This window comes from Sprattus sprattus, assembly GCF_963457725.1.
Source record: "Sprattus sprattus genome assembly, chromosome: 2".
Lineage (NCBI taxonomy): Eukaryota > Metazoa > Chordata > Actinopteri > Clupeiformes > Clupeidae > Sprattus > Sprattus sprattus.
In genome coordinates, this window is record NC_137921.1 from 6,388,799 (window position 1) to 6,452,138 (window position 63,340).

At 42.0% G+C, this 63,340-nt stretch overlaps 5 protein-coding genes across 5 annotated transcripts; 1 reads left to right on the forward strand and 4 right to left on the reverse strand.

The window, feature by feature from the left end:
- Positions 1–3,816: 3,816 nt before the first annotated feature.
- Positions 3,817–17,622, reverse strand: LOC308361182 (L-rhamnose-binding lectin CSL2-like; the record flags this gene model as incomplete). Its single annotated transcript, XM_080833443.1, is given in 10 exon segments — positions 3,817–4,131; positions 4,256–4,414; positions 15,991–16,090; positions 16,395–16,515; positions 16,700–16,744; positions 16,823–16,932; positions 17,031–17,166; positions 17,405–17,458; positions 17,572–17,601; positions 17,604–17,622. Coding segments are annotated over 10 exon segments (1,089 nt in total), but the record flags the coding sequence as incomplete, so codon positions are not given.
- A 4,824-nt stretch (positions 17,623–22,446) lies between these two features.
- Positions 22,447–26,130, reverse strand: LOC308361183 (L-rhamnose-binding lectin CSL2-like; the record flags this gene model as incomplete). Its single annotated transcript, XM_080833444.1, has 8 exons — positions 22,447–22,570; positions 22,879–22,999; positions 23,142–23,185; positions 24,435–24,548; positions 24,647–24,782; positions 25,714–25,770; positions 25,881–25,904; positions 26,100–26,130. 8 exons carry the CDS (start codon positions 26,128–26,130, stop codon positions 22,447–22,449), a joined length of 651 nt encoding a protein of 216 aa, XP_080689570.1.
- Positions 26,131–31,344: 5,214 nt separating this feature from the next.
- LOC308361184 (ciliary microtubule-associated protein 3) lies at positions 31,345–36,524 on the forward strand (the record flags this gene model as incomplete). Its single annotated transcript, XM_080833445.1, has 6 exons — positions 31,345–31,414; positions 32,327–32,463; positions 32,619–32,717; positions 33,073–33,206; positions 33,726–33,843; positions 36,456–36,524. Coding segments are annotated over 6 exons (627 nt in total), but the record flags the coding sequence as incomplete, so codon positions are not given.
- Positions 36,525–36,968: 444 nt separating this feature from the next.
- Positions 36,969–41,585, reverse strand: taf8 (TAF8 RNA polymerase II, TATA box binding protein (TBP)-associated factor). The gene is made up of 8 exons (XM_080833537.1): positions 41,429–41,585; positions 39,989–40,148; positions 39,227–39,325; positions 38,960–39,022; positions 38,740–38,864; positions 38,377–38,524; positions 37,803–37,945; positions 36,969–37,508 (listed from the first exon to the last, which is right to left on the reverse strand). The coding sequence occupies exons 1-8, from the start codon at positions 41,474–41,476 to the stop codon at positions 37,368–37,370; spliced, it is 927 nt and encodes a 308-aa protein (XP_080689663.1). The 5' UTR covers positions 41,477–41,585; the 3' UTR covers positions 36,969–37,367.
- A 663-nt stretch (positions 41,586–42,248) lies between these two features.
- On the reverse strand, positions 42,249–57,066 carry xpc (xeroderma pigmentosum, complementation group C). Its single transcript, XM_080832217.1, has 14 exons — positions 56,834–57,066; positions 55,904–56,185; positions 52,811–52,919; positions 52,218–52,302; positions 51,799–51,953; positions 50,944–51,070; positions 50,323–50,412; positions 49,281–50,102; positions 48,863–49,023; positions 48,393–48,474; positions 44,221–44,352; positions 43,746–43,915; positions 43,529–43,622; positions 42,249–43,024 (listed from the first exon to the last, which is right to left on the reverse strand). The coding sequence occupies exons 1-14, from the start codon at positions 56,949–56,951 to the stop codon at positions 42,698–42,700; spliced, it is 2,754 nt and encodes a 917-aa protein (XP_080688343.1). The 5' UTR covers positions 56,952–57,066; the 3' UTR covers positions 42,249–42,697.
- Between the last annotated feature and the right edge of the window lie 6,274 nt (positions 57,067–63,340).

Genomic DNA, 63,340 nt, shown 5'->3' on the forward strand with positions numbered 1-63,340 from the left:
ACGTCTTCCGTCAGGTTGGTACTGCCTTGTATTAAAAAACACTGGGAAGTTGGGGAGGGTGAAAATGAATCAGCGTGAGGGAAATTTCTCTTATACATTCATGTTTTCATTGTACAATTCATTATGCTATTGCTTGTATAACTTTAAAGGGACATTCAGGCAACCAAATATCTACCGTATACGTACTCGTCAATAGTATAGTCCTTGAAAGACTTGTGACCAACATGCCTTTTGCTACTTGCCATTCCTGCAAATGTGTAGATCTGTAACTTGTAATCTTGTAACTTAGCGTGAGGCTAATGCTCACATATTGTATTTATGGAATTGATGTGTAATTCTGTTATTTATGTGGAGCAAAAAATATCATTACTGTACTGGTGTACACTTTTTGTCAATGATATGGATACATTAAGCTTTAAGTCTTTCCATGTATGCGATACATTTGCTGCCTAGGCATCTAACAGACTCTTTTGAATGTAGAAGCAATGTTACTCTTGTGAGCTATAACAAATCACCCATTTTATTTGTGTTATTTTCACACACACACACACACACACACACACACACACACACACACACACACACACACACACACACACACACACACACACACACACACACATACACACACACATTTTAGTTTTTATCTAGTTAACATTAAACACCTTGGTTCAGCAACATGGTGACACATTGGAATAAAGTGATAGAGATTACATTCATCCTTAAAGAAGGAGCAACACAAGACAGACAGTATTTAAAAGCCTGTACTGATGTTGACACGGAATGGCAGATGACACCAAGATTGCAGGGAGATGAAAGTTTACTCAACCCTCCAGTGCAGGGTTAAACAGGGGTTAAACAGGGGGAAAACCCACCCTGAATCATGTGACCAACCCTCAACTAAATGTTGATCAAAGCATGGTTTGAACACATTAAGCTGTCAACCCTTCTCTCTTTAATCCTTAATGTAAATAGAAATCTAGTTCCTGTACAGATGGACAGCAATTTATTGTGACAGTGCATTTCAAATCTACACAAACAGTGTTTTTGACAGCTGTGCAACCACATATTGATAAATGTTATTGGTTTTGGAAACATAACTAATGCTTCAAAATATAAAATGCATCCTGACGAACAATGTAAAAGGTTACTTAAAGAGGTTATAAAATCAAGGCTGTTTACTTTTAGCTGACTTACTGTTACAATAATCTTACATTTAATATATGCATTTTGTTGCATTAAGCATGATGTTTAAATACAGTGCATGAAATGCCCTGAATTGTTATTCCTAGGCTTCTTAGCGTAGCTATGTCAGTTATCGGACAGTGTCAAACATCGCCATTCTGTTAAACAATCAAAATGCTAGGTTTATTAATGGATTTACAATCTATAACTTCAGTTTAGTAATGCATTAACATGACAACGCGAACTTTTGCCTATAACACATGTCATCCGATCATTAACACCGTTACGATATACTTCTTCTTCTACTTCTTCTTCTCCGTCTTCTTTGTACCAAACTTCTGTGCTTAATTGAGCTCGAACTGCTTAACTCAGAAACTTCGTTCGAACTGTGGAGCCCTTGTCTTGTAAAGGACACTTATGATATACATTTTTAATTTTTCTGAACTTTATACTTTTTAACATATTTGAAAAAAACTAATACAAATCCTCCCATTAATTTACATTTGGCCATTGTGACTCATAATAGAGTCATTAAACTGGCTTGCGCCTGTGCTTCACTGGCACCTGTGCCAAGGTTCCAAGGCATCTTCTCTCTGTCCCTTTCCATTCAACTGTATAACTATTAAGAGACACCTTCCACTCTCTACTTTTTTTTCTCTCCATCTTTCTCTCTATCCCTCGCAGTCTTCTTTCTCTCACATTCCATCTCTCTGCTTCACTCCATTTTCTCTCCTTCTTTCAATATTCTCCTTCACTCTCTCTTCATCTCATGACCATAGCCACTCCTGTTCACTCTTCTTTCCTTTCTTCTTTCAATTACTATGTCCATAAATTCCTACTCTTTTTTTTTTTTTTTTTTTTTTTACTTTTTTGTCAGCCTTCTTTGACTTAACAGTCTTCTATCCTCCCTTCCATTTCCTTTACTTCCTTCATTCCATGTCTACAGTATATCTTCCACTTTATCCATCGATTCTTCTAATATCTCCTTCCTCCAGTCCTTTCCTACTTTTACTCAAAACCTCCATTCACTTGTTTTTTTCCTATTCCTTTCCAACTCCTCTTTCTCACAATCTATCTCTCTGTTTCACTCCATTTTCTCTCTTTCTTTCAGTATTTTCCCTCTTCACTCTCTCTTTACTGTCTGGGTCCATAGCCACTCTTGTTCACTCTTCTTTCCTTTATTTTTTCACTCTTGTTCACTCTTCTTTCCTTTATTTTTTCAAAAGTTTCTTCTATCAAAAGTTTAGTAATTGACTTTTATTTTAACAAATGTTTTGCAGTTCGCTGAATTTAAGCTATAAGAGCACTGGCCATACTCATAAAATAACTGTTTTGCATCTCTTTATTAAATATAACTGGCAAATGAACATTTTAGTTTACATCTAGTTAACATTAAACACCTTGGTTCAGCAACATGGAGACATATTGGAATTAAGTGATAGAGATTACATTTATCCTTAAAGAAGGAGTAACACTAGACAAACAGTATTTAAAAGCCTGTACTGATGTTGTCACGGAATGGCAGATGACACCAAGATTACAGGGAGATGAAAGTTTACTCAACCATCCAGTACAGGGTTAAACAGGGGTTAAACAGGGGAAAACCCACCCTGAATCAGGTGACCAACCCTCAACTAAATATTGATCAAAGCTTTGTTTGAACATATTAAGCTGTCAACCCTTCTCTCTTTAATTCCTAAATGTAAATAGAAATCAAGTTCCTGTACAGATGGACAGCAATTCATTGTGACAGTGCATTTCATATCTACACAAACAGTGTTTTTGACAGCTGTGCAACCACTATTCACATTCATAAATGCTTTTGGCTTTGGAGACATAACTAATGCTTCAAAATATAAAATATAACCTGACGAACAGGAGGTTGGAAAGGCATTGCTGCTTACTTTTAGCTGATTTACTGTTACAATAATCTGACATTTAATATATGCATTTTGTTGCATTATGCATACTAACATTGCATGGAATGCCCTGTATTGTTAGTCAGTTATCGGACAGTGTCAAACATCGCCCATTCTGATAAACAATCAAAATGCTTAGTTTAATAATGGATCAACAATCGATATGCTCAGTTTAATAATGGGTTAAATTAGATTAGATTGAACTTTATTGTCATTGCACTGAGTACAGGAACTGAGACAACAAAATTCAGGTAGCATCTAACCACAAGTGCAAATAGTAGAAGAGTGCAGAGTATGTACATACATGTATGTAAAGTAAACATATAAAAAAATAGATAGGATATAAACAGTATGATATAATATATATGAGGTATGCAGATGAAGTACAGGTGAAGGTAGCGATATAAGTTATGAATGAGATAAAAGGCATGATAAGATAAATACAATGAATATGAGGTAAGAGGCATGGTATGGTATAAGTAAGTACAAGAGGTATGATAAGATATAAATACAATGAACAATTTTTAAACAATTTAAAAAAAAGTAGATATAGATAGAAATACACCATAGGTGAGAAATGTACAGTAGCTATAAACAAATTAGTGCAAATGTTCAGTGGCTGGAGGGAGGTGTGTGGAGGTCAGGCCAGGGTAGAGGGGGGAAATAGTGTCACTGGAAGAAGGAGTGTGAGGGGGGGTAGCCAGAGGGGCTATCACCGTGGTGCAGTGTTCAGCAGGATGGCAGCAGTAGGGAAAAAACTGTTCCTGAGCCTGCTGGTCCGGGAACGGAGGGCCCTGTAGCGCCTCCCTGAGGGGGGGAGGGCAAACAGTCTGTGGTTGGGATGGGAGCTGTCCTTCACGATGATGCGCGCCTTTCGCAGACATCTTTTGCGCTGGATAGCCTCAATGGTGGGGAGAGTGAGGGACCGGTGATGCGTTGGGCCGTTTTCAATACCCTCTGGAGTGTTTTTCCGGTCCGCAACAGAGCAGCTGTCATACCAGACTGAGATGCAGTTGGTGAGGATGTTCTTAATGGTGCAGCGGTAGAAGTTCAATTTGAGGAGACAGATGGGCCTTCTTCAATCTCCTCAGAAAGAAGAGGCGCTGGAGAGCCTTCTTAAGAGCCAGGTTGTTATCGGCACACCACTTTACCAGGTGCTGAACCTCTTCCCTGTAGGCCGACTCATCATTGTTGCTGATGAGGCCAATCACTATTGTGTCGTCTGAAAACTTGACAATGGTATTAGAACCATGTACAGGTGTGCAGTCGTAGGTGAAGAGGGAGTAGAGGAGAGGGCTCAGCACATAGCCCTGTGTGACACCGGTGTTTAGGAGGAGGGTTGAGGAGGTGTTGTTGTCTACTCTGACAGACTGGGTTCTGTTGGTAAGGAAGTCCAATAACCAGTTGCTGAGACAGGTGTTGATGCCCAGATCACTGAGTTTGGTGATCAGTTTGGAGGGGATTATTGTATTAAATGCTGAGCTGAAGTCTATATCCAGGTTAACATGACAACCCGATCATTTGCCGATAACACACGCTGTCCGATAATTAACACCGTTACGATATACTTCTTCCTCTACTTGTTCTTTGTACCAAACTTCTGCGCGAACCGCTTAGTAACTTAATTCAGACTTTGGTGCGTATGCCTTGTAAAGGACACTTCTGCTATGTATTTTTCATTTACTTTTTAAGATATTGAAGAAAAACTAATACAAATCCTCCCATTGACTTACATTGGGCCATTGTGACATCATAATAGGGTCATTAAACTGGTTTGCACCTGTGCTTCACTAGGTGCGTTTCCATCCCATGTTTTAATACGCATTTTCTCGATGCGAATATTTAATCCTGGTTGGAAACACGAATTAACTTTCCCAATGCGTATAGAAATCCGATTTGCCAGAGGGAGGTGGTTTAACTAGTTATTCGAATTGAGTTAACCCTTCAGGGACAGAGGCCTGTTTGACTTTTTTAGGAAGTCTAACATGCCTTGATGTTTTTGTATATTTCCCCTAGCTATAAGTATTGATGCACAAGTGGCTTATATGATTACGTTATAGAGGACATCAGCAATAACAACATTAGAGTAAAAGGAATGTAGTACAATCAAATTGTATTTAAATCAAATGTTAAATCACCCTCGGGTTGTCATGGTCACACATTGCTGTGGGATGGAATTCCATTCCTCAACTAAGAGTAATTGCAGATCAGCCATTGTGGTTGTGTTGGTCATTAGCATGTACAGCACGCCCAAGCTGATACCAAAAGTGTTCAACAGGCCTATGACAATGGAGCAAACATGAAGGGGAAGAAGCAAGGAGTTCAAGCCCGACTGCTACAATTTAATTTGGGCGTTGTTTGTTCCTTGCGCAGCTCATTCCATGAATCTGGTCATAGCTGATGCTGCCAAGTCGTCCAGGGATGCCACTGGCTCTTTTGGATATTTGCAGAAGCTATTTTGTTTCTTCTCAGGAGCTACACAGCAATGGAGCATCTTGACAAAACACGTCAACCTGACTGTCAAATCATGGAGTGATGTGAGGTGGGAGAGCAGGCTTAAGAGTGTCACAGCTGCCAGAAGCCAAATTAAAGAAATTAGAAATGCGCTCATCGAGGCTAGGGAAACAGTCAATGACCCAGTTGTAAAATAGAGGCTCAAGCCCTAGCAGAAGAGGTGGCCTCTTTTAGATTTCTGATCTGTTCTGTTGTCTGGTGTGAAATTCTTACGCCCACTAACCAAGGGAACAAGCTTCTGCAGAGTAGTTCAATGCAGCTTGACATTGCTGACAGGCTCATTGACAATGCCAAAACCTCCCTCTCCAGATACAGGCACTCTGGGTTTGCTGAGGCAGTGTCCACTGCCAAGGACCTTTGCAAGGTCATGAACATAGAGCCAGAGCTTAAGGAGAAAAGGCTCAGGAACACAAAAGGGCAGTTTGCATATGAAGCTGCTGACGAGGCCTTCAGTGACGCCTCAAAAGGCTTGAGGTAACATTTTTCAATAGTGTTGTGGACTCAGCTTTGATGTCACTGCAGGAGCGTTTTGAGACCATGTCCCAGGTCAGAGACAAATTTGGAGTGCTGCTTTATTTCAGCAGAGTTGACGGAATTCCAAAGGAGGACTTACAAAGAAACTGCAGTGAAATGCAGAAGAAACTGACTGAGAAAGGAAGTTCTGATATTGATGGACTTGAGATGTTTCAGGAAATCATCAACCTTCCACAACTGCCACCACAGACAACTGCCTTGGAGTTGCTCACATTTCTCCATGAGAAAAGCCTTCAAGAGGTGTTTCCAAATCTCTGGGTTGCTCTCCGAATCCATTAACTTTCCCTGTTACAGTTGCGTATGCTGAGCAAAGTTTTTCAAAACTAAAGCTATTAAAACATACTTACTTTCTACAATGGGGCAGGAACGTCTAAGTGGTCTTGCTGTCATCAGCATCAATGGTGAAGTGGCTCAGAAGCTGTCATATGATGACCTAATCAGTGATTTTGCAGCCAAGAAATGCAGACGCCTCTATAGAGCCTCCCAAAAGATTTTGCACATTCCAATATTTGTGTATACTGTATGTATGTTTTGGCTGTTCTGTGTACTGTGTTTACAAAGTAGATTTAACTTTTGCGTTTTAATGAAATGTTAAACTAGCAGAAACCAATATTTTTTTTCGGGGGGAAGGGGGGGGGGGGCCATAAAGGAGTTATGCTTAGGGCACCAAAATGGCTAGCAGCGGCACTGTACTCAGCTGTGCTGCTCATCCCACAAAGGCATGTTCCTTACAAATGTGGTACTATTTAAAAGCGAACTAAACAGGCTTTCCAACGGTATAAGATTTATTGCCGAGAAGCATTGCTACAACAAAGAAATAATCTACAAAACACAAATTTCCTTACTTTTTGTGCTATGTTTATGTCATTATCCATAGCCACTCCTGTTGACTCTTCTTTCCTTTCTTCTTTCAATCATTCTGACCATCAATTCCTAAACTTTTTTCAACTTTTTCTCAGCCTTCTTTGACTTTACACTCCTCTATCCTCCCTCACACTCTGTCTCTCTGCTTCACTTCATTTTCTCTCCTTCTTTCAATATTTTCTCTCTTCACCCTCTCTTTATCTCATACTCCATAGCCACTCCTGTTCACTCTTCTTTCCTTTCTTTTTTCAATGAATCTGTCCATCAATTTTTACTCTTTCTTCAACTTTGTTATCAGCCTTCTTTGACTTTGACTTTGACTACGTAGGGTGCATTTGTATCCACCAGAGGACGCCAATGTGTAAGCAAGACCCCAAACTCTTTTCACACCTGCTTACCCAGTGTTGTCATTCTGTGGGCCATAGGGACCTACACCCATGTTTTTCATACTTGTTTATGACATATGTCATTTTTAGTTTTTATGAGCTGATGTAGGCCGAAGCTTGGCAAAGGTAAAGGTCAGGTATTTAACCACAGTGACGTACAGACAACCTGCAATGTTGGTCAACCGCTTCCAAAACAGCAACACTAACCACGGCGCCACCACACCCAATAGTGGAAACGAGTGTCCTGGTGAGGTGCAAAAAGAGTCTCAGCTGCAGTGGTACAGCCAGATGGCTGTCGGCACAAAGAAGTGCCTGAATGGCCTGGTCTTGCACATGGGGGAGATGAGGCCGTGGTTAAAGGTGCTCCTCATCTGCCTCAGCTCATCATAGAGGAGATGCGAGAGGTTGCCCTGTATGATCTGGATTTTCCACCACCATCCTCCTCTCCACCGCTGCCTCCACACTGTCCTGTTTCAGTCCAACAAAGCCTTCCTCACCAGCCTGTAAAGTCTGTTCCTCACCAGCTTGTGAGTCGGTTGGTCTCTGCAGCCTTGATGCCGCCTCCCCAGCAAACCACGGCAAATAATAGTGTGCTGGCTTCCACCCACTGGTACACCATCTGCAGTTGTCTGCTGCACACGTTGCAGGATCTGATACTTCTGAGAAAGAACATTCTAGAACCTTCTAAAAACATTATCACCTGTCCTTTCCTTGCTGTTGTCTGTCCGTTCCAGTTTATTGTTTATGTGCACTCCCAGGAAGCTCTACGAGTCGACCATCTCTAGGGCTATTTAAAGAGTGAGATTGATTTCAAACTGATATTTCCATGGCCATCATACTGGGGACAAAGATGGGATAAAACATCATGCTAACTGTCACTGGCCTATTATTTTGTCTCTCTCTGTTATCACGATGAACCGCTTTTGAACCGCAACTGAACCGCTTTTTAAAATTGAGCAAGCATGTGTAGGGTAAGGCCAATGTTATACCATACTGTTATACTATGTTATACAAGTACGCGAGGGTTTGCTAGGGTCCAATTCATCAGAGGGTGTGAAAAATGGAGGATAGGGTATGCGGAAGTCCGCCCCTAGCCGAGCGTACAGCCTTCGATGACGAAATGAACGCCACACAGACCCTAGTGGACCATCACTTACTATAGCTGTAGTATAATCAAGACGTAAGTTGAGTGTTTATGGGGTTTAAAGGGTTTAGGGGACTTTTTGTGGCACTTCTTCACTTAAAGTGGGGTAGTCATGTGGATTTTGGTTTTTAAATATAGTTTCAAAATTGTGTCATTTTTGTTTTTATCTGGTTCTGATTTAGATTTGTTTATGTTGATGGTAGTTCACTGTAAAATGCTCAACTCAAAATGTCTCTCCTTTTTGAATGGGTTTTTCATTTGGTTCTTTTGAACTCAAATCATCAACCAAACACACATGCACTGCCCTGTGGATCTATAAAGACAGGCTCGTTGTCCATACATTATACTCTCCACTCCACAACACTTTTTCCTGGGCCTGGGAATTGCTTGTTTCTGTCTGGAGATGTTGAAATATTCTTCCTTATAATAGTTGTAACAAAAGTTGTATTGAGGGCACTATGAGCTCTGGTTCACACTGAGTGCTGTTTCTTTTAGAAGCTTATATCATTTGGTGGTGTCTGGACTTATCTTTACATTTTTTTTTTCTTGTATATGTCATTTTTTGTTCAACTCACAGTTTGAGACCTGCACTTGTGAAGATGTGTATTCTGGCAAGCTCTGTCATCATTATTATTATTAAAAATAATAATTATAATTATAGTAATAAATACTTTACTAATAATTCCTGAGTGTGTGTGTGTGTGTGTGTGTCTCTCTCTGTGTGTGTGTGTGTGTGTGTGTGTGTGTGTGTGTGTGTGTGTGTGTGTGTGTGTGTTTCTGAGTCACATCCTGTGAACCTTGTTTGTATGTTGATGTGATGTTACAAGGTGCTCCCACAGCTGATAACAGTGTAGTTGAATTCAGATCTTCCTGTACATCAAACAGGGATCACCATTTAGTATAACACAGAGGGTCAGTAGGTATAGATGCACTAAATAAGTATATGTCGTAAAATTGTTGAATTGAGCTGAAAAATTGTAAATATGTAGTGAGACTAAAAAGTATGCATATGAAGGTGGCACACCAGCGCTGAACGCAGCTCTTGCCACGCCCCCTTCGAGTTCAACTCACACACCTCCTGAATACTGATCATGCTCACCTGTCACCTTCCAGATCTCCTCATTGCGCAATCACTAGCACCTCTCACTGGTACTATTTACTAGGGATGCACCGATATGGAAATTCTTGGCCGATACCGATACCGATGTTCAAAACAACAATCTAGCCGATACCGATACCGATACCAATATTTGTTTATTTTGTTTTTGTTGTTATTCATTCACCCTTTTGTGCCAGGAAAATAATGAAATCATTATCTAAAAAGCAATGTGTTAAATTATGTCAGCCCTTTATCACTCTTAACTTTGAATGAGCACAAATTCAATCAGATTTATGAAACAATCTTTAGTTTAACTAAACTTTATTTAATATAATATCACCAGGCATCAAGACATCATTTCAACTGTAAACAGATGCTTGCAATGCAGCCTTACAAAACACAAGCATAAACCCCTTAGGGAATGCCATATAAATTCAAGATTAAAACGAATATAATACAATATTTTTCTTTAAAAACTGCCTGCCATAAACATCGGCCAGTACCATCGGTGAAAGTCAAGTTTATTACCGATAGGCCGATAACATTAAAAGAGGCAAACATCGGCCGATACCGATGTACGGCCGATGCATCGGTGCATCCCTACTATTTACTCTTCACTTCCCTGAAGGACTTAAACCCTGATGATGCCAGCTTCAGACCGGTGGAGTCCCATATCGTCCATACCGACCCATGGACAGATAATGAATCTATTGACCCCTGGGCCTGGACGTGTAAAAGGCCCCTCCTTTGCGCACCAAGCAATTCTTGTGCGCTGATAAAACATTACTTAAATGTAATGACATTTTTTTTCAACAGCACACTTAATTCACCTGTACCTCAACAGGATTACAGCTCACATACACATTTTCTAAGACAGCGCAGGTACACTCAATTAGCCAAAGGCAAATTAACAAAATATACCACTTCCAACAATGAATAAGAGATACTTTTAAGCAACCTCTAATATTGACTATGCAACAAGAAATGCAAAGATAATAACAGCTACTTCACGCAGACGCTCTGGCTGAGGGGCGCCTTAGCTCATGGGCCACTGGGCCTGGGCCCGGTAGGCCTGTTCGGTAATCCAAATTCGTAGTTGTGTAGTGGCCAACAAAATCTCCAGAAAAAGAAAACTATAGGCAGAAATATATACGTTTTCTTTTTTTGAACATAAACCACATTTCCATATGATGCACATAATCATTTGTCCTTGCCATCCCCTTATATTGTGAGCTATTTTAAATAGTTACTGTATATAGTTTACATTTGATTTCCGTTTCAGATTCATTCATTTCCATTTGTTCAAGACCCTATTGAAGGAAACACTGAAGTCATTATCACTCTAAACTGCATTTATTCTATTAACATAAATTCCTTTTTACGACATTACAGTACAGGTGAATGAATTATATTTTAATACAAACAGCAAAACATTAAATTAAGTCTTGTATGTGTGACACAGCCTGGCTCAGGGCTAAATGGGAGACAGACTAGGATCAACGAAATAACAATAATTTATTACAAAAGATAACAAAATAAGGATAACATAACAACAATAGCCAAAACGCAGCCGTCTGCAACAGGGAAGGGCTCTCTCCTTGGGAACTGGAGAAGGAGTGCTGATATAGGCCAGAGTGCCACACCGGCCACAGGTGTAGCTCATCAGGCCTGATGACCCACCCCTCCAAACAGGAAACCTGAAGAAGAGAACAGAGACAGCAAGAGGGAAAGGACACCTAGTGGAGTGGAGGGGTCGTCACATACTGTATGTCATATACGTGTTATTTCTAACTTGGTTAAAAAAATGCTGGTGATAGGTTAAAATGTACTCTCAAGTTATCTCAGGACTCCGGAGTTGTAGATGCGTATATTTATTCAATAACAATTGAAATCAAGCTCACTCACAGCACAACGATGAAAGTGAAACAATTTCACTTACATCACACAGGGTTTATATACTTAAGATTGATCTACTCCTGACGCCATACATGTTTAACATCTCAGTCATAAAAGTCACTTTTGACTAAGATCTCTAACTGAGCTTCCTGTCTTCCAAAGGATGTCAGTTCTACACAAGGTCGAAAAAGGCACAGTTCAACCCTATCACCACTGAACTCACCCAAACATAGACAAGAGGTTCCTTCACTTACGCATATAGATCTTACACATATGCAGACTAAATGGTGCCAGTGACTACTAATCAAAGTTACACATACAGGAACACAGAAAAGCCATGTCCCTGCTTACATAAGCACATGATTCATACAAAGTATTTAATAATACAATGCACTTGATTATTATATTCTTAAGTAATTAACAGTGTTCGGAAATTATCTCCATCAGCTGGTTCAGCAGTAATTATGTTATTTATTTGTACTTTAATATTTATACTGCTGTGTGTGAGTTTGAAGCTCACAACAATAGCTTTCATTTTTTGTCCTGTTCTGCAGCTGTGATTTCTTCAGAGGCGGTGATCAGTTCGTCTGTGAAAAAAAAAGAATGTAAACAATGTGGCGGGGTGGTAGCCTGGATACAATGATTTTTACAAAAAAAAATGTTGGGGCCTGTATTGTTGCCTGGCATTATAAGCACACATCTTAGATTTATGTATTGTTGCCTGGCATTATAAGCACACATCTTAGATTTATGAGAGGTAAACATATTTCCTCAACTAGGATTTATTTTATCCTGTATGTTGTTCTGGACACCTCATAGAAATGATCTATGCTGAAAAAAAATATTTTACAATAAGTCTGTCGTAAAACGCTACTTTGCCTGGACTATAAGCAGGGGCGGAGATCCCATTTCACTGTAGGGGGGGACAATACATGATAACATCATAACACAGTAATTCCGGGGGGGGGGGGGGGGGGGGATAGCTTTCACGAGAGCTAGTATAAACTGTTAAATACCGAATTCTCTTATCACATTTACAAACAGAAATTGATTTTTTAATTATCTAAACGGCATTAAGCTAAATGCACTAACACGAAATATAAGAACAGCTCAAGGACGCCTAAACACGGAGTCGAACATGCAACCTTCTATTTACTCTGCGACCTCTCGACCTCTGTACCACTGTCGCCCCTTGCAATCCATACCAGCATGGTTCATTCACCCCAGGAAAAAATAACATTACTTTACCTTCAGTTAATTAAACTAATATGGAGAGGAACTGAGATGTAGACCTACGTTTATTAACTAGCATTAACCTGCCCCCTATCTTAACGGTGTTAATTAGCGGCATGCGTGTGTTATGGCAAGCGTTCACGTTGTCATGTCAATCCATTATTAAACGTATGTATAATTGTGCACAGGGGAGTTCTAGGATTCCAAGAAAGGGGGGGCTTAGCCCCAAGGGGTATGGCATGTTTTGCGCACGCAAAACGCGCAGCTATTTTTATGGGGGCCCATTTTAGGCCGCGGATATCCATTGTTTCAGACAGTTCATAGATAGGTTCACTCAGAAAGAGTGTGATTTTGCTCTGTAGTTTAGCTTGCATTCAGTAAATGATGTGAAATTTGACAACACAACTTTTTTAAAGAGAAAGGAATAATTGTCCTGATTGTTAAGGAAAGACTGATAAACAAGCTTTCATATCCACTCGAAAATCTTTATTCTTAAAGGGAAAGTTTCAACTTTTGAGTTGTTTACTTGTTTTATTATGAGCAGAAGGGAATACGATTCAGATCAACATTTACAAATATTTAGTTGTCCCTGCAGTTTTTACATACCAGTGATATTTTATGCTCATTTGGACACTATGGATGGAGAATGGACCTGACAGTGTCAACTTCTGAGTTATTTACTTGTTTTATTATGAGCAGAAGAGAAAGATTTTGATCAACATTTATATCTATTTTGTTGTCCGTGTAGTTTTTACATACCAGTGATATTTTATGCTCATTTGGACACTATCACAGAGGTATAGATTAGCCAGTTAGTTTAGTGTTAAATATACCATTCAATTGGAAAAAAACAGGAATAAAGAAAATAAAAAAGCACATTTCAAGTACATCTTATTTATCAACTGATAAATATTGTATGTTGGGCTGAAATGGAAGGCAACCAATGCATTCACTATAATGAGGTCAAACGAGGATTCACTAGCAGTAACTTATTATAAACAACAACATTCTATAGGGACTGATAATATTGTTTTGAAACACTAGAGAGATATATTAATGCAAGGAATAGAGAGGTGTCGATAGATATTTCGGTAACACTTTCTATGAAGCCCAGCGTTATAAGGCCCTATAAGGACATTATAAGGGCCTTAATAATGACTTATAGCGATTGCCACAATGACTTATAGCTACTTTATAACTACGTATAATGTCTTCATGATGACTCATAATCACCTTTATGATACATTATATCAGTTAATTATGAATGGTTATAATTAAAGACGGAATAATGCATTATAAATATGTGACTGTCGGGTAACACTTGCTATGAAGCCTGCCTTTATAAGGTCCTATAAGGACATTAATGATGACGTTTAAAAGTAGCTATAACTCATTGTAGCACTCTTTATAACTATGTTTAGCATCTCCACAATGACTCATATCCACTGCTCTGAAACGTTATGTCAGTTGATTATAAATGGTTATAATCTAAGATAAAATGATGCATTATAAATATGTGATCATAGGTTTGTGTGGGTAATCTTCATGAATCCTATGAAGCCTGCATATATGAAGCACTATAAGAACATTCATAATACCTTTAAAAACTAGATAAGTCATTGTGGCACTCATTATAACTATGTATATAGGTCTTCACGGCACATCATAACCACCTTTGTGATATATTATGCAAAAGGGATATAAGATTATTATATTGCTAGGTGCCGTTCCCTTGTGACACCAGAAATCCAAGAAAAAATAAGCAAGATGAAAACTGATGGGGACTTGCTCCTGATGGCCGTTGATTAAAATGTCATACCGTATGTCACATCAATAAGTTGTCTACAGAAGGCTTGCTGTTTTTTTTATTTTTAACACCCTTTTTAACACCCTTACAATGCTATGTTCTGGGCTATGTTCAGCCAGTGCTGATTTAAATAAAAGGGTTTTCATCTGTATCCTGTTGTATTTACTGTCAGCACGATTAACAAGTTCATAATGCCTTATCTTCTCTTCTCTTCTCTTATAATAATCTTTTAAAACAAAATTACTCTTTTGTCACTTTACTTAAAGCTGACAAAGTCCACTTATAGGATCTTCTAAAAGTTTATAATATTCTGTGTCTGTATAGCAGCCTAGTCACCATACTAATAACCATTAATGAATATGCATAATATATCACAAAGGTGGTTATGATGTGCCGTGAAGACCTATATACATAGTTATAATGAGTGCCACAATGACTTATCTAGTTTTTAAAGGTATTATGAATGTTCTTATAGTGCTTCATATATGCAGGCTTCATAGGATTCATGATTACCCACACAAACCTATGATCACATATTTATAATGCATCATTTTATCTTAGATTATAACCATTTATAATTAACTGACATAACGTTTCAGAGCAGTGGATATGAGTCATTGTGGAGATGCTAAATATAGTTATAAAGAGTGCTACAATGAGTTATAGCTACTTTTAAACGTCATCATTAATGTCCTTATAGGACCTTATAAAGGCAGGCTTCATAGCAAGTGTTACCTGACAGTCACATATTTATTACATTATTCCGTCTTTAATTATAACCATTCATAATGAACTGATATAATGTATCATAAAGGTGATTATGAGTCATCATGAAGACATTATACGTAGTTATAAAGTAGCTATAAGTCATTGTGGCAATCGCTATAAGTCATTATTAAGGCCCTTATAATGTCCTTATAGGGCCTTATAACGCTGGGCTTCATAGAAAGTGTTACCATTTCTTTTTAAGGCATTCTGTACAGGTGAATAAATTATATTTTAATATATGCAAACAACATAAAATGTACTTGTCTTGTATGCCATACGTGTCATTTCTAACTTGGTAAAAAAAAATGCTGATTCAGCATGAATTATTCATTTTTTGCACATTTTAAAATATGCATTCATTAATTTGTACTTTAATCTTTACACTGCCGTGTGTGAGTGTGAAACTCACTTCAATAGCTTTCATTATTTGCCCTGTTTTGCAGTTGTGATTTCTTCAGAAGAGATGATATGGTCGTTCTGAGAAAAGAAAAAAAATGTAAACATTGGACCCAGGTTCTGATTCAGACTCTCCTGATAGACATCATTCAGCCCATTCCTACATCACATTGAGCAGCTTATGTGTTGAGGACCTCAGAATCCCTCTGTTTGTCATTACTTTAGAGATAAATCATTGTACTCACACAACTATATGTCACTTCCAAGTACTTGGTGACACGAGGACAGGGATCAGAGAAGACGGCGTTTGAAGCATGTAACAGACAGGAATTCCTCCCATTGCATCTGCAAAGATTGGATAGATTAGAAAGCACACACATGATCCTTTTAGTCTGGATGCAAATGCAAAAAGTATTTGGAATTCAACCTTGTTGCATTTACATTCGCATGCAGTCGTTGAGCCGATGCTTTTATCCGAAGCAACGTACACTGTTCTACGGATGAACATTATCATTATTAGTCTGTGTGTCCCTGGGTATCAACACCAATGACCCTGGTGTTGTTTCTCTGCCAGTTGAGCTACAGACACACATTCGTTGCCTTTGACTTTTTTAAGGCTATTTGTCAGCTTGTATTGAAAGACTCTGACCTGGAGCGTAGGTTGTCTGTTTGAGAGTGGTAACAGTGGGAGGTTGTTGCGTGAATATGGGGGCAGGTCAGGCGATCCCTCCTTCCATAATTGGCGTGATGAATAGACAGACTTCCCTTGGCTTGAGATGAATCAGGATTCAAATAACAATTACAAATACAGCAAAACTAAGTTTTAAAAACGAAATACAAGATGTGAATGAATGAATATTTGTGTTATTATTATACATTTGACCTTTGGATATGTAATCTGGCATGTACAATCTGTATGTATGTACGTATGTATGCATGTTGCTCAAGGCTTACCACAGCTGATAACACTCCTGGCGTGTTCACACGTAACACTTCTTCCTGTGTGTCAAAAAGGAAGAACCATTAGGTAGGTGAGGTCACATTTGAAAAACTTGTTGTAAATATAGTCACACTTACTGGCTGGGAGGCATGTGAAAGATACATCCAAGTATTTATTAGTCCCAACACAAGGATCAGAGAACACAGAGTTTGTAACGGGTACAGCACAACTAGACATTCCATCGCACCTGTTAAAAACATAAACAGAGCATTAGTGCATTGCGGTGCATGTGTGCATTAGTGTGTATAACATTCCAGGTATGTGCATTATTTTCGCGTTTGGTACCTGTCAGACATGATGCGTCGAGACTGGGACTGGTGGCATTGGGTGTTGGTTATCTGATTTGATGGGCGTCCACTGCTACAGGTGGTTCTGTCACTGCGTCCATAGCTGGCTGAGATCAACTTGATGAAACCCCATTCTATGGAATAACAGTTACAGAAATGTCTATTCAACAAACAGGAAGTTCCTTTTCCAGGAATATGACTTATAAATGTATGAGCTCAAGTTATTTTGGATGACTACATCTGAGAATGTAGATGTAATCTTCAACTAGTGGAAATGTGAGAAAGGTTACTGGACAGATTTTAAAGGTGTTTTAATATTTAGTTTGATTTTTTGTTTATCATTTGCATATGTAGCCTATGTCTCTTACATACCACAGGAGAGATGTGCTGTCCTGTGTTCACATTCTGTACTCCTGGCCTCTATGCCTGAAAACAAGGAAAATCAGCTTGGAGGATGGATAGGATGGACAAATAATACATCAAGTATTGAAACATAGAAATGGTATCAGCATCATCAAAAGATAAATAATGGGTCTTACCATTCTGGCACAGGGCGATAAATGCTGGGTGGAGAAATCATTGAATGTTACTTTGTTTTATCAACTATTACAACTAAACAAATAGGCCAATCATTTACAGATACAGTGATATAGGCCTAGTGATTTGAATACATTTAGCTACAAGTAGATTTGCAACCCAGAGCACTTCTAAAGAACTGGTCTTGAACAGTCAACATACCAATGAGTCTGAAGAGTGTCTGTCCCTGCATTGTGAAGAGTCTCAGCTAGAGGAAGTGTTGTGTTTGTTTATATAGGAAAGGCACCAGCCTCTTATCAGGACACACTCCCATAAACTGGACTCCTGCCAAAATCCTTTCACCACCTTATTAACAGCCTTCTAGGGGACCACCAGGAAGCTGTTGTTAGGGAATCGATTGTCTATCGATTGTAATCGATCACTCTGCATTTTGAGATCAGTGAGGTTTAATTTAATTCTGAAGTAGTAGTTTCTTGTAGTTTACCCTAAAATGGTCTAGATAGTCATGATGGCTTTTCTATTTTCTCAACTAGAATACCATTTGTGTATCAAGGTCACGTTAATTTACCTCAAACTTTTTTCTTTATCTCTCTCAAGAGCCATAAAGCTCTAAAGGTCCTTTATTTTTGTGATTTGCTTCCTTGTGATGGCTAACACGTGCAGGCTTTGTTGTTGTAGTTCAACAGTACCATTAAAAAAAGGACTTTGACTTTAGGCATTTTTTGCAAATAGGTTTACCTGAGCTAGACACAAAGATAGACAATATGAGAGGGTCTTTGATTGATTATTTGATTGGTTGCTCTGTTGGGTGGTTGGTGGATTGATTGATTGAAATAATCTTTTATTGTAATTACCTGAAATATAAATAAATGCATGTGGTTATCATGGCAACAAGTTTGTAAACAAGCCAGTCTCCAAGCAACAACATGGTCATGTTTGTATTTGTTCACTTTGATTATTGTAACCAGCCTACATTATAAACTCAAGCATGCTGAACGATTTAATTTATACTTGCAGACAATGAAGCTTGAAGGTGATTTGCAGGGAATGCTTTGCAACCTTAAATTAAGAATTATGAAAGTCCTACTGTTGTAATTTAAAGTGTTAATTATGGTTAACCCATTCTGATTACGTTTTTTTCATCAGTCATCATACCCTGCAACTGTAAAATGTCTCTGATCAGCTGTGCACTTACACCGCAACATGCATCATTTCAGGTGTGTGTGTGTGTGTGTGTGTGTGTGTGTGTGTGTGTGTGTGTGTGTGTGTGTGTGTGTGTGTGTGTGTGTGTGTGTGTGTGCGTGTGTGCGTGTGTGCGTATCAGACATATGTGTTGAGAGCAGGCGTGGTTGGTGGAGTTGTCAGAGAGGTTGGTATATGCAGTCTGTCCATATGTGTGCACCGTTGCAGGTGCTTGAATTGCTAAATCCATACCTGAACTCCTTGCTGTGCAATGGCACTCAGTTTATAAAATGTCTATTCTACAAACAGGACAATCTTTCTTCAGGAAGTGCACTTTCAAGCAAAAGGAATAATAAAATATCAACTGGACTGTTTGAGCATTCGAAATGGGTAAAAAAACAATGGCCTACACTAGTAGGCATAGCACTGTTTTACATCCTCCGTCAGGTTGGCACTGCCTTGTATTAGTCCTTTATAAGCTACGTACCAATAAAACAGAGGAGGGTATGTCCTTGCATTGCAGGGTACTCCTGTGTTGTAGTTTAACCTAAAATGTCCTAGACCGCCTTGATGGCTTTTTTACACATAAAATGTGTTTATCAAGATCGCGTTTATTTATCTCAAACTTTTTCCTTTATCTCTGTCAGGGCCATAAAGCTCTAATGGTCCTTTATTTTTGTGATTCGCTTCCTTGTGATAGCTTACACGTGCAGCCTTGTTGTCACAGTTCAAAGGTTGGGTTTTTTTGGGGGGCGGGGGGTTCTCAGTTTAAACTACTTCGAAAAAAAAGATCAAATTGACAATGTACACGTCCTTATTTGTATGTTGATGTAATGTTACAAGGTGCCACAAGGTGCTCCAACAGCTGAACAGTATAGTTGAATTCAGACGTTACCTATCTTCCTGTACATCAAACAGGGATTACCGCTTAGTATAGCACAGAGCAGGCACGTGCACAGCTAGACCCCTAGTGGCGCACAAGCACCTGCCCTTTTGCCCTGGTTGAGAAAAGAGCCCCTTCTGCTGGAGCACAATTTTTCTTCATTCATCAGTTAAGAATACAAATTAGTCTCTCTGTAATCAATTCCCCCTTCATGTGTTTTGATATCTGACGGGGCATTTATTTTAGTTCTTGCAAGAATTTTGCCCCGACATACTTTGTGGCACTCACAAGCCCCCGCCGCGCCCCTCCTTTTATAGGTCCCAACACAACTGTGGACCACCACCTCTAGATGTATCTGCAATTAAGTCTGAATTCGTAGTTATGTATTGGCCAACAAAATCTCCAGAAAAAGAAAACTATAGGCAGAAATATATATTTGTCTTTATTTGAACATAAACCACATTTCCATATAATGTACATAACCATTTGTCCTTACCATCCCTTCTATTGTGAGCTATTTAAAATAGTTACTGTATGTAGTTTACATAAGATTTCTGTTTCAGATTCATTCATTTCCATTGGTAAGAGATGTCCCAAGGGACTGGTTTATGAGCAGTTAGCCGTCAGAGATGTTGTCTAGGGAACACCACGTGGAGGTAGCTCATATTGTTCCCCCCATGGAACCTATGTGATGCTCCAGACTGCCCCCGTGGGGCCTCAGAGCAAACGGCAGATCACATTATCAATGACTGCACCAAGTACCAGTGCTTCGGTCTTCAGGCACTGTCTACCATGAACAGTGAAGCACTAGCATGGCTAGCGGACACAAGTTTAGTTATCTAACAGTATGAGATGTATTTTGAGACATAAGAATATATATACACAGTGATGGCCAAAATTATTAGAACACCTGACAGATCTGAGAATATTGACCTTTTTTTTCTCCAAAACATTATTTAATTTCATAATGTAAATGACACATGCAGATGGTTTTTCTGAGCACAGCAAATATCGATGAAGTGAGTCCTACTGTTTTTATCCACTTTTAACTTTAATATTTGGTACGCCCACCTTTTGCAGCAATTAGAGCAGCACATCTCTCTGGCATAGAGTCGATATATTTCTTGAGAACTTCGACACTAATGTTATCCCATGCCTTCTGCAGCTCAAGCCAAAGGCTTTCCTTTGAATGTACAATAGATCTGTCCAGTTTATTTTCCAACTCGCCCCAAATTAGCTTGATGGGTTTTAGGTCCGGACTTTGAGAGGGCAGGTCCATAATTTTCAATGTTCCAGAAGATTCCGCCGCACAGTTCTTGAGGACACTATTGAACCATTAGTTATTGTGGTGTTGATCTCGTCACACAGTTCTTGTGAAGTCTTTCTTGGGTCCTTAAGACTGAGAATTCTGAGATGCTTCACTTGTCTGTCTGAAAGTTTATTTTTTCAGCCTCTCCCCTTTCGGTTCTGGTGGCATGGCGGTCTAAAGTGTTCTTTACAGTGCTTGGACTGCATGTCAAGTCCTTGGCTATGCCGCGGTAACTACAGCCAGCATCAAAAAGGGCCTTTATTCGAACCCGTTGCGCACTCATTAGCTCATTCCTCACCTTAGCTATGTTCAAAGAGCAACATTTGCTTCAAGACTGCCTCTAGAGGCTTTGAATCTATACCAAATGGTGGTGTGGCCTCAGTGACAAAACCCTGATGTTACCAATCACTTAATGTGGAAGATAGGCCTTGTGCATTCAAAAGAATAACCGAGCTGTGTCGAAAGACTCTTGCATCACCATCAATTTAACCATGATCACACCTGACAATGAATACACAAGTAATTTGGCTTCTTCTGTGAAGGAACACGATTGTGTGAATAGGCCTAGTTTGTTTTTGTACGGAAATGTACCTAAATCTACTTATGATGGCTCTATTCTATGGTTTATAGAGCATAATGATGACTGTAGGTATTTCATTAGTTTTAAGGGTATTTTAGTGGCCAATTCAACAACCACAACTGAAACCTCTTAAATATGCCTAGTGTTCTAATAATTTTGGCCACCACTGTATATATATATATATTCATTTCCATTCTTTCAAGAGCTGGCCAACTCAAGGATACACTGAAGTCATGATCACTCTAAACTGCTTTTATTCTATTTAGAAATATTTAAGATTCAGTGCTGTTAGTTGTCATACATACTATTGATCAATGTTCAAAACATAAATTCTCATTTACGACATTACAGTACAGGTGAATACATTATAGGCTATTTGAATACAAAAAGCAAAATATTAAATGTAGTCTTGTATGTCATATATGTGTAATTTTCAACTTGCTAAAAAAAAAATGCTGGTGATGGGTTAAAATTCACTCTCAAGTTATCTCAGGACTCCGGAGTTGTAGATGCAGTATATTTATTTAATAACAATTGCAATCAAGCTCACTCACAGCACAAGGATTTAAAGTGAAACAATTTCACTTACATCGCACAGGGTTTATACAACGGATTCATACAACGTCATTAATAATTCAATGCACTTGATTAACAGTGTTTGGAAATTAGCTCCATCAGCTGGTTCAGCAATAATTATGCATATTTTGCAATGTACATTCATTCGTTTGTACTTTAAGGTCCGTTTTCTTCAGTAGAGGTGATAAGGTCGTTCTGTGAAATAAATAAAAGAATGTAAACATGGGGCCCAGGTCCTGCTTCAGGTAAACACAGACTCTCCTGATAGACAACATTAAGCCCATGTCTACATCACATTGAGCAGCTTATGTGTTGAGGACATCAGAATCCGTCTGTGTCTCATTACTTTAGAGATTCATCACTGTACTCACACAACTATATGTCACTTCCAAGTACTTGCTGACACCAGGACAGGGATCAGAGAAGATGGCGTGTGAAGCATGTAACTCACAAGAAGACTTCCCATTGCATCTGCAGATATTGGACAGATTAGAAAGCACACACATGACCATTTTAGTCTTTGCATTTTCTTACAAACGCAGACAGGGTTTGGAATGCAACCTTGTTGCATGTACATTTGCATGTAGTCATTGAACAGATGCTTTTACCCAAAGCAACTAACACTGTTGTACAGATGAACATTATTATTATTAGTCTGGCTGTCCCTGGGTATCAACACCAATAACCCTGGTGTTGTTTCTCTGCCAGCCACAGCAACACAATCCTTGCCTTTGACTTTTTTAAGGCTATTTTGTCAGCTTGTATTGAAAGACTCTGACCTGAAGCGTAGGTTGTCTGTTTGAGAGTCGTAACAGTCTGAGGTTGTTGCGTGAATATCGGGGCAGATCAGGCGATCCCTTCTTCCATAATTGGCCTGGTGAATAGACAGACTTCCCCTGGCTTGGGATGAATCAGCATTGACATAACAGTTACAAATATAACAAAACGTGTAAATAAATGGATATCAGTGTCGTTATTATACATTTGACCTTTGTAATATGGCATGTACAATCTGTATGTTTGCATGTTGCTCAAGGTTTACCACAGCTGATGACACTCCGGGCGTTTTCACACGTTACACTCTGCCTGTGTGTCAAAAAGAAAGAGCCATTTAGTACACCACCATAGAATAGTTACTAGGTGTGTAAAAAATAACCGATAAGTATCGATATCCGTTTTTAGCGTGTTAAATACGACTACATCTATGCGTGAAGTCCCGTATCGGTATTAAAATGACATGAACCGGTCTTTGCCTGATTTAAAAGTTATGTACTGGGTCGCAAGTATTTGTCTCTCCCTTAAATTGCTACTTTTGCCTCTCCGTTTAATTGTTCAATACGCAAAACTCTCACTCGCTGACCTGTTGCATTTGATTTCAGTCAGAACAATGACAGCCTGTAATTGGCCAAAGCCTGCATAGCATTAGCAAATCAGGCTGTATTCTCACAAATAACGCCCCGAGGTACATGGAGGTATTAGATATACAACTATTTATTTCAATGGCCAATGCTATGCTAGCTACTTCAGCTAAGGAAGATAAATCGCTGTTGATCGCGTGATTCTACAGACATCCTCAGATTTAAATAAGTATAATAATAATAAATAGGAGAATATTTGTATCATTTATAATTATGTTTTACATTTATAGTCATGATTCCGAGACCGAGGCATAAATAAAAGCACTATACAAACACAAATGGCAGTGAATAAATAAATAAGCACTAAACTCAATCGCGTGGATATAGCCATAGTGGGATAGAATGGACACATCTACATTCTGCTAAAGTCCCTCCACCTCTGCACCAGTGAAATTAGGTCTGGGTTTACCGGTGCCCGCTTTGACATGATTTTGATCAGTCTGAAGTTGCTTTCGTGTTGCCTGTGGAGTGTGCACACATTGCAATAGCATGCCCTTATAAGGAGCTGGCGGGGTGTTTCTGTATGCAAGTTCAGGTGCATGAGAAAGCGTGTTCAATTAAAGAATCAGTGCACACTGCACAGCTAAGAAAACTTTGGCGGTTTAAGAAAACTTTTCCAGGCGTCCATGAATCTGGCAGAGATCTTTTCTGAGGTTGGTCTTTCGAAGTTGGGAAGAAGATATTAAAAGAGATACTTAAGAAACACACATAACAGTGTTTTCAATTATTGAACTGCATCACATCGCATTGAATCCTGCGGATCGCACTGAATCGTTTTTTTATCAACATGCATCTTTCTTGTATCATATCGTGGCCATGTATCGAGATACGAATCGCATCGTCTTTTTCATGACAGATTCACACTCCTAGTAGGTACGGTCACATTTGAATAGCTTGTTGTAAATATATAGTCACACTTACTGGCTGGGAGGCATGTGAAAGATACATCCAAGTATTTAAAAGTCCCACCACAAGGATCAGAGAACACAGAGTTTGTTACGGGTACAGCACAACTAGACATTCCATCGCACCTGTTAAAAACATAAACAGAGCATTAGTGCGTTGCTGTGCATGTGTGCATTAGTGTGTATAACATTCCATGTATATGCCTTATTTTCGGGTTTGGTACCTGTTGGACATGATGTGTTGAGACCGGAACTGGTGGCATTGGGTGTTTGTAAGCTGACCTGATGGGCGTCCACTGCTACAGGTGGTTCTGTCACTGCGTCCATAGCTGGCTGAGTCCACCTTGATGAAACCCGATTCTGTGGAAAGACAAGCAGTTACAGAAATGTCTATTCAACAAACAGGATGGAGATGAATCAGCATTGAAATAATAATTACAAATACAGCAAAACTTGTAAATATAAAATGTAAATAAATGAATATCAGTGTCATTATTATACATTTGACCTTTGTAATCTGGCATGTACAATCTGTATGTATGCATGTTGCTCAAGGCTTACCACAGCTGATAACACTCCGGGCGTGTTCACACGTTACACTTCTTTCTGTGTGTCAAAAAGGAAATACCATTTAGTAAAACACCATAGACAATCAGTAAGTACGGTCACATTTGGAAAGCTTGTTGTAAATATATAGTTCCACTTACTAACTGGGTCGCATGTGTAAGATACATCCAAGTATTTAAAAGTCCCACCACAAGGATCAGAGAACACAGAGTTTTTAACGGGTACATCACAACTAGACTTTCCATCGCACCTGTTAAAAACATAAACAGAGCATTCGTACATTGCGGTGCATGTGTGCATTAGTGTGTATAACATTCCATGTACGTGCATTATTTTCAGGTTTGGTACCTGTCAGACATGATGTGTTGAGACCGGGACTGGTGGCATTTGGTGTTGGTAAGCTGACCTGATGGGCGTCCACTGCTACAGGTGGTTCTGTCACTGCGTCCATAACTGGCTGAGATCACCTTGATGAAACCCGATTCTGTGGAATGGCAAGCAGTTACAGAAATGTCTATTCAGCAAACAGGAAGTTCCTTTTCCAGGAATAGGACTTATAAATGTATGAGCTCAAGTTATTGTGGATGACTACATCTGACAATAAATGTTATCTTCTACCAGTGGAAATGTGAAAAAGGGTACTGGACAGATTTTAAATGTGTTTTAATATTTGGTTCATTTTTTTGTTTATCATTTGCATATATAGCCTATGTCTCTTACATACCACAGGAGAGATGTGCTGTCCCGTGTTCACATACTGTGTATCTCTTGGCCTCAATGCCTGAAAACAAGGAAAAGCAGCTTGGAGGATGGAGAGGACAGACTAATAAATCAAGTATTGAAACATAGAAATGGTATCAGCATCATCAATAGATAAATAATGGGTCTTACCATTCTGGCACAGGGCGATAAATCCTGGGGGCAGAAATCATACAATGTAACTTTGTTCTGTTTACATCTATCCATTCAAAAAACTAAGAAACAAAAACAAATAGGCCAATAATTTACAGATTCACTGATATAGGTCTAGTTTATTTGAATTCATTTTGCTACAAGTACATTTACAGCCCAGAGCACTTCTAAAGAACCGGTTTTGAACAGTCTACATACCAATGAGTCCGAAGAATGTCTGTCCCTGCATTCTGAAAAGTCTCAGCTAGAGAAAGTGTTGTCTTTGTTTAAATAGGCAAGGCACCAGTGTCTTTTTAGGCCAGACTCGTGGTAAAAATTAGCATACATCCTGGATGTACGTATGTATGTCTACATCCTTGTTAGGGAGCCTATTGTCACGCTACATTGTGAGATCAGTGAGGTGTAATTCCTTCTGAAGTCATTTGTAGTTTACCCTTAAATGGCCCCGGTAGTCATGATGGCTTTTCCAATACCATTTGTTTATCAAGAACAGGTTTATTTACCTCAAACTTTTTCCTTCATATCTGTCAGAGCCATTAAGGTCCAAAGGCCGATTATTTTTGTGATTCGCTTCCATATGATAGCTGACACGTGCAGGTTTTGTTGTCATAGTTCAACAGTACCATTTATAAAGGATTTTGACTTTGGCATTTTTTTCAGAGAAATAGGTTTACCAGAGATAGACACAAAGACAGACAATATGAAAGGGTCTTTGATTGATTATTTGATTGATTTCTTTGGTGGATGGATGGATGGTTGGTGGATGAATTGATTGATTGAAATAATCTTTTATTGTAATGACCTGAAATGTAATTAAATGCATGTAGTTATCATGGTAACAAGTTTGTAAACAAGCCAGTCGCCAAGAAACAACATCGTCATGTTTGTATTTGTTCACTTTGATTATTGTAACCAGCCTACATTATAAACTAAAGCATGTTTAACGATTTCATTTATACTAGCAGGCAATGAAGCTTGAACGTCATTTGCAGGGAATGCTTTGCAACCTCAAAATAACATTCATGAATCACCTACTGTTGCAAGGAGTCCCTATACCTTAACTCCTTGCTGTGCAATGGCACTCAGTTTATAAAATGTCTATTCTACAAACAGGACATTCCTTGGAATTGCACCTAAAAGTATGCGCTCAAGTACACATAAAGGTAACCTTACCATTCCGGCATAGAGAACTGAGAGCTGAAAGGAAGAATACAGTATTGTTTTTTTAGGTTGCCTCTTTCAAAAACGCAACTCTTTCAACTTTCAAGCAAAAGGAATAATAAAATATCAACTGTACTTTTTGAGCATTCGAAATGGGTAAAAAACAATGGCCAACACTAGTAGGCGTAGCACTGTTTTACATCTTCCGTCAGATTGGTACTGCCTTGTATTAAAAAACATTGGGAAGTTGGGGAGGGTGAAAATGAACTAGCATGAGGGAAATTCCTCATATACATTCATGTTTTCATTGTACAATTCATTATGCTATTGCTTGTATAACTTTAAGGGCCCATTTATGGCATTGAAAGGAGTTGGGCTAAGCAAACAAGGAAATAGTTTTGCTATTTGAGGCTCGTTGACAGGATTCTAATGGGCAAACCAACCACAGACTTTCATATTCCCACACCCTCGTGTCCTTAACCCACATGTGCCTCCTTGTACAAACAAGTGTGTGTGTGTGTGTGTGTGTGTGTGTGTGTGTGTGTGTGTGTGTGTGTGTGTGTGTGTGTGTGTGTGTGTGTGTGTGTGTGTGTGTGTGTGTGTGTGTGTGTGTGTGTGTAATTAACACAAATAAAATGGGTGATTTGTTATAGCTCACAAGAGTAACATTGCTTCTACATTCAAAAGAAGCTGATAGATTCTGTTAAATCTGTTTAATTTCATCTGTGGACACATGCCTAGGCAAATGTATAGCATACATGGAAAGACCTAAAGCTTAATGTATCCATATCATCAACAAAAAGTGTACACCAGTACAGTAATGATGTTTTTTACTCCACATAAATAACAGATATACACATCAATTCCATAAAAACAATATGTGAGCATTAGCCTCACACCAAGTTACAAGATTACAAGTTACATATCTACACATTTGCAGGAATGGCAGAACAATTGAGTTGGAGACTAAACATCAAGCAGCAAAACTCATGTTGGTCGCAAGTCTTTCAAGGACTATATATTCACGAGTACGTATACGGTAGATATTCGGTTGCCTGAATGTCCCTTTAATATACAGCTCATAAGTGAAGAACATACAGTCTGTTCAGTAATTGATGTTTTGTATGTTTTTTTTTATATATATATTTTGTAATTATTTAAATATTATATTTATTAGTACCAAAGATGAAACAGTGTGGTGTTGCACAAGTTTGCACTCCCCAGCTTCCATCCTCAGTACAGCTTTTCACTCTTTTTGTTCCTCTTTCAGCCTAAGATGGAGAAGCCCCCTTTAGCGAGTCCTTTATAAGCTATGTACCAATAATGCAAAAGAGTGTCCTTCCTTGCGAGCTGAACGCCTTCTACTCTCGCCTTCAGGGGTTGTGCTGACCAGCTAGCAGGGGTCTTCAGTGACATCTTCAACCTCTCCCTCAGCCTGTCTGTACTCCTCACCTGCTTCAAGAGGACCACCATTGTCCCTGTGCCTAAGACTACTAAGGTCACCTGCATGAGATGTATTTATGATTGGGCTTGGCTAATAATGCACTTCGGTCATACATATGTATTGTTTAGAATTTCTCCTCTGGCACAATTTTCTAATTTCGAATGCAAATTTACGAATTTCTCACAATATTACGTATGCATTGATACGAACAGGTTTTGGAGATCACGTTGCATTGCACAGAGTTCAACTATACAGCAACATAACTTTGATCCGGTCACTACATCTGATCTATCCGTGTGCATCACCACTCTCTCTCTCGCTCGCTCTCTCACTTGCTCTCTCTCTCACTTGCTCTCTCTCTCTCGCTCTACCACACCCAGCCCTAGCCAAGTGTTGCTTCATTATACATTATACATTGTATGAGCAGCACCATTATACAACACTGTGACCTAGTTTCATAGCGTGAACATTTTGATTGACGTCCGTGTATTAATTGCAGAGGGACAATAAAAAAAAACTTTCCCAGGGCACGAAACTGAAGTGGGCAATAGGCTAATATTGACATTATGGATACATTGTGCTATATAAATAAATATGACTTGGCTTGACCTAGAGGCAAGGATTGACACCATTGCACTTTTTATTTTCTCTACTGAACTGATGTTATTTGATATTGATGAAGGGTTAGGGTTAGGGTATTTAATAGGTAATTCATTATTTATATATCGTTTTTTTTTATGTTTTGAAATTAAGCTTGGCCTACCATTTTATTGGAGCGATGAGGGACCAGTGGGGCTTGAAAATGCCCTCTTGTTCTAAGTGGGTAATGACAGAAAAAGTGAGGTTAGTTAGGGAAGAGTTAATTTATTTTTAAAATAATCATCCTGCGATCGGCCAACAATAGATGGAGAGAGAATAGTGGGAGCACAAACTTTAGATCGGGGCAGATTATGGATAGAACCAGACGGACTGAAAATGAGTGAGATGGTGCGAATAGAAACACCCTGAGCTGAAGTGGTTAAAATGTACCTGATAGGGTAGGATAGATAGGACTGTGCCAAAGACGGCACACAGAATCAAAAACAATGCCACTCCCTGGCCAAACAAGGGATCCTGATGAAGGAGGATATGCAGAACATAAGGGTATGTTTAGAAAGGGGAATCATGAAGAGGAACGGACAGTGTTTGATCTATTTGTCAAGGTAGGACAGAGAGCTCAGGAAATAATGCCACCCCCTCCCGTCATGCCAACAGCCCCACAATGCTCACTGGTGAAGCAGATGCCTCCACTGGGGTGACGGAGGGCCAGGAGAGAAAGGTGGAGGATCTAGCAGAAGTAGTGAAAATGTGGTGAACAAAGGGGGTTTTGCTCATTTTGTAAAGAAAATACTTACAAACATCAGAGGGCATTAGGTTGCTTTAGGGCAGCGTTTCTCAAAGTGTGGGGCACAGAGACGTGACAGGTGGGCCGTGAATGAACACGATGAGAGGAAGACTTTTTGTATTGATGTCAGGTGTAGTTTACCCAACAATGGCCTATACCAGTGTTTCTCAAAAACGTTCAGAGCAAGGACCACTTAGCCAATAAAAAAAACCTTGCAGACCATCTAACTAAATACGTAGTATATCCCCGGAACAAGAGGCCTCCTACCCAGACCTGGCGCCAGACAATTGTTAGCGGCACATGATTTTCGCGGGTGGGCTCTCCTTTTTTATGTACCGGCAGGCTAGTTACATTAGTATAGATATGACAATGCACTAGGCGAAGCATCTGGAACCCTGCCCCATGCGTGACTTGGTGAGTTTGAGTTTGAGCTTGGTGAGTTTCCATTTGGAATAACACCTAAAATACTGCATATGATACATTAGAGGAATGTAACTGTGATGGGGGGGGGGACTACCTAGCAACCACCATGACTCACTTCAGGAGACACAGAGGATGAAGTGGTGATGACAGTTTATTTGGAGATTATCATGAGGCTCTTGTGGCTCACTAGACTGACTAGCGGCACCGCTGATGCCACTGCAGCCACCATGCCCGCTCCAGTTCCGCCCGTGATGCCAGCTCCCACTCACTTTCAACAGCTACTGTATTTATTGGACTGGACTAAATGTATTATATATATAAATAAAGGCATTTCTCCAGGTTGTTAAACCACTTTAGACAGCAATGATGACTTTTTTCTATCTATTTTCTAGCTAGAATAAAATTTGCTTATCTAGATCACGTTTATTTCTCTCACACTTTTTCCATCTCTGTCAGAGCCATTTCTGTGATTTGCTTCCTTACGTGCAGACTTTGCTATCACAGTTCAAAGGTTGGGGGGTAGTCTGAGGTAGCTTTGATGTTGCAATGGTCCAAGTGGCAACTGCTCAAGACCCAAGTGGTTATATTTTGGTGGCCAGCTGAAGAATATGACATGATGTTTAAACACACACACACCATTAATGGTCACCCCATGCCACTCATCTGATTTTTGACTTTGTCATTTTTGTTGATTTATAGATATATATTTTTAAGCCCAGGCAAGGCTCGATATTGAGAGTGCTAGTGCTTGTCTGACTGATTGATTCATTGATTGACTCTTTTGTCATTATTAGGCTACAGTTAAGGCAAATTTTAAATTTGATCAGTGCCCGTTCCTCTCCACGATATATAAAAAGATGTATGCCCCTTTCTTTAAAATGTGTTATTTTGTGTTGTTAATGTTATGTTTAGTGTATATTTTCTTACTGTTAAGATTGTACATTTTGTATTCACCTCCTGGTATATAGGCTATCTATTTGACTATTTGAATATCTTTGATTTTCTACGTCACTGACCTCCTCTCCTCTCCTCTCCCACCTGGTTACTATGGTTACCACTTTGTAAACACGCAGGTAGGCATGGCAGCAACACGGGAGGCAGGTAGGTAGCTATCAAGCTAGGCTACATACAGTTATATAAATCTGTTATATAACTAGCTACGTGCTTTGACATTACACAATTCGATTACTGTATACAGTTGTGGTTGAAGGTTATCGGGTTAGCATCTGTGTTTGCTTTGCTTAGCCTATTTCAGGCCGGACTGAGGCTTACAAAAAACAATTAACGTTAGCCTTATGTGACGTTGCTCATCGTGTCAGCGGTCTAACTGTGTGCATCAAATTTACACTGTTATCCTAGCGATAGATTTAAAATGTAGTCTGGGTCAACGGTTTAGCCTCGGTCAATTTAAAAAGGCTTCTAGCAAAAGCTAAATAGGCTTACCACTAATCCACTGCTTTACTGTCATGTTACCACATTCCCACGCTATACGAAATAAGGGAAACTATTACAATAATCAGAATCAGAATCCGATTCATGTTTATTGGCCAAGTACATTTTCATATACAAGGAATTTGTTATGATGTTGAGTTGCTCTCAATGTACTTCAACTGAAAATATGCAGTATATCACAACAGTTTAGGATCAAATAAATAAATATAATATACTTCCCTTGGGAGATAATATAATTGTCAACTGTTCATCAGAGTGACGGCAAGGGGAAAAAAACTGTTCCTGTGTCTGGGGTTTTTGATGTGCAGGGATCTGAAGCGCCTGCCAGAGGGGAGGAGCTGGAACAGATTATGTCCAGGGTGTGAGGGGTCTGCAATTAGTTCCCTGGCTTTGGTGGTGTACAGGTCCTGGATGGTGGGCAGGTCATAATACAAGGAATATAAATAAAATAGTAAAAGAAAATAGAACAGGCAAAAACAATGAAAGTAGGTCAATGCTCAGCAGTTAGTTAGAGATATCTATGTCCCACAATCACTAAAAAGTTACTGCATTTCCTAGCAGCCCCTCGTGTGGCGTTTGGGAGCTGCCGGCAGCGTGGGGTGTTCCCAACCCACTGTCCCCCCAATCGCTTGGGCAATGAGATGCTAGCAATGAAAGGCTCCCCGAAGCGCGGCCCCGGCTGCTATGACAACCATGTGGTGAGCTGAGCCCTAGGTCTGGTAGGCCACTTCATCCTCACTTGTGTAACGAAAATGAATAAGAACTGTGTTATGTCAATTCTGAGCTTTCCAAATGACTACAAAACAATGGCAATGAACTCGTAGGCCCAGCGTTTTTTTCCTTCTGCTTTCAGATTGGCACTGTGTTGTATGACATCCAGAAAAGACCAGAGAGCAAGAAAGGCTATGTTTTAGCAGCAAGAACAGCCGCACGTTTCCGCCCACCTGCCCAGGTGAGACAACTCTTAGGGAATTCTATCATTATCCTTGAAAGATTTGCTATGGTTTCATGCCATGACAAAACAAAGTATGCCAAGGGCACTATCACATGCAAAGTCCAAGAGGGGCCATTAATGTGAGCAATCTGTCTTTGCACACCATTGCATTTATGTGCACGCCCACCATGGCTGCATACTTTTAATATCTAACAAGAGACAACAAGGACATTTTAGGGGGAAAAGAGTACTCAATTTAAAGTACTACATGGTGAAACAAGCATCTTTTTAACTGTTTGGCAGGCAATGCTGTACTTGCTGATGCTAATCGTGTTTGTATCACATTTTCGCAATTCTCCGTCTTTATCTTTAGACGGTGACGCCCTCACCACAGAAGTACCAGCCAAACTGGGCCGTGTCTAAAACAGAACCTCCAGGGAAAACCCCTTTCAACTCCACCACGTCCAGATCCACAGTCAAGCATATCGGTGCCAGCTTAAGACCAGGGTGAGCTGTCTTCAGTCTTCAGTCTCAACAATGATCAGAAGCAAACTTCTGGATGGTATCAGTGTTGCTAATACACGGCTGCCCAGTAGATGTCACAAGACATGCACATACCATCTGAAACAGTTATGATATCAGCATTAGAGACAAAGGCATCTTGTCAAGTTTCGCAGCGCCATCTCTGCTTTAAAGTCTGTTACAAACAGCTTTGTGGCTCTTCTGTTATATGCCTGGGGCAGTAAGTACCCTCAGAAGCAAGTATAGCATTTAAGAGTCACATAGAAATAGAAATAGAAAAGCCTTTATTGTCATTGTATTTGCATACAACGAAATTGGGAGTGCTTCTCCTGTTGGTGCGACGAGGGACAACATAGAACATAACAACAACATATAACACAACAATATTACATATCTTAAAACGGTAGTAATAGCATCAAAAATATATATAAATATTAAGAGTACATACATTCTGCAGAAGAGTTGGAAGTGTCAATGGTGTCCTCCTGTCCTTTCCATCCCCAGCCCAGGGACCTACGCTCATGACACGGCTGCCTGCAGGAAGGTGTCCTGGCCCATGAAGTTCGGCTCTCCAGACTGGAGTAGGCTGCCGCAGCTGGAGAGGAAGGCGCTGAGGACAGAGGTGAGGGAGAGGAGTAGCTTTGGTGTTTGTTATCTTTAAAGTCTTGCCCAGGGGTGTAGTCCAGGGTATACACAGGTATACGGAGTATACCCACTTATTTTTCAGTCAGCATTGCGTATACCCGCTTCTCAAAACAGGGTGTTTATCATGTGCTGTATGGGCTGCTTAAAAAAAAATTAAGAGTACACCCACTTCTCCACCACTATACCTCTGGTCTTGCCTTTGAAGAATTCACCTCTAGTCAGAGAATGTTTACATCCGTGTTGTACACCACTATTAAAGATGACCTTTTATGCTTTTCTGGGTTTGAACTACACTCTAGTGTGTGGTATAGCTTTTCGTGCATGTTAAAGGTCTGCAGTTACAAAGCTCAAATCGCCACCATTGACTTGCACGTGTTAGAGAAAGGCAAGAGGGAGGGGGGACTTCTCTCCCTTCATCTACTACATTCTGATATCAGAGTAAACCATTGCGTCAATTATGTCCCATTATTTCTCTCAAGATTGTTTAATGTGTATGTGAAGCCATTTAACATCATCCACAAGTGGTTGTGATCACTTTTGAGTGAGTGCCTTTTATTGGTTAAGTGATTTTGAGAAATGAAACGTTGCTAGGGCTATGCTGCAAATAGTGTTGCCTGGTTGCTATGGTTATCTGGTAGCTAAGGAACATTTTGAATAACTTACAAAAAAAAAAACTTGCTGTTTGTTCGATTTTGTTCACCCAACCTGGCTTTTAAGTAATCCTCCCGGCAGCCAGAAAATGTGTGAAGCCCTCTACTATTCTCCCTGTACACAAACAGCTGCACCTCCAGTCACCAGTCCGTCAAGCTCCTCAAGTTCGCGGACGACACCACCCTCATTGGGCTCATCTCTGGTGGGGATGAGTCTGCCTACAGGTGGGAGATTGACCATCTGGTGACCTGGTGTGGACAGAACAATCTAGAGCTCAATGCGCTGAAAACAGTGGAGTTGATTATAGATTTCAGGAAGAGCCCAGCCTCACCCTCCCCCATCACCCTGAGCGACGCCCCAGTTGACAGTGTTGAGTCCATCCGCTTCCTGGGCACCATCATCTCCCAGGACCTCAAGTGGAAGCTAAACATCATCTCCCTCACCAAAAAGGCACATCAGAGGATGTACTTCCTGCGGCAGCTGAAGAAATTCAACCTGCCAAAGGCAATGATGTTGAACTTTTACACCTCCATTGAGTCCATCCTCACCTCCTCCATCACCATATGGTACGCGGCTGCCACTGCTAAGGACAAAAGCAGACTGCAGCGTGTCATTCGTTCAGCGGAGAAGGTGATTGGCTGCAATCTGCCATCTCTCCAGGACCTGTATGGATCCAGGACCCTGAGGCGTGCCGGGAAGATTATGGCCGACCCCTCCCACCCTGGTCACAAACTCTTTGTGACCCTCCCCTCCGGCAGAAGGCTGCGGTCCATCAGGACCAAAACCTCGCGCCACCAGAGCAGCTTCTTCCCGTCTGCGGCTGGCCTCATCAACAAGGCCCGGCCCCAGCCCCCCAACACGGACTCTAATCCTGAACTCTAAATTGCACACTTATATTTCGTTTTTTCCCATGTTTAATAACTTAATATGTATATAATAACTTAATATGTGTATTGTTTATTGTTTACTGTGTATGTTTATTGTTTGCACCAACGAACCACAAAAAATTCCTGGTAGGTGAAAACCTACTTGGCAGTAAAAACTTTTCTGATTCTGATTCTGATGTTTTGCTCCACAGTTAGACAGGCAGGTGAATTAAGGTGAACAAAGCAGTAATTCAAGTATGGAGGGAAGAGGTGGGAGACAAAAAAAATCGAAACAGTATTATATCGATGCAGCAGTGCCAAGTAACATATTTATTTAATATTATGATGTTGATTTTATTTAGGTACATACATCTACTCTGAAAAAATTTCTTCTGTGCCAATTCCCACGCCTAGAATGTTTATTCGCATATAAGAATAGAGGGTCAGACAAAGCTCTTGTGACAGCAGCATGCAGCAGGTTTAAAGTGTAGCTCACAACCATTAAACCTCTTAAGCTAAGGATGTGAGTACCAGCCCTATGCTTGGATAGTAGACCCTGTGATGTGTTCAACCAGCATTGTTTCCGAGGAATCCCCCTGCAGTCAGGAAACTTTTATACCACCACCCCTACACCCCCCATTCCAAACCATGCGAGTTAATTTCACTCCCATTCCAAAATCTTTTTAACAGAGTTCTAATTCCATTGAATTCATGAGCTATCCCAGCATTCAGAGGTCTGATATTTTTTTACCATCACCGCTGGATATGAATGATTGCTGCCATTGGCATAGTCCCTCAAAAGAACTATAAAACCAAGAATTGTAAAATATCCCATAAAATATAACAGGCCTATTCAGGATCAAGCCACCCACCAGCAAAATGCTAATAGGTTAATTCTGTCTGCTTGTCTTGTGATGTAGTGTTCATCATTTTAAATGGATTTTCTAGCTTTACAGCTGTGTGTGCTGTCAAGACTACATTCCTGTCCTTTCCTCAGTTAGACCTTTTAACGTTTTCTTTTGCAAGGTGGGATGATTCATCGTTTTTCTTTTATTGTTCTATTTCCGTCCAGCTTCAACGTGACAAGGAGTTTGTGAAGCAGAGGAGCAGAGTGGCGTACCTCCAGTTATACTACCTCTGAGTCAGCAGAGACGTCAGCAGCAGAAATGATTGCCCTGTCTGGATTTATATTTCTGCCTGCACTATAAACCTGTTCCTGCACATCCTCCCCCTACTTTTTTTGGCAGTATTTTACAGGAATGTTACAGCTTGAACAGCCTGCTTGTTACATGTTACTGAAGAAAAAAAAAAAAAGTGTTATTCGGAACCAAATTTTGACCTCTTTCCTTATCTGCCTCCTTTGATAAAGTAACCATGGTCTAGTATTACAGCCTTAATCTAAGGAATATTGCCCTTGATAGTAACACCTCTGGCTGATTTTTTTTATGGTGATATTCTGTGTCAACTTATCACAATGCTGGTCATGTCATGTGAATTAGTGAAATAAAGCTTTATAAAGCAGAGATCAGATCTTATGCGGTCTTGTTTCAGGGCTCTAAGTTATGAAAGATCACACATACAAAAATTAAGACAATAGCATAACTACAGTTTAATAGGAAAAACAAACCCTCTTTGTATTCACACACAAACTCATTAGTTTGGGGGTTGGGTGGGGGTGATGGCAAAATAAACAAGACGTATCTTTCTTTAAAAAGAAAAAGAAAAAAAGATCAGTCTTCTTCCACAGCCTTCACTTCAATATTAATTGTGACGGTTGAGTAAAACCTCAGAGCATCTCAGCTCAGTGAACAGCTCCAGCTCCTTTTTCGAGAGTCCACTTTAGCGACCCTCACGTTGCCTGCCCTGAGGTCTCAGTTCACAGTACACAGAGGCAGAAAGCGGCTCAGATCCTGGAATCTGACTCCTTGGCTGTTGACTGATCAAAAACAAAACTGTCTATGAAAGTGTCCATTGAGTTTCTTCTTTATTTCTTCCGTCTGACCTTGGGTTTCTTGACTGGCCTCAGGTAGGGATTATCAATCATGTTCTCCTCGCTGGCCTTCACTGTTGGCACTACGCCACCAGGGGTCAGTCCAGAGTTCTCCTTGTCTACTCCAGAATCATCCTGCATCAGAGAGAGAGAGAGATAGAAGAAATAAAAAGGTACATCGTTTCTTATTGGCCATGTCCTAGCAAAGCCTTAGACCTTGCAGTCTGACAGGCAGTCTAGCGTATGAGGACAGCGCAAAACTAAAAAAAGCACAGAGAACACACACTCATCTCAAAAGTAAAACAACCACAGATAATAAAAAAAAAGGTTTTTAAACTAATATGGGTCGGTTCTGGGCAGACATGACTTATGTTCTGTTCACTACGCACGCTCCGGCTCCAAAAGCCACAGGGCCAGCCTCAGACTTACGTTGGTGATGTTGCCGGGGTTGTTCTCGCTGTCTGTCTGGTCGTCCTGCTCAGAGGAGTCCGTCTCCTCCAGGGCCTGCAGCTCCAGCTCAGATGGGAGGAGTGCATTCAGGTAGGGGATAGAGCTCGGGCGGGCAGCGATCACTGCACACACAAAACCATAGTTAACATCCTTTCAGGTGTGTAGCGCCACATCTGAAACCGTTAAATATGAATGATAACCCGGAGACACCTAGTGAAATATTGCAGTAGTAGCTCAACTTTGAAGTTTGTGATTCTAACCAATTGAATGTTTTTTTATTAAACTTTTAGGTGCCAGAAATAGGTGTATTCCAGTAATGAAGACAATGGATCAGTATGTATCCCATCAGTATTGAAATGACTCTCTTTAAGCAAGCCCTGTTATTTAACACCTAATGCTCTGTTATGATCACACAACCTGATCCCTTCATCTGACTGACAACCCTTCTGAACTACCAGGCTATATATCAGGCTCGAGCAATTCCCCTTTTCTAACATTTCTAGATTTGCAACGCTTCTTTTCATTTTTTGAATAATGTGGGAAGAGCGCTCACGTGGGAAGGCTGTGACGTCATCCTTGAAGAGGCTCTGGGTCTGCCCCGTCTTGGCCATGAAGCGGGTGAGCGCTCGCTCCACATCCCGCCTCTGGGAGGCAGCCTTCTCACGGACCACCTGGTAGTCCGACACTGGCTCCCGAAACGTCTTTGCAAACACACAACAGCAGAAATGGTCAGCAAGCAAACTGATGCACCTGAGCCCTGGGCAGAGGACATATGAGTATCCACTTTAATCAGGTAACAGTTCATTCAAGAATAATTTTCACGTTTTACTTCTTGACAGGCTTTGTCCACTCAGTGGTCAGCAAAGCTATGACAGTGGGATTTTATGGTTAAATGAGAATATTTTATCAAATATACCGGCGTCTTAATGTATGTGTGAGGATCAGGGAATTCTGGGAAATGGCTGGGAATATGGGCGGGATGTGTTCGCTTCTGTCCAGCAATGAGCGCCTTGGGAATCACAGGCGGATTCGTCACTGGAGCTGAGGACATAAACATGACAGTAACAGTTTCGCTCTTTTCTCAGAAGAGGTATATGCTATAGAAGACACCCTTCAACACTACTGATGATACGTACGTGCCGTTATGACCATTCTCTGAGATCTTTTAGCATACACTGGCAGCGTGTCAACGTTGAAGCCTGTGGATGACAAAACAGAGCCGCACCTCTTAGAAACTAAGGAAATAAAAATCAAGGCCCTGAATACTTTTTCTCCTGGAAATTGTTCCTACAGGCATGTGGTAAACGACCAAGGTGCTTTCACCACTTGCATGCCACTTACGTAACTGTTCTGATCAAATTGCTGAAACCACGCTGAAACGTCGACCTATGCCGGCCACTTACCCATTTCTATAAGTGTAATCACCACATCAGGGAGTGTCGGTACGCTTCTGGCCGTGTGCTCGCAGTATGTCTTTGCACAACGACCAATTTCCGTGATATCTGCAGGGAGAGCAGGAGAGAGTTGAGGGCAGCTGAACAATGGCGGTAGCCCCAAAATGAATGGCTACATCAGTGTTCACCTCAAAAATAGCCGCGTCATGCTGTGCCGAAGATTAAATCCTGAACATTAACTGAAGCGTTCTAAAAGATTGGCACTTTCAAATGACAAACAAGGCTGACTTCAGTCAGGCAGAAGGCATGGGTCTGTGGGTACAGTCACTACTTATTGACCTTCAAGAGAAGTAGAAATCAATGTGGAGGCAATTTTATACTGCTAAAAACCAGGGAACGGTTAAGTTTACTTTCAAACTGCCACAATTTTCCCAATCTCCCCACAGCCTGTAGGCTTTCACAGTTACGGTCTTATCAATATTATAACAGTCCTAAATCACTCTGTTCATTAGGCTATGGACAGCCAGGACATTTCTCCAAAATCCTTATTAGGACAGCATTCACCATGTGACTTTATTGTCTTTCATTTCAGTTTTTTTAATGTTAGTGCTTTTGTTTGTTTTATGGGGGGAGGGGGGACTCAGAGCTCAACAGCCTGGGGTTATGTTGTTTCATATGTCAAAGTCAGATAAAGACAGAGTCATGTAAGAGTAATTCTGTCTGTATGTGGATGAGGAAGAGGGTGAAGATCAAGCGTAAGTTCTCCCTTACAGCTCTGCATCATCTCGGTGAGGGACTCCACCGCAGCCTTCTCGGCGCTCTCATAGCCGCACTCCGTCAGGAGCGAGCTCACCACCACCTGAAGGGTGCGGCGCCGCGCCAAGTAGTAGTTCTCCGCCGGACTAGTGGACGCCTTGTTCGTGGCAGAACGCTGGAGAAGCAGAGAGGAGCGGGTAAGAATTGTTGTGTGTCAATTAAGTTTGAAGATTATTATTATTATCATTATTATAACACTGCACATACACACACACACACACACACACACACACACACACACACACACACACACACACACACACACACACACACACACACACACACGCACACACACACACACACACAAACAAACCTTTGAAAGTAGCTGGTGATGAGCACATCAATGAATCTTAATGTTTTTTTTCCCCACCAAACACAGAGCCCCCTCTATCAGTCTATCTGCACAATGCTGAACATGTGTTTCCTAAATTTTTCCTAATTAGTTATAGCCATACTATAATTCTGAATTAAGCTCCAGTCATACTTACTCACAACAATAAACCAATCAGTTTTTATAAATATAAACAATCAGCCATACACTAAGGGATTTTGATGAATTTGCCATCTCTGAAAAAGTATTATTATTATTGTTGTTGTTGTTATAATATTGTTGTTTTGTTGCTGTTATTATTATCATTTTACTGACGTTACTATCAAGTGGACAAGGCAGTCTGGTAGGACACTAGCCAGTGTTATGACAACAAAGAGATTACAGTATCTTTGATGACAACCAGATCAGCCCACAGACAATCCCTGTGTTGTTGTGCCCATGTGAACTCACCAGAGACAAATAAAACGTCAATGTCAGCAAGTAGCTGCTGTCAAGAGGCATAATACGTTGGCTCACTAAACGTTGAAAACGTCAGGCACCTCTCTTACGTCTGGTACAATACATTTCGGACAAATAACGTTGGGAAGATAGCCTTAACTTAAGCAAGTTAGGTATCTACCTAGCTACATCTACATAGTCATAGTGTTGACGCTAAAGGTACACTAACTTCCTGCTAACTTACAACTCATATACATACAAAGCGGTAAGAGCACAATGATGTCACATATTTTCTGGGTGAATGATACTAACAGCAAAACAAGTTGACATGATTATGCATCGAATGCTGGCTAAATTACGAAGTTAGCTTGTGTTTGGGGGCTAACCTTATGTAGCTTACGTTAGCTATTGTTCTTATAAAACACCTTAAGTAGATAGAAAACATAGGTGTAAGGCTCGAATTTACATCAGTATGAATACTTCAAAACTATTCGTCCAGGTTAGCCATTTTGTTAAATGTGGCAACATTAGTATTGAACAGGAGGTTGTTGTAGACACAGTGCGTTTCTTTCGTTAGGCTAACTAAAGACAGCTATTATACGATTAAAAAAAGAATGCAGGGTTACCATTCCAAGATTTAGGGTATGGCTACCCATAACCGCCGGATCTGCCATCTTCACCACACTCTGTAGTCGTCAGGTACTTAAGAAACAACAATTAGTCTTCTTACTTTGCTACATGTTCTACCTTCAAAAAAGGGTATTTTCCTAGCGGTGTGTGATAGCTAAGCATAGCAAACGGGGCCGACGACGTCACATCCGTGTTTTGCATTGTACGGACTGGAAATTCTTTGTACACATCGGCCAAGAGGCCATTGATGTTAATGCATAGAGTTTCTCACAAGTACTTAACTGATCTGTATTGACCAATAAACGGAATATCACACATTTAAATCGGTGGGTTAAAGCCACTTTATATAATTACGGTAAAAAGCTGTTGTTTAAAACGAAATATTGCTTTCTAACAAATGACTCAAGTCAAGTCATTAGGTCTAACTGTTGTCTGATGTACCACCAGATTGCACCTGATTCTGCACCGGTATAGGCCCGATTAATCGCAAATGCAACTGCTATCGGGTCTTTCATACTACCTCAAAAGTAAGTCATAGGAAGCTAACTTTATCATCAAGTGCTCACACTGTTGTGCTGAGATTTCACTCTATGTTACGACTTGTAACAGTGCAGTGCATCCCCAAGACCAGTCAGCAGCCTGTTGGCTACTGAAGATCAAGTTGTCCTCCAGACACCTGTGCATTGTTTAGGCCTCCCGTCAGTGTGCCAAAAATACCACCTATTCATACACATTTTCAATTCATAGACCTCAAATGCAAACAGATGTCAGCGATTTATTGCATTTCAGCCAAAACATTTAAATGCAAAAGTACAGTTACTTTGACAATCTGAATCCTACAAAAATATATATTTTCTGCCACAGAAAAAAACAACAACTTGACACTTCGGAATCTCCAACCCACTCAGCATGAACACGGAGAAAAAAAAATGAGTTTCAATGTGTTTGACTGGCTATCAGTGGTAGAAGTGCTCGTGTGTCAGAAGTATTCAAAACTGTGAGCTCATATGAAGCACCTGAATGTACGGTGTGTGTAGTGTAGTATTGGAGGTCATAATGTGTCATAACTTTGTGGTGTGAAGTCATATTGCTTTGAGAATAGGGTCTTCAGAATCCAATGCTTGAATCCTGATTTCCAAATTCCATTTTGTTACAATTTGTTTTGTGAAAGAGGTCAAAGGAGAAGAACAAGAGAGAGAGAGAGAAAAAAAAAGAAAAGATGAACAGAGGTAGGAGGAGGAGTAGAACAGACATAAACACAAATTTCAAACTTTCTCGAAGGGGAAGAGGTGTTTTTTCTGGCCGCGTTTCTCTCGTTTGCTGCCGGCTTGTTTGGGCGTCTCCTCCTCCTCCTGCCTGTTTTGGGGCCAGGAGCTGGCCAGTGAGGGGGCGTTTGTGGACGACGGTCCACCTCCCTCCTCCTCTGCCTCCTCTCCTGAAGACAGGCCGTCCACCCCTCCCTGCTCCCCCTGTCCAATCCCTGCTGGCTGCTGGATGAGGCCCTGTTGCCCGTAGCGACGCTTCAGCCTCTCTCGAATCAGAAGCCCTTTCACCAGCAGAGTCCAGTTTGACACGACACGCTTCTCCCGTTTCTGTTGGAGCCACAGGAACGCAAAGGCAGATTCATGAAACGCTGTGATGTGTTTATGGCACAAACAAACACACACACACACACACACACACAAAATGTACCAGAGAATGAGAGCAACTTTCTCTTTTATGAACACACTCAGTAGAAAATGCTGACACACACAAAACCACAGCTCCACTGAACACAATAAGTACTTAAGTATGCAACTGATTAGTAAAATTAGACAGAAATATATGGAGCTATTTATAATTAACACTGGCACTTGGTTTGGTAAAATGTACTTTTTTTCTGGGCATTATACAATATGTAGAACTCAGCCAAATACAATTAGTGTGCTTTAATGCATAAAGCCAGAATTGATATTCTAAGAATGCCTCGGTAAACAACTTTATCACCAATTCAATTTGCCCTGGGCTTTTAAGGCATCTCATTATCCATGAAAAAATACCTGAAAATGTGCTTACTTCCCCAATTGCTTTAACACACACAGGATTTCTGCATTTACCTCTATCTCCTTCTTCTGCTGAATCTCTTGCTCGTTCTCCCATGCCGCTCTTAAGATCTCTTCGTGTTCCTCACAAACAATGTACCCATCAGTACTGAAATAAACACGGATTCATTCGTTTACAGCTTGTTTGACATAGGTACAATGATCATGCAGCAGTCTCTGTTCTAACAACCACAGTCCCCCTTTATTGTTTTTTTCCTGCACGCATACTTACACTGCATGAGAGTAACCGCCGTGGAAGTCGAAACCGGTCACTGCTAAAGCACAGTCTATATCCAACTTCCTGGCTACTCGGTTCAGATTTGGCAAACGCAGGCTGACGCAGCCGATGGGCATCATGCAAGGTTTGAACATGTACACATTGCCAAAGTCATTGCGAGGGACCTGTAAAACACGTGCACACACACACACACACACACACACACACACACACACACACAATGCACTAGCCTTCAGCAACACAGAAAGTATCTTAATCCTACAACCTCTCAGAAACAAAAATCTACCCCCTTCTGTGACTGCTCTGTGCTGATACACTGAAATACACGCACTTGAGAGTTGTCCCACCTCCCTGAGACTGATACAGTGCTTTCACACTCAAACACAAGCACTTGACAGATGCCCCCCACACCCACACACACACACACACACACACACACACACACACACACACACACACACACACACACCTTTCCGTCCACAGCCACGGGAGGCTGGTACTCCTCCGTCTGCCACTCCCCAAACAGAGGGAGGTCCTTCTCCATCTTTTGTTCGGACATCATGCGAGCCTTCCGGGACTGGTTGGAGAATCCCTTCACCAGCTGCCACAAGGACAGCCACAGAGAGGAGAAACACGTGGTGGTGGTGGGAGGGGGACAGTGGGGGGGAGAGAGTTAGATCTACTTAAAGACATCTCCTCTTGTGGATATGATTCACACAGTCGGGCTCATCAAACTCTGTGAGCAACACTACAGAGATGTTCCCTTCAGAAGTTTATAAGCCTCAGACTTTAACCAGAGGGCAGGACGAGAAACTGCATTTGTTGTTAGATCTCTTGTTATTGCCAACTTGATATGCAGTTCAAAGCTAATGCTGTAACATATCGAACAGATGGTAGCTTTAAATTAAGGAGAGTGTTAGGAAGTTAAAGAAATAAGAGACTACAGCATATCTAAGCACATATGTAGCACATCTCATACACGGTAATTTAAAATTAAGAGTTGTCCTTTAAAGAGAGAGAGAGAGGACAAAATAAAGGATATAACTGGTGTGACGGCCCCGCCCCTTTTGGGTTGCTAGGCGTTCCTCTTGTTTTACAGATGATCTGCAGGTGGTTGGCTCGTCAGCTAGGGCTATTGGGAACACCTGGGACCGGTGTGCTATAAGAGCCAGTCCCCCTGAGACATGGTTAGATGGCCTGGAGATCCTGTCGGATTTGGACGGAAGCACGGCTGAGAGAGAAAGCCCGGTTACGAGAGAAAGCACGGTTACGAGGGAAAGCACGGTTACGAGAGGGAGAGGACGCGCTGTCCGGAGATCGGGATTCACACGCACTTGCACCGTTTCAAACATCCCATTCACTTTCACCGCATGCATACATTCACGACATCCGTACTGATTCACTGACTACCCCACTCCACTACCGTCTTGGAGGGTGCTATACCCATAGTCCTTGCAAAAGTACAATAAAAGCACTGTTAATAAACCTGGTGTGATGTTTATTTGTCATGGTTGAGAGCCCGACGTGACAAATATGGGGGCTTGTCCGTTTTTGGATTCGGAGGGTGCTTGGTGATTGTTCTCGTGGTGGCTGGGCCCGAGTTGAAAATCTACTGGACCAGGAAAGGTAAGTGAACGTGCTGGGTTAATTGTGTTTGACAAATTGTTCCCCTGTTAGGTGCAGCAGCGTTTCTCCTTGAGTTTCGCTGGTTTGTTTTTTTGGTGTGGGTAGTGCTGGGGTGAAAGCGGCTAGAGCAGTTGTCTCGGGAGCATCGCCGTGGTAGTGGGGTTGTTGCCAATAACTGGTCGCTCCCTCACGCCAGCGGTATCGAGTGCATAAGTACCCACCGCGAGTAATCACACGAAGACTAGGGTGAGTTAGGTAGCACTTGGGTAGGTAGATAGAGGGGACGCAATTGGTGTCGGGTAAACAGCCAGCGCGTTGACTACAGTGTTTATTGGTCTGGATAGTTTTAAACATGGCTCAGGTTGAGGAGTTTTTAAAGGCTCCATCGGACTTGTTGTTGGAGGACTGCACCAAGGACCAGTTATTGAAAATTGCGGATCATTTCCAGATTGTCATCAGTGACAGGAGGCTTAAAGAGACAGTGAGATCGATATTGAAGGCGAATTTACAGGAGCTGAAAGTGTTGCCGGGTAAGACAGGAGGCGTTGTTGATCGTGCTCCTGGTAGTGGTAGTTTTTCTTTTGAACAACAGAAGGAATTAATGTTGTTACAAATAGCTCAAGATGAGATGAGATACAAGACAGAGCAGGCTCGGATCAACTTGGAGCGAGATAAGATGAGTATGGTCTCAGACGGTAGGTTGAGCCTGGAAGCGGTTCAAGCGTTAGGGGGAGAGAGGGTCTCTTCTCATGTCCGACCTTCGCCGTTTGACCTGATAGGGAACTTGAAACTTGTTCCGAGGTTCAATGAGAGGGATCCGGAAACATTTTTTTCACTGTTTGAAAGGGTGGCGGACGCGAGGGCTTGGCCCGAGGCGGATCGCACGGTAATGCTCCAGTGTGTACTGACCGGGAAGGCGCAGGAGGCATTATCAGCGTTGTCTGTGGCAGACAGCCTGAGCTATAAGACTGTGAAAGACGCGGTGCTTAAAGTGTATGAGATGGTTCCGGAGGCTTATCGGCAGCGGTTTAGAGAGGGCAGGAAGGAGGATAGGCAGTCCTACCTTGAGTTTTCACGTGAGTTGGTGATTACTTTTAATCGTTGGCGCATAGCTTCTAGTGTGGAAACATTCGAGCAATTATGCGATCTGATCCTACTGGAACAGTTTAAGAATTCAGTTCCCTGTCCTATCGCCACCTACATCACAGAGCAACAATCTAAAACTGTTGGTGAGGCAGCCGCGTTAGCGGATCAGTATGCGTTGACACACCGCAGGGACTGGGTAAAGGTGCCTAGTGGTCCTAGGGATGGTGCGGTGGGTCGTGGAGGCCGGTCTGCGGGTTCAGTCATGCCTGAAGTGAATGGGGCAAATTGGCGTGATTTAGAAAGAGTGTGTCACTTCTGTGGTAAAAAGGGGCATGTGAAAGCGGACTGCTATGCTCTAAGGAGCCGGAATAAGCCGATGGAGGCTGCTGCATTAGCCGTGCCAGTGGTACGGGTGGTTTCAGAGCAACCTTCTCGTCAGGTGAGTGAGACCACGGACGAGGACGTTCCTCGTGAGTATTTGCCTTTTGTATCAGCTGGGTTCGTTTCTTTAACAAAGGACAGTGAGAAGGTGCCTGTTACTATTCTAAGAGATACCGGCGCACTAAGCTCATTTATTCTGGCATCAGTTCTTCCGTTTTCAGAGCAGTCTAATACTGGCGAGATGGCACTAGTGCGGGGTATGGGATTGTCCGTGGTGTCTGCTCCAGTGCACCGACTGCAGCTGTTTTCAGATTTGGTGCAGGGGGAAGTGTGCCTTGCAGTGCGCCCGGCGTTGCCGGTGGAAGGAATCCACCTTGTTCTTGGGAATAGGCTAGCTGGCGGGCATGGATGGTCGGATGTTCCTCCAAGCACGGTGGTGGGCTCTCCCCCTCGGTGAGTGGCAGTGACGGAGAGGGAAGAGTCTCATGGTTTGATCCGGCAGGTTAAGGGAACGAGTGTCTGTGTATCAGGCAGGTGTGTCTGTAAGGTATTGTCTGTGCATCAGGCATACCGGGGTGTTAGGTATGTCTGTTCATCAGGCAAGTAAGGTGGGGTCTGTGCATCAGGCCTGCCGGGGTGTTAGGTATGTCTGTTCATCAGGCAAGTAAGGTGGGGTCTGTGCATCAGGCCTGCCGGGGTGTGAGTTAGTGTCTGTTCAGCAGGCAAGTAAGGTGGGGTCTGTGCGTCAGGCCTGCCGGGGTGTGAGAGTGTCTGCACATCAGGCATGTGGTGTGTAAAGTGTTGCCTGTGATTCAGGCATGTAAATTGACTCAGGCCCGGTGGCGTAGCGCCTGTGGCTTGGAATTAGGGTTTAATATGTGTGGCGTTAACTTTTCCTCTTCCGCAGGCAGGGTATTAACAGGATCCTGGTACTAAGGTTGAGGGTAAGTGTTGCTTACAGGTGGTATGTCCATTTTGGAAAAAGCAAGTTGTTTTGGTTTTGATTTGTTTTGTTTTCGTGGTTCTGGTTAGAACCCCGTTCTTATGGGGGGGGGTGTGACGGCCCCGCCCCTTTTGGGTTGCTAGGCGTTCCTCTTGTTTTACAGATGATCTGCAGGTGGTTGGCTCGTCAGCTAGGGCTATTGGGAACACCTGGGACCGGTGTGCTATAAGAGCCAGTCCCCCTGAGACATGGTTAGATGGCCTGGAGATCCTGTCGGATTTGGACGGAAGCACGGCTGAGAGAGAAAGCCCGGTTACGAGAGAAAGCACGGTTACGAGGGAAAGCACGGTTACGAGAGGGAGAGGACGCGCTGTCCGGAGATCGGGATTCACACGCACTTGCACCGTTTCAAACATCCCATTCACTTTCACCGCATGCATACATTCACGACATCCGTACTGATTCACTGACTACCCCACTCCACTACCGTCTTGGAGGGTGCTATACCCATAGTCCTTGCAAAAGTACAATAAAAGCACTGTTAATAAACCTGGTGTGATGTTTATTTGTCATGGTTGAGAGCCCGACGTGACACTGGTACACACCTTGTATGGTACTTCTCCAATACGGACAGTCCGTGCCTCTTTGAGCCATGTGTCTTTGGAGTGTAGCGTGTGGATACAGTCCCTACAACAACACACACACACACACACACACACACACACACACACACACACACACACACACACACACACACACACACACACACACACACACACACACACACAAAAAAAAAAACATACACATGCATATGGGGCACAAACAAACACCTATTGTTAGCACAAACCAAACAAGATCCAAATATGTTAAATATGAAAATATCAAGATAATTCAGATAAAATGTAAAGACATGACATATAGCATAAATCTAAATACAAGTTGTGCTGTACAACATATCTACAATGGGCAAATCTCCACCCAAACTCTGAGCAGCCCTTGAGGAATAATCCCTAAAATAAATCAAAAGGTGCAAAGAGTACTCTTGGAGACGTGCTTGTGTATCCGACACACTTACCTGGAGTAGACAGGCTCCCCCCTGCAGTAGCCCAAGATGGCGGCCGTGGGGGGGTACAGGGCCTCATACTTCAGCTGGTGCCTCTGCAGGGCGTACAGAGGGTGGCTCTTATACTCCAGGATTGAAGTGGGCAAGGCCTTGCTCAGTAGTTTGGCCTCCAGCTGGAGTAAACAAAGGGATGCGTTATAGTGTGTGTTATATGCCAGCTGCATATGATATGAGTGTGTAAACATGTGAGTGTGTATATGCGCTACTGTGACTGGAGTGTGTGTGTGTGTGTGTGTGTGTGTGTGTGTGTTTGTGTGCTATTTGTTTAAGTGACTTACAGTAGAAGAGAGTTTGTGAATACACAGTATGTTTGTTTGTGTTTGTGTGTGTGTGTGTGTGTGTGTGTGTGTGTGTGTGAGGCCTGTGCTACCTCATTGTCCTCCTTCTTTTCTCTCTCCGAGTCGGGCGCTTCGTATATCTCCATCGTTTCGTCCCACCAGTCCTGGTCGATGCGGCGTTTCCGTGACGACGTGAGCCAGGTGGGGTCGTACCTCCTGCTCAGGTCCTTGATGTAGCCCTCCCCGTCGACGCCCACCACGTAGACCAGGGGCCGAGTGGCCTGAGCGGCGCACCTCTGCACCTGCCCCACCCCCTCCTCCACGTCCACACACACCCACCGGCCCGGCTCCTCCAGGTAGACCTCCAGCCACTCGTCGTTTCCCTTCCCCTCCCTCCTCTTCTTCTTCTTCCCAGTCTCCTCCTCCTCCTCATATTCATCCTCCTCTTCACTCTTTATCTCCTTCTTGGTCTTCTTTGCCCCACTTGACCTCCTTGGGGCGCGGCTTTTGCCCTTTGCTACCCCTTTGCCCTTTCCCCCCCGCCCCTTCATCTTTCCTCCTCCTCCTTCTTCCTCCTCCTCCTCCTCACTGTCACCCCCACTGCTCAGCTGGAACTCCTCTTCGCTGCCTCCGTCCGCCTCCTCCTCCTCACTGCTCTCCTCTTTGTAGCTCACCTTTGAGGCTATCCTGCGTCTCGTCGAGTTTTTTGGACGCTGCCCCGTCACCTCCGTCTCTCCATGTGTCTTCTTCGGCCTCTTCCCTCCCCTCTCAGTCTTTCCTTCCCCTTTGCCGGACGTGGCCGGACGCTTGGACCCAGGGGAGAATTTCGCCTCTGGAGAGGTCTTCTCTGAGGGTTTCTTCTTTCCGGGGCTCTGGCTTTTATCAGCAGGAGACTTGGAGGTTTTAGGTTTGTCCTGGGGTACAAAGGGAAATACCGTCAGGAAGAATCGTGTAGAATCACTACTACACATTACCGTTCAAACAGTTGGAAGAAACCATAAGAACCATGACAGAACACCTACACACATGCATATATAAAATAATCTCTATAATTCAAAGATGGTCTAAATTGGCAAGTATTTACATTTATACTCAAACACAAAGAAGGCATATGTGGTTGCTAAGGATACACACCTTGGCAGGAGGCGGTTTGATTGGCAGGGGCTGCAGAGACAGCACCAGCCTGCAGAACAGCTGTAGCGACCTCAGCACCAACAGGAACAACTGCAGAGAGGAGAGGACAGCGGGGTCAAAGGTGACATCTAAAACACCACGACAACCTGCTTCGTTGGCATAATGTGAATACTAATGACACCAAAGCGCAAGCATGATGCAGTTATTAACCATCGGAAAAAACAGCAAAAAAATGTATGTAAATCTAAATAGTCTTAAGAGTTCAGCTCAACCTATTGTCTTTACACTCAGGCTTGTCTGTTTGTCTTGCTAACTTCCACCAGACTCAGGCACTACAGGAGTCCTCCCCTTGCCTTTGAAAATAACTAAAATAACAAACGGTAAAAATAACTGGCAGTCAGGGATGCCTGCCTCAGCTGGGTCATGTTGGAACTCCAGCTGCTTGTGAGAGAACCCGAGGAGAGGCCTAAAGATAAGTTTTCACTGAGCTATAGCTTTCATGTTTTTCTGACCCTTATAAGAGGGCAAAAGCAGGAAACCACAGAACGTCTAGTTAATAAATACAAAACCCCATATGAAACTTTTATGTTCATTTAATCTCCAGTGCTCGTGGCTTCTTACGTGAGTCATCTCCTCGTGGTTTCTTACGGTCAGGCTCCCCAGTCTTCTCTCCAGCACCGTTCTCAGCTCCTGACCCCGCCCCGTCTCCTCGGGCAGCTCAGGGTTCAGCGTGAAGGTGTCCCGAAACCTGCAGAGAAGGGTGAAAAACACGCACCTTCACATACAATAGTGGTACATGCCTATCTTGTGCAATTTTATTGTATTGGCGCTATATAAATACAATTGAATTGAATTGAATAACTGCACTCAAACACAGACTAAACATCTGTGGTTGCTAAGGAGACACACATCTTGGCCGAGGGGAAGTGTGGCTGACAGAGAACAGACAGAAGGCCACATACTGTAAGTGACACGTAGCTTAGTCCCGCCAGGATCAGACAACACACAGAAGGCCACATACTGCAAGTGACACATAACTTAGTCCCGACAAAATCCTGGAAAGCTTGGTTATGATTGCTGCAGAAAAATTAGCGCAACTAATTATGGTGCGCTTAAAATTGGGGTGATTTAGAGTTAAATAAAATATATATACCCCATAATTTACTTTAAATGTACATGGGTAAAAGAAATGGCACTGAAGTCCAGAGGGCACTATGTGGTTATTCACCAGGAAGGATATTATAAATGAGCCATTAGTGAGAACTTAAAGTGTAGTTACACTCATTTTCACAATGCAGTCATGGCATTTGTGAATTCAGGCTTATTTGGAATGCAGAAATTCCATGCGATAATAAGAAACATTGCAATTGTGGGAAATCCTAGAATTTGGAAAATCACAAGCTCGCAAAATCCTGTAGGGACTGGCAGGTAACTTACACACAATTCCACCTCAATACTGCATGAAAACTCACTTACCACTTTAAAAGGTCATTGAGAAATATGGTGTCGACCCGACGGATAGCTGCAGTGAAGTGGGAGGGCATGAGGGACAAAGTAATGGCTATGAGATCTGGTTCTCTGCACACATGGTTCCGGAATATTCCATTGGCCAGCAAACACAGCACATGAACCTGAGGCACACAATGCATTATGAGTGTTGAAGTTGCTACATGATAACAATAAAAAGTAAATAAATCAATAAAGTAAAGTAGGCCAATTGACAAAACGTAGAGGCATAACCTATCCATCATTTACTGTGACAAAGCACATAATGAATTCTATATCTAAATCAATACCCAGTCACAGACTGTTGATCACAGCCAACTCGGCAGCAGTTCCACACATAAACTCCTCGTTCCAACAGGAAGTTATCCAATCAGGTGAAAAGGGTCTACCTTGTGTGTGTCTTCCACTAGGTCCTTGTTGAAGCGTTTCATCATCCGACGCAGGTAGCTCTCAAACTCTGTCTTCCTCTTCTCCCTGATGACACAGGACAACTTCTTAGAGCCTTTCGTGCAGGTATCAGAGATATCAAGATACTGGAAGAAAGATAAGCACCCGGCAGAATAGGCATGCCGTGTTGTTCTCTCCCTGATAAGGCCAGGACTGGATGTGTTAAGAATGCATCTGCCTCATCCTGAGCTGTGCCCACCGATAACGAACCCAGTCTGCTACTCAAAATTGTGAAATGTACAGGTATTCTGGTTATCTTTTCCAAAACATTTCAATATTATCTACCAACAAGCGATCATTTCATAACCTTTCAAAATCTTTCAACCACAATGTAATATCCATCATCAGGTAAAGGTACCACTTGGACTTTTTGAGCAGGTTTGAACAGGCAAGGCCCAGTTTTATCCAGGAATAGTCCCAGAGTACTAGTATTTATACTCTTGACCCACTGACCCATTTCTCACTGTGTTGACACAGCACCGGCGCTATGGGAATGGAAGTGTGTGTATTTTGACAAGTGTGTAGTGCTCCTCACTTCTGTTGTCTCCTGCGTGCGATTTCTGGGGTTTCAATCTCAATCTCCACAGGCTCAGATGGAATCGTCGGCTCCGCAGGAGCAACGGGACCCAACGGCCCTGTTAGCTCTGAGGAGGAGGAGGAGGAGGAGAGGAGGAGGAGGAGGACAAAACAGAAAAAGGGGTAAAATGAGAGGGAAGGAAGATGGAGGAGGAGGCGAAGAAGAACAGATGAAAGAGTAAGACACAACCAGACAGACAGAGACATAAACACTGTACCAACAACTACAAAGGGATCCGCAGGATGACATATAGCAGAGATGCCCAATCCTTCACCGCAGTGCTTCCCTTCTGACACCTTAGTTCCACATACACACTGGTAGTCCTGGCCACCATGTGCCCTTGTCAGGTGTGAGAGAGCCCATCTAAGTGCCAGAGGCATGGGCCGCTGACCAATATATAACAACAGCCCACACAGACAACAAATCAGCACCGGGTGACAAAACTGTTAAGGTATTATATTAGAAAATCACTGTTATTTCGGCATTATGAGGTTTACTTGCAGCATACATCTTCCCTGTCTTGTGTCTACTGCACTGTGGGAGACACGCCGTGTATCTCATCAACTTGGTGTTAGATTCAGGTAGATATAAAGGTTTTAGTTTATTTCATATGCCTCATAGCAATGGCCCTTCCTGTGAATATGCATGTGGGCCACACAGACGGTCGTCAGGCCTGTTTCCTTCCTGACCATTTGGTAATGGTATATCAAAGAATATCCTGTCTTTTGTCTTAAAGACAGCAGGAGATCAATGGTTGTCAGGACCCCAGACAGACATTGAATTAACTTAGACTTAATTGGGTAAGACCAAATAAGGTAACTTCCTACTCTCATTTATGGACACACCTTTATTGTTTGCATGTTAATTATGTACTATAAGGGCCACAACCCTCCATAATGTCATTGAAAGGATTCTATCGTTTACCGCGACTTACGAGTTGATTGTGTGATGCGTTGGAATAAAGTATTATAAGCTATACATCTTTCCCGAGTTTCCTGACTCTCTGCAACCGAACCTTGGATTAAGGATAACAGAACAAGCGTACTTCTTCAATTGGTGTTTCCACCCAGTTTCACGATAAAGGAAGCTGGAACCTACCAGGAGAATATCTTCTCAACTCAAACGGTGAGTGCATCTTTTATTTATCGCTGAAAAAAAAGGACAGAAAAAGTACTGTATAACCCATTGCAGGAGAACAGGACTCGTAAGAGGGCCCGCATTGTGATCGTGTTGTTCCGAGACAGATCATTTTGTGCGTAATGTTACTAGTTTGGTGAACATTTTTATATTGACGGAGATTTCCGTGTCGGATTTATATTTTGGAACTATTAAGAGGGCCTGCAAGTGATTTTTAATTCCCGAGACGGATCATTTTGCAAGTAATGTTACAGTTATCATAATTGTAGACATTGTGCATTAACGGACGTCGTTTCCGTGTTGTAGTATGTGTTTGAGATACCTGAATTTACTCTGTTTATACTGATAAATTGGATACCTCTCTCGGGAAAACCATACAAGTTTTCGAGCTAATATTGAACTAACGTTTGATTCATTGTTTGGGACTAAGGTCCAGGCGCAGATATTTCCAGCAGACCTAGGCTACTGAATGTATGCAGGGTGAACGTTAAGTTGACTGCAATCGTTAGCTATTTGCGTAGCGTGGAATTTTAAACTGATGCACTTTTGTTTTGACTAATTTAAGTGGAAAATTTAAAATTACATTGTTTGTTATATAGTTTCCGTGTTGTGAGATAAACAATAAGAAAAAATGACTGGAAAGAATACAAAGCCCACTACTAAGAAAGGTGGACGGGCTGTGCCCGACATTGATTCTGAAACCATAACCACCTCAGTGAAAGGTTTCCTGAATAATCATTTGAAGGTAGATGACGTTCAAAGGAAACTAGAGACGAAATATGAGATTGTGATTGGCAATGATAACTTGTGGCCTATGGATGACGTGAAACGTGCGTGGGGAAATATGCAACGTTTGTCTGATAAGGATAAAATACCATACGCGTTGGTAATTCTGAGTCAAGTTACGCGTAAGAATAAGGCCATTCAAAAGGTCGAATTTGAGAAAGAGTTGTCCCAGTTAAAACATGAAAAGTCTGAGTTGGATAGACAAATACTTGTTGAGAAGAATAAGGTCAGAGCTTTGGCGGAGGACGTGAGATTAATGAAGGCGGAGAAAACGAAAATGGCACAGGTTGCTGTTAGTGACAAACCCACTTTACATGGCGAGACCCTTTACCCTTTTAATGAAATGAGGGAGGCGGCGCAGACAGAAATGCGAGAGATTCTGCAATCAGCCATGGGCCCCCATAGCGACGGCGATGTGAGTGAGGACAATGATGACGGAACGAGTTTGAACGGCCTAGTCAAATTGAGACCAATAACAACCAAACGTGCTGGGGGGGACATAGTGCACAGCTATAAACCCGCAAAACCCCAGGACATCGACTCATGGTCCAAAAATATACAACATCCCCGTAAATCGGGAATGGAGGCATGGGCCAAAATAAACCGGTTGCGCCATATATACCAACTACATCCACTAGATGGCGTAGCTATGATGTGCACTGTTCTTAACGTTTCCGAAGCAAACAAGCTCAGGCGAGATGTTGAAGGTGGTTTGGGAGAAAACCAACAGAAAATAGACGACGGTTGGGACACTATTACACTTACAGTATTACCAATAACTACTGCACTACTATCATCATCAGTGTCCTGGTTGCCACTAGGAATGTGAAAAATGATTGAAATCTCATTCAATCTCTGACTGAAACTAAAATATATACTGTATATAATTATAATATAACTGGTAGCCTACGTGTAACTGACACAAAGGAAACTGAAAATCACTTGAGAAACCATCTACATTCAAGTCACCCAGCAGAAGAGGACACCTAGAGACAAAATGGACACTCCTCAGGGGTGCAATCGGCACCCACCATGGGGGTGAGAGAACACTACTGAGGGGGTGAGAGAACACTACTCAAAGAGGGGAGGGGAGAGGACACAGTACAGCACACTGGCACAGTCACTAACCTTCCACCTCCTCCCAATCGCCATCTTCGTCACTGTCATCCTCACACTCATCATCTTCATCTTCCTTTTTGGTCTCAGTTCTCTCTGCCCCCGATGCAACAGACACAGTGGGTTTTATGAAGTCATCATCGTCAGCATCGACTATCATGGCTTCAGGCTCCTCTTTCATCAGCTGGTCCTGGAAGTATTTGCTGGTGTGCTTCTTGGCAGGGGAACCATCGGCTTTCTTGGAAGTTTGGGATCTGGCTTTGGATTTCTTGGGGATCTCCTTGACTCCATTTTCTGATGGGATAATATTACATGTAGTGTTACATGTGGGACTGCTAGACTCCGTGTATTTGAGCAGAATATTAGAGCGAAACATGAATATGACAGGATATTCTAGTGAGCGCACAAATGGATCTATCGTAACATTATAGTAACCGCATTCTAATTTAACACACTGTTACACATGCCGTTACAATCAGGAAACGACAAGGCGTGTGTTTAAGAGAATGCACATTTCAGCAAGAGATATGCACGAGCAGTCATGCAGGGGGTGCGACCCAGGTGCTGCAACCCAGGTGCTGCACGAGCAACTGCAACCGTCTGACACAACAGTGTGAGCCGAATTTGACCTACATGGTTAATGGCGTATAAAATAGGACACAATGAACAAGAAGCCTGATTTGAGTGTAAGTTGTTTGCACCGATATTCACTAATCATGCAGATGTGGGGTTCACAGGATAGGTCACTTATTTTGTTCTCGCCAGAGTTGTTGTGGTAGTGGTGGGTTAGGTGGCTTTATTGCAAGTCTTGCAGTAGTCAATTCGTTTGAAGTGACGCAAATAGTCTATTAGCATATTGCAATTTGTATACCAACCGATAAACATCGTTCTGTAGGTAGAATCAGTAAGGGTACGTTGATTAACGTTCGGTGTTAATATTACCTGCAATCTTCTTCTGAGATGCCTTTCTGGCTCCGACATTACCCTTAGCGACTTGCTTCAGTTTCTTTGTTGTGTTGCTTTTCACCGCAACATCTCCTGGTCCCTTATGTTTGGCCATGCCGCTGACTATCCGATGTCACAGTGTATCAATAGTTGGTCATGGCATAAACATAACAGGCTGGCACTACACTGACAGAAGACAACCACATGTACAAGTTGTGTAATTTCATATCCGCCAGTTATTCAACACAACAATGCCTCATGGAACATTTATTGTGTCGTTCGTCCTACTCGGTACGGTAAGGTGTCCCACATAGCCTACGTCATATCCGTATATAGTCATGTTCAAGACGCAGCGCGAAATAGTTATATTGGAGAATAGACGGTCTTTCGTTATATCAAGTGACTGTCTTCGATTGGAAATCCAATTTTCCTGATTGGTAACACATTATAACCAGTTCCCTAAATATAAAACCTATACCTTACCCTCAGTTTTCAAATGTTTCTCCTAACTGTAAAGTGTGAACACACATTTCAAATCGTTTAACAATCAATTCAATAGGCTAGGTGCACGAAATACTCAGTGTGGGCTGTTTGTTTCCTGTTTAGCCAGGTGTGTTTGAACCTGCCACTATTCTTAATGTAATTAGTGTCTACACGTCCTTCTTTATCGTAACGCTGATTCACTAGGTGCAACACCTAACCAGGTCCGTGTAGACGCTAATTACATTCAGAATAGCGGCAGGTTCAAATACACCTGGCTAAACAGGAAACAAACTGCCCACACTGAGTATTTCGTGCACCTAGCCTATAAGCTCAAAGCATCACCATCTAAATTCAAGGAGCACCGCTTTATCATGGTGGACAAACTAAGTCACTAAATTATAAACGCATCAATTAGCACATCTATCAGAATTGCAGAATCAGTAAATAAGGGGTATTTGTGTGTCAATATGCTTTAGCAAGACACTAGAGGGGTTTCCAGAGGAGGACAAGCACAAAGAGGATGAAGAGAGAGAGACTACGATATCAAAGACAAGTGTCATTATGATCATTCATCATGTTTTCATGGGATGACTATGATGAAGCTGGCCAATGGGTGCGGGCAAACCTCACAGTGAACTTACAAGTGCACCCAATTTTCAACATAATTTGTATTGCTGTTATTGCACCTGTATTGTAGGCTACTGTAAAATGTAGTGCCCATTAGACTGCTTTGGTTCGTATCTGGTTCAGTCACCATCCAAGGTTCGTCACATATATATTTCCCATTTCTCAATGCTTTTGAGGATATGTTCTCAGTGTAGATAATGCAAATCAGAACATATTTCTCACTGTAATTTGGCAAAGGTAAACATCTTGTTATTCTGAATCAGTCTAGAGAGGAGTTACATCGTGTGATGCTGATGCAGACCAGAGAGTTACAGTATTGAGAATTATGCTGAGTAGTTTCATTCATATATTTATACTTTATACTTATACTTTATTTACATATTTATATTTTTCTTTTACTGTAAAATTGCTGCATTTGTGTTTATCTTCTCATATTGATTTTTCTCTCAATCAGCACTTGTTTGTTTGCTAGAGACAAAACATGAAAAAATGTCCTGATCATCAGTGTGACCAAATTAGACATAAGACCTTCTTGTAGAAAAACAACAAATCTTACACTCATATTTTGGGTACGTTTTTTGTTTTTTTACCTTTACATTTATAGGACATTTTAGTCGAATAAATCAAATTAATATTGTTATGTGATCCAGTTCAACGTCAAAGTCTACTATCATGCCGTTGCCCTTAGCGATAGCCTGTGCTAGTGGTTCGAGGGAAACATCTGTCTGATGAGAAGGTCAAAAACACAATTAACCTTAAAGTAATGGAGCTTAATTGTCAATCTGACTTTGTTTTACTTCCTATTTTTTTGTGTGTATATAGTTAATTATTATTATAAGTATAATAATTAATACTTGTTCTCAACACTGTTTAGTTATATTTAAGAATCTTCTTCCCGACGTTCTTTCATGGAGACTCAATGGAGCATAAAATAGGCCAAGGTCTGGTTGAAATCCTATATGGGCTTATTTGAATAGCCTTTATGATACTGTTAAATAAGTCATGTTCATCAGTTGTACGAGTGTCAGTTATGTTTTATTCTCTTACATGCAGACCCATGAATAGGCCAGTGATGTATTAGACATAGATCATTAGTGCAGATGTGTACCATACCATTCATGTGAATAAAATGTATTTCTGTAGTTGAAGTAATTCATTTATTTATATACTCATGCAAGTGTTACAGAAATCCATTTCTAGCTAATGCCGTCACATTTTGTCCACAGGTTCTTTGCAAATATGTAGCAACATTACCCATGCAGTGTCAGAACGTTAGACAACAAAGTCGTGTGTGGATGTATTATTTAATTCTTATATTATAGTAAATACCTAGACACAAGAAATGGTGGAAATTAAGATGTTGAAGGTTAATTGTAATAGCTGCAAAATCTAAAATTCCATGACTCACCATGACTCACTTCAGGAGACACAGAGGATGAAGTGGTGATGACAGTTTATTTGGAGATTATCATGAGGCTCTTGTGGCTCACTAGACTGACTAGCGGCACCGCTGATGCCCCTGCAGCCACCATGCCCGCTCCTCTTCCGCCTGTGATGCCCGCTCCCACTCACTTTCAACAGCTACTGTATGTATTGGACTGGACTAAATGTATTACATATATAAAGTTATCATCCCCCCTCCAGATCTGAAGTGATTTGCCACATGTCCAGTTCTACATCATCAGCGGTGAGTCTCTCCAAATGATTGCCCATCCGGGCAGTGCCATGATGTCTGTGCTCCCCAACAAACAGTGCCAGTCTCTCCTTACTGCCCAGGTGGCGGCTGAGTCTGGCTGTAATTTGGTATGAATTTGGCATGTCGAGGCCAGATCGGGGCCAGATCAATTTTGCAGTCATCGATTACATTTGGATGGGAGCAGGATTACTAATATACTCAATATCCCTCTTTCTTAGTCTTCACAGTTACTATCGTTCAGTTTAGTTTCCAACTCTGACTGTTGCCACAATAGCTATGACAAAAATAATCTTCAAAAACATTAGTCATTGATTTGTACTGAAAGCATTGTTATCCAAAAGGTCCCCGAGATACAGCTGTGTGTGTAGTTAAACTGTAGGTCTACCTGCCAAAAGCTCGTAAATAGTGAATGCCAATTTGTATCAGCTTCAAAACATCCATTTCCTCAAACTTTGTAAATACCAATGGTACTACTTAGGCTATCAAAACTGTGTTTTCATTCATCACACTATTTTTCAAAGAGATGAAAAGGCTCTGTGCTTTCAGTAAGCCTTTTCTCCAAAGGATTTCAACAACAAAACATTTTTCTACCATCAATATATTGAGCGGAGCAGGCCTCACTTACGTAAGTGGCAGAAAAAGTTGTTGCAATAACAAGACCACACCCCTAGAGGGCAGTGTTGTGTAAGTTAACGTTCAAGGCCAAGGACAGGGAATTCCCTCACCGAACACCCACTTCAGAGACCTGCATTACAGGATGCCTTGATGTTATTAACAGACCATTATGATGACAGATTCAGGATAGTCTTTGTATTTGAATCTGTGTCGTCACCTTGTTGCTCCACTGTTGTGGCAGGTCTCACAGGGAAATAATGTCATTAAAACAAATCAGTCTCACGCCAACCTCTCACAGTCACCCATGTCTGGCAGTTATCACCAGGTGAGCAAACACATTCACATCGTCTTCTATATTTCCAAGTTCCTACTCATGGTAAACTTTAAAACTGGTTATTTATTTGGTTCCTGCATTAGGTTAATGTCCCTGCTTCAACTGTAAAGAGCATCTGAGTCCCTAGGTACTGATTAGGGGTTGGAATGTAAATCTAGAAATGATCCCACCCGAGTTGAAGCATCCTATCGACAATGAGGCAAGGGCTTCTGTGATCTTTTAATGCCAAGTATAACAGGTTATATATAGAATCCCTTAATGAGGTTTCGGCGCTGTTTGATTTCCCTTAATGACCACAGAGGTCATCTTAAGGTTCTGCTGAACAAAAACCTTGAGAAACGATGCTCACCTGTACCTTAAACTGTAATGCTTGAGCACATCTGAACCCGGGTTGGTTTACACTACTGTCAGTACTCACGCCATTCACCACCACGTCCCAAAAGACTACAAATAAACTATAGGACGTCAAAGGACCTCATCATCCTAAAGATACGTCAGGAAATGGTACACACACACACTGTATACATGCACACAGTCCATCTACTAGTTCTCCAGGTCTTTTGTGAACCTGTAATGAGATGTGAAGTCTGTCGGCTGTGCGTAGACTCGTGCTTATAGGGTTTATGTCTGGCGCCTTCCCCCATGGCGCTGAGATGCGTTCACTTCACCCCGGCGAGGCTGTGTATGGGTGTTACTTCAGAGAGCTGTCTGTAAACAGGATGGCCCCACTGCCTCAGACATGCCTCCCTGCAGCAAGAGTGGGGTGTTTTCAAACGCCCGTGCCAAGACAGGTGCCAGGCCAGGTGTTTGGCAGGGGTCGACATGCCCATTGCTCTCTCCTTGGTTACCATGGAGACGTGGGCTCCGCGCCCTGCATGGCTTCCATCCCTATATGAATCCTTAGCACAGTCAGATAGGAATAAAAAGCCATACAGAGCAGGGAGAATAGGACAGAAGGGGGCGTGGACACACACACACACACATGTACACACACACACACACACACACACCCACACAAACACACACACACACACACACACACACACACACACACACACACACACACTCGCTCTCTCTCTCTATCTATCTCTCTCACACAGACACTCTCTCATTCACACTCTCTCTCGCACACACACACACACACACACACACACACACACACACACACACACACACACACACACACACACACAAACACACACACACACAACACAGCACATCCCATGTTCATTTGTATGCATGTGGGCTCCAGTGGTGTGGCCAGCTGTGAAAGGTAGGTGGAGAGGCGCAGTAGTGCCTGCTTGCTGTGAAGCTGCAACCTCCTCCTCCAGACGAGCAGCGTTGGATCCCTGCGATCTTACCTGTTCTGTCTTTGGTGCCTGTCTGTGGTCGTCCATTCAACCGTTCAACTATACACAAACGGGGATACCTCGCTTTAACTAGGAGGGGAAATAAAGATTAATGTGTCGTCGTGTTGTCTATCCACCCGATGACAATGCCAGCCAACGACCCAACTTTATTTTTTTATTAAAATAGCCTGGTCCCGCCGATATTTCTTTTTTGAAAAAATAAATAAATGTTCTAAGAAGACACCCTCTCCTCACAACCGTTAAGCTTTCGTGCGGTTTTGCTGATGCATTCTTAACATCTAATGGACCGCTGGGATGCACGCGCATGAATGGGGCACCTGTTGTCCTTCACTCCCCGCGCGCCCAGACGAGAGAGCACACAGGATGGAGTCGCCCGCTCACGGTTACAGGACTCCTCACGAGATGCAGCGAAAGATAAACGTCCACTCTGAGCGTCGGTGCCCCCCAGTCTGTCACAAGATCACGCCAGAAAATGCGCAACAGGCGCCCCAGAACAGAATGCAAGGACGCATACATTACGCTACAGAACAGGAAAAAGATATCGGTTAACCTTAATTAAATCATACACACACTGACTCAGTACCTGGATAAATACTGTGTTCCTTGTTATGTGCAACGCAGTTTGCTCTTAGTGAACTGTTGCTAATATTCTCAATGTCAGATACAAAAAATTACATGATGATTTATAATCATCTTGTAGAACACAAACATCAATATTTATTGTAACACTTAACTGCACATGTTAACCCTGTTCCTGGCTCTGCTAGGCGATTCTTCTTTCGACCTAAAATTACCTTACAAATGTGAGAGGAGGACACACAGTGAAAAGCGCAGAAAGGACTGTATCACTATTTCAAGGTAGCCATGCTTGAGAGCCAAATAGTAGGCTGTTCTAGCGCAGGTGAAAGGATTTTTTTTCAGCGTTGAAATCTTTCGTAACTACAATCCGAGTGCTGGCGAGGAGCGACGAACAGGCTGAACAAAAGTTAACGATTAAGGTTAGAAGGACGCAACATCTCATACCAGGACACCCGGCCACGCCATCCAAAAAGCGGTGTTCCTCGTTGTCCTTCCCCGGCTCACCCGAACGCCGCTGGACCTCGATGGGGATGAGACCGATCGGAACACTGGGGCACACAGCCAGCAGGTGGATGTCGCCTCGCCCAATCAGCGCGCCCGCTAGGCAGTCTCCGTCGGCCGGTGAGGCCGGAACGAGTTTGAGCGACGCTCTGCGACTGTGCGTATGTCCATTCACGCTCACAGCAGAGCGAGGGGCCACGGCGAGGGAGGGAGGGAGGGATGACACAGGAGAAGGGGTGGTGGTGGAGTGGTAGAACAAAAGCCCCCTCAGTGCCGACCAGCCAATGGGAAGCAGCCTG

Excerpts from the sequence above, each read along its gene's own strand:
- xpc (XM_080832217.1), bottom strand. The coding sequence starts at position 56,951 with ATGGCCAAACATAAGGGACCAGGAGATGTTGCGGTGAAAAGCAACACA. Across the intron at positions 51,071-51,798 it reads CTCAATGACCTTTTAAAGTG|GTTTCGGGACACCTTCACGC; the intron begins GTAAGTGAGTTT and ends CCTTCTCTGCAG. Across the intron at positions 48,475-48,862 it reads GGGGAGCCTGTCTACTCCAG|GGACTGTATCCACACGCTAC; the intron begins GTAAGTGTGTCG and ends GTGTTGTTGTAG.
- taf8 (XM_080833537.1), bottom strand. The coding sequence starts at position 41,476 with ATGGCAGATCCGGCGGTTATGGGTAGCCATACCCTAAATCTTGGAATG. Across the intron at positions 38,865-38,959 it reads GAGAATGGTCATAACGGCAC|CTCCAGTGACGAATCCGCCT; the intron begins GTACGTATCATC and ends TTATGTCCTCAG. Across the intron at positions 38,525-38,739 it reads ACACATACATTAAGACGCCG|ACGTTTCGGGAGCCAGTGTC; the intron begins GTATATTTGATA and ends GTGTTTGCAAAG.